We start from the raw sequence: 72,089 nt of genomic DNA on the forward strand, positions 1-72,089 counted from the left end.
TGACCTCCGTTGAGACTAGTTGCCATGGCTGTGTGTGTGTGCGTGTGTGTGTGTGTGTGGTGGTGGTTGATGGAAGATAGATTCAGCTGATGGTGAGAACAGCAGTGGAAGGTCAGGTGATGGGAGCAAACACAATTAATCTACCTCAGGCCTGTAAAGTAGGGACACTTTGCCAAAAGTGTACAAGATGCTCCTGTTCTCATCTGCCAAACATGAGTGTGTGTTTGCATGTGTGAATATGTCCATGCAAGCTTTTTGCGTCAGAAAAGTTTTGTTTCATATAATCCAGCATTGTCAGTCAAGTTAAGCAAAGTCTGAATGTGCGTCATTTCTATTTGAATATGTTCTCTAATATATCAGCTTCGCGTGTGACGGCTTATTGTTATTATGCTTACCTCACCTTGTTCTTACCCTCCCACTCCTCAGACCTCATCGTGGCAGACTGTGTGTTGCCGTGGCGCTGTCTATGCTATTATTGGTTGGCTAATTGGTTGAAGAGTATGGAGGAGGCATTGGTTCATTTGGTGCCGCTTTTGCACGGAGTCAGTGACGACAAGTTGAGATGATGACTCACTGACATCTGAGAGGTGGTCCAGAAGTGGCCTGGGTCTCTCATTTACAGTACACCTACACAATGGCCTCATACAGCTGAAGAATAGAAATAACTTTTTTTTTTTCTAACTGAATGGCCTCTATCATGAGGTTCAAATGGTCAGCAAATGTGACAACATGAAATACATAAGATATTATTTGATATTTGATATACAATTATTTTACATATTCAGAACAGGTAAAATTGATAATAATACCTAAACATTAAACAATATTATATTATATTATATTATATTATATTATATTATATTATATTATATTATATTATATTATAATAATTTAAACATGATTAATGTTCAATTAATTTGTACAGTTGATCATAAATCACATTAATAATAATATTTAGAATTGTCTTCATCATATATACAGTATATCTAATATATAGTTTTACACATACACACGTATTATTAGATGATTAATGTCAGTGTGCTGTTTGCCATATTTTTCCTAAATTATGAAAATGTACATAATTTAAATATTGAGTCTAAGACTTAAAATGAAAAAGTGATCTGTAATAAATATAGATCATATAAAAAATTTAGTATTATATTATATTATATTATATTATATTATATTATATTATATTATATTATATTATATTATATTATATTATATTTATGTTTCAATGTGGAGTGTAAGACATTTAGAATGATAAAATAGAATAAAAAAGTGTATTAAATATAGATTATATCAAAAATGTGAATGAAAGTGAAAGTAATGCAATAACTTTTTTATATTCATATTCATATACAATTTTATTTAGGTAAAAATATCGCAGTTGTTCAGTAAAATGTTAGATGATTAGTGTGCTGATATATTTTTCCTAAATTCTGAAAATAAATTCAATATTGAGTGAAATAGAATGGGTATGAAAAAGTGAAATATATATAGATAGATCATATCAAAGAGGTGAATAATACATGCACAGGCTTGTTCTCATGCTCGTATGTAATTACAAACCTCAGGCTTTACTCAGGGCTTATCAGATATTTAAAGATGACCTATTCTTTTATTCATGTATTTATTATCCACGTGCCTCTGCCACCTCTTCATACAGCACCCACAAACCTTTTTATCATTTTCTATCATTTTCTGTTATTCTGTATTCTAGATCTTTGTATCTGCCTCTAGTGGCTTTCTCTTTGTGTCTTTCAGTAACTGAACATCAGTAGATTTATCTCCCTCTGTGTCTCTTTAACCAGTATCACCTTTCTTGCTTTCTCTGCCTCTCTCAGGTGATTAAGTCAGTCTCTATGGAACTCCAAATTAGCTAGCAGAACAGTTTGTTGGTGCTCCGATACTATCAATGTATTTTCCACAGTGAAAAAGATGTGCACAAGTGATTCAGTTTGAACATGAATACATACGTGTCAAGTTTATCATTCAAGTTTCTCCATGGAAACTTTGTTGCTATGGCGCAAGCAAGTGCAATCTCATTGAAATGCAATTTGTTGACATTTTAGTAAATGCTCTTCTGACACTGGAGCACTTTGAATAGTTTCTTCTATGCAGACAATGAAAGAAATTTCACAGATATTTATTTGTTTATTTCAATCAGGACCCCGAGCGACATCCATGTTGGCAGCTGTCATATAAAGTATATCTGGTGCGGACCAGCAGTGTCTGAGCTGGATGATATACCCAGGAAACCGCTGATATGGCCACACAAAAGGTGTGATCGGAGATGTTTGCCAAACTCCTGGCACATTGAACTGACGTTCCAAAACAATCCCATCCTCTCTACAGCTGTTGTTTTCTCTCCACGCCTCATCCTTCCCATATCTTGTCCTAGCTCTTGTTACCCCACTGAACCAGATTTAACATTATCACTTTTCACACAGCATATTGACATTGGTTGCCATATACTCATTAATGTTGGCAGTTTGTACAAATTAACAGTATTATATTTTTATTTATTGATTTATTTTATTTTATTTTTTCAAATGTTAAAGCATCATCTGTGACTGGTTGGACTGATTTTGAAGATATTTCTGATACAGATTTTTATTGATATTGCTCATTTACTGCATGTATTGAAATTGAGATATATGACAATATGATAATAATAATATTAGTTATAAAAAATTATTCCACAGCTTTTATTTTATTTTTTGTTATTTTCATTCCTATTAATTTCATTTATTTATTTATTTTGGTTTTTAAATTATGTTTTTGTAATATATGCTATGTGATGCTATATATATATATATATATTAGGGGTGTAACGGTTCACAAAATTCACGGTTCGGTTCGATACAATACACTGGTGTCACGGTTCGGTTCGGTACGTTTTAGATACAGCAAAAAGAAAAAAATTGGCAGATAAATTTCCTTGATTTAAAATTTTTTTTTAATTAAAACTAACAAAGTGTTTTTTACATTGAACAATGATGGAGCTATTCTTTACCCATCGTCTATGGTGTTTTCTTAGCAGCATACTGTATAAAACAAAAAAAGCTCCTTATAAAAAAAAAATGAAAATGTTATATTATTGTAGTAGTTATGAACCAATACAAAGATGTAACTTTTTATATGGAACTCTATAACTCTTTATATTGAGTGTGTTTGTACTCGATTGGTTCTCTATAGGGCTTATGTTTTTTGGAACAAAGCAGGAATTACGGTCTGTCTGAAATGGGCTCGTGAAGGAATATTGTAACGGGGCTCAATTACATTAAGCATGTTCTTAAAACCTACGTTTTCCACTAAAGAGTAAGGCGCTCGCTCACTCAGTACGCGCTGAAGGCTCGTTGGAAAATGGCTAATGCGTTTAACAGACCAGAAATAGAAGATCCTCCAATAACCAACAGGTCTGGTGTTTGGGTGCACTTTGGATTCCCTGTAAGCTATAATGGTGATGATAGAAGGAATGGTAAATAGTAAGGTCTCATATCCGCGGCTATAACATAAATGTACCAATCGCCGTGGTGATGTCTTTTGCCCTGTTTGAATCCGTTGGAAATGTCTGTCTAAATGCTGCGGGGATAATTTTTTTCTTGTATGTTTCTCATTTTTTTCGTCTTTACCCAGATACTGACACACTAAGGTGATGTCGGCGTAAATGAGTTGACATGTTTCAAGTATTCCCGCTGGTGTTTTTTTTTTTTTTTGTATTCCCGCTGGTTTACCCTAGATTTTTTTCTTCTTCGGGGGTGTCAGGGGCGTTGCCTGTTACGTCGTTTGGGTTATTGGGCTACCTTGTTGAATGCATATCATTATATTTCACAAATTTTTTTTATTTTCCAAATATAATTAATTAGTCCAACGAACCGTTCGGTCCATAATGCGTACCGCGTACCGAACCGAAAGCCTCGTACCGAACGGTTCAATACGAATACGCGTATCGTTACACCCCTAATATATATATATGTTAGGTTAAGTACCTACAGCTCTACATAGGACAAACAGTCTACATAGGACAAAATGTAATTTAATTTAATTTAATTTAATATTTTTATTTACAAATTTTATTTAAACATTTTATTTTAAGAAAGAAAGAAAGAAAACATTGTACATATTCCACAGCTATTGAAAAAAATCATAAAAAACATGCATAATCCTTTTTTTTTACATTTCATGTGCATGTGTCTTTTCTGCTGATAAAAGATATTATGCCAACGATGGTAATTTGTATGCAAATTTTTGTAATCCATTGATGTTTATTATATATCAGTCATAGCTATGGTTATTCCTCTTTAGAGTAGCATTCGAGAAATCAGTGCAACTGTGTTATTTTTACAGCAGCAACTGACCTCTCACACTCAGCAGCAGGGGCAACACACAATTTACATTCCTTTAAACACATTTAAAGCCAGGATTACATGTTTACAGCCAGACTTCAGACAGTTAGAGTCTCTGCAGAAATCAAATGACATAACTACATAAACTGATAGTGGATTATATTTGGTTTGCCAGACGTATCCATTGGTTGGGAGAGATTTATTAACTTCTAATGTAGTGGCACAAAGGCAATCTGCCAGAAGCATGACCTACGTGTTGTTTACTGTCATTGAGGATCAGTCCGTCAGCTTTGAGTTAGCTCGAGATAGCCAGCATTGCAAGGGCAAGTCCATTGCTCAAAATCCTTCCAGAATGGTTTCAAGCATAGATCAAGAAACCTGCATGTCCTTGACATTATCCAAGCTCGGGTTTTTAGTACTGACTGGCACCTGTTCCGGCCTAAGCGACTGTTGTCACCATTTATAAAAATATCAAATGCATTGTGGGTAATCCGGTTCGATATCAACAACAGATAGAGACCAAGAGAGAAGGTTGAAGAGAGAGTGTGTGGGCCTCCAAAATGACAGTGTGTGCTGAGAGATGCCCAGAATTCTGCGGATGTCAAATGGAGCTCAGCTCAGACTCTGCCAACGCATGTGAGAAAGAAGTGATACATTCTCACACTGACTGACACATACACACCTATAATTATAAACAGACATGCATTCACAACTGGGCAGCCCTAGAAAAACAACCCAGTATACAACCCATACAATCGCATAGAAACTAACACATGCTAATGTGATCTATATATATATGAGGTCATCTGGGGGTCAGTGTTAAATGCAGGTCAGTTTAATGGCAGGGTTTTCCAAAATGCTGCTCATTTACTGTAAGGGCACTTTGGGAATGGCTTCTCCTCCTCATAAATAAAAAACTTGTCAGCAAACTGACAGTAATAACCCATGCAAAGATACTACTTGTATTGCCTCTAGTAAAGCAGCATGGTAAAGCAAAAAGAATGGTCATGCATTAGAATCTTTAAGAAATCTCATTTTTTAAATGCATATGCAAAGTTCTTGGAAATGAAGTCTGGTGTTCCTGCAAGTTCAATGGTTCATGAGATGAGTTCAGAAATCGTAATTATGACATGATGTCCATTCAAGTAATTTTGGTTGGAATAAAATGGACTTGCTGGACAATTTAGTATTTCTCTGAATCTTTTTCACTTACTGACAAAATCGGGAAAGCATTTGCATCAGTATAGAGTTGAAGTGTTTCTCCTCATAAACCAAATACATTTTTTTTTTAATATTATTTATTTATTATTTTGGCAAGTTACGTTATAATTCTTAAAAAAACTTTAAGAATTAAAAAAACTTTTTTAAAACCTTAACCATTTATATTTGTTATCAATACTATTTTATTGTATGAAAATTTTAATCATTTTAAATGTTTGACTTTTGGTTAGTAATATGCATTGCTAGGAACTTCATTTGGACAACTTTAAAGGTGATTTTCTCCAAATTATTTTTATTATTATTATTACTTTATTTTTTTTGCACCCTATATATATATATATATCATGTAATATCATATTAAATTATATTCTAATACTGTGCAGATGATATGCAGTGATATGGTGCCATATAAAATTACACAATATGACATGTTTGCACCTCCAAATTAAATTCACAGGTTTATTTAGATGTGTAGTCAACATTTGTTTTATAAGTCAGGTCCTGTTGCATCACTTGGGCAGGAGGAATACCAGTCCCTCATTGCTGATGAATCTGTTTTCACTTTAAACATTTAGTCTGCGAGCAGTGAGCCATGTAAAAGAAAAGAACAACTCTAGTGCATGAGCCTGAGCTGATAGCTGCTGTACATCTTTTTCAGATCTGTCACAAAGATTGGATTCTTTTATAAGAGGTGCTTTATTTAGATTTTGTCTGGTTTTTAATCACAAAAAATGACTGGAGTCACAATGAGAGAGAGGTTGAAGTTCACCAAAATTGTGGGGGTTTTTTTTTCTTTGAGAAAAATACAGTCAAGTCATACGATCCAAAGCTAATCAACACTGGTTTGAAAATAACTGGCTGCTACCTATGCAACCAATCTGTTTTAATAAACACATCCTCATTTTATATTTCTACCAAAAGCATGCCAGGCTCTCGCAGACAGAATAAACTCTTCCTATTGTTCATGAAATTCCTGACCCTTCATGACCCCTCTTGTTTGACGTGATCCACCTACATTGTTGGCTCTGTGATCCCAGCTGTCAGGGGTCTGACCACCGGTTTACACACCATAGTCACAGCACAGACTAGGTGCCAATTATTGCTTTAAAGAGAAAGATTGAAGTGTGTTTTACTATCTTTATTAATTTACTTTAGAAAAACTAAAGATACCATATGAAAGTAATTCAAGACAATTTACCTAAAATTTGCATAGCCAGAAAAGTCTTTGCAAACCTATATTTAGTTAGCATACAGGGGAAAAAAATGTCATACAGGTTTTTAATTGACATGAGGGTGAGTATATGTTTTAATTTTGGGGTGAACTATCCCTTTCAATTTTAACATTTGCCCAACATTTTCCTATAAGCACTGGACATTAAGTATTTTTAAATGTATTTCTTTTCAAGTGAATAATTCAGTTTTTGCTTAAAATTTGCATTAAGCATTATTTACCTAGGTCAGAGAGAATAACTAAAGGTGTTTGTTTTTTTTTTTTTTTTTTTTTACCATCTTTATTCGTTTACTCTGTGTATGACTTGGACAAAAAAAACAAAAAAAAACCTTTATTTTGTTCAAGTGAATAATTCAGTTTTTGCTTAAAATTTGCATTAAGCATTATTTACCTAGGTCAGAGAGAATAACTAAAGGTTTTTTTTTTTTTTTTTTTTTTTTTTTTTTTTTACCATCTTTATTCGTTTACTCTGTGTATGACTTGGACAAAAAAAAAAAAAAACTTTATTTTGTCCACATAATGAAAGTGGTTGTTCTTCTTAATCTTCTAAATATGTTTCAGAATAGAAAGAAAAGTCATAAAGTTTTGGAAAATGATGACAGAATTTTAATTTTAGGGTGAACTATCCCTTTAAATTGTAACATTCGTCAAGCACTCAGCACTGCAGAGGATTTCTTAAAGATTATATTTAGATTTTCTGCACTTATCGTAATTAAAGGCATAGTTTAAAAAAATTACATACCCTCAAAAGTCTTTGCAGTATGATTTTCAGTTTTTCTAAATAACTTCTCTGTTTCACAGAAGAATGTTTGTATGTCTGTATGTATGTGTGTGTGTGTGTGTGTGTGTATATATAAATATATATATATATATATTTCCATGTGCATAATTCAGTTTGTGCTCAAAATTTGCAGTGCAGTTACAAAATTAGCATTAATTTCTTGTTTCAAAGGGAAACACTGAAGGCTACTGAATTTTTCATTAATTCCTTTTAGTAAATTAGCATTAATTAGATGTGCTGACGTGACAGCTCAACAATCTACTGTAATCACAGCCATTACTAACCTCAGGAAAAGCCCAATTGTCATGAACACTCTGACACAGTCAGAGATAAGTCTAGAGATCTCACATACTTACCACAGACGAGGAGGAGATGGTTGAATGGTTGAGCGCAACAGGTTGGTGGTTGAAATGTCTGTCATTCATCCCACATCAATCCATACATCAGTGTAGACAATGTGTGTGATGTGAGGAACAAAGCACTATTCTGACAGGGCTATTTTAAATCAGACCACACTTAATGCTGTGTAATGCTACCTCGGTAGGAAGAGTGCATTCAGACATAAAATGTTGCATAACCCTATTTATGAGTACAACAGGTGGTTTTCTTAATCCTCTATTTCCAAGGACTGAATAAGTACCTTAATGTTTCTGCAGTGTGTTAATAAATGCACAAGATGAGCTTTTCCCCAAAAGTGATGTTCTTCTGATGCATTTGATTTTTTCCCCTTGGCAACAAGGCCTTCAAAAACATGTTGATAAATGTTGTGTCCTTGCAATCACTCATATACTCTAATAACTGCTCATGCAGAAGTGCATTCTGGGAATTGAACTACGTATGACACATTTTAAACATGCTGCCTAGTCACTAATCATATGTGCTACCTATTTATTTCATAACTTGAGTTTGATACATTACTGTGGTTGATTTTTTTTATATGCGGCATTACTGTAATTTTAACATTATGGCTATAATAAGAAAAGAACTTGAAGAAAGGAGAGAAATTCAGTTAGCAACATCTAATCTCACTAGTGGAGTAGGAAGGGGGTTGTGTCATGTTCTAAAATAAGACTGGAGGGTGGCCGGATTAAATTAGCATGAGCTCGATAATGATGATGATGATGCCTCTTCCTGGTTGCCTGTCTTTAGATGGGGCTGTGCACTTAGAAGGAGATGAAGCTGTAGAACATCACATGCTTTGTCATTCTGAGTGACCAAAAACACAACTATTTGACCATGGGACCAAATGGTCATGTTAAAAAAAAAGAAGAAAAAAAAAAGATGAAAGAAATTCCCTTTTCCTAAAGTACGTCAAGCATTACTAGATCAGGATGAGGACAGAGACATGACAACAGTGTTTATTCTGCTGTTTTGGAGATGATGTCAAACAGTTGTTGTTGCTCTGGTTAAACCAAAACGTAAATATTTGAACTTGATGAATCTGAACTGAAACAGACACACTTCTAGGAAAAATCGTGATGGATCCCTTACAGAACTTAATCATGGTTTTAATTCAAATAAAACAAAAAAACATGGTTATATGGTAACCACATACCATGGTTTTTCTATATTAACCATAGTTTAACCATGGTAATTGTAGTAAAACTGTGGTTATACAAATGTTAATCGATACACCAAAAAATAAACATGCTATTCTTTTACTACAATAAACCATCGTTATTTTTCGTAAGAGAAAGGCCCTAAAAATACTCTACAGGACATACTTAACATGTATTTTACATTTATGTAATCAGCAGACAGTTTTATGCAAAGAATCTCACACTACTTTCAAGGTGTAACTTACTATATACTCACTCACACACACACACACACACACACACACACACACACACACACACGTTTGTTTTTGTGAAAAGTGGGGACATCCCATAGGCGTTATGGTTTTTATACTGTACAAACTGTATATTCTATGGCCCTACACCAACCGTAACCCTCACAGGAAACTTTTTGCTTTTTTGCTTTCTCAAAAAAACTCATTCTGTATGATTTATAAGCGTTTTGAAAAATGGGGACATGGGTTATGTCCTCATAAGTCATCCTCTCCTTGTAATACCTGTGTCATACCAATGTCATTATACAGAGTTGTGTCCTGATATGTCACAAAAACATGCCCACCCACACACACACATACACACACACACACACACACATACACACGCTGATTAATATATAAAAAAATAAAAATAAAAAAAAACCTGGATGTGCATTCAATTTGGATTTTTACAATCTCCAGTATCTTTTATCAGACTGTAAAGATATGTGGGATTAACACTTGAGCTGTAATATTGCAGCTGCCCAGCGCTGACTTAATTCTCCCTACAACACAGATCTATTTCAGTCAGGATTATTATAGTGGGATAGATGAATGGAAAAATACTACTTCATTGCCTCTTCACCAACATTACCCCAGTGACCCAGGAGATGGAAGAGATGACTCAGTGAGCAAATAACCCTATCTAGATCAGAAAATGTATAGAGAGATAAATGACATTTAAGTTCATCACAAGTCTTCGTTCCAGCCTGCAGGTCAGTGGATGTTGAGAGCCATCGCAACTGTTCTCTTGAACTACTAAAAGAATGTTGTGGCAACCGCAAAAAGACTCGAGATGAAATTAAAATCAGACATGCCTTGTATTTACTGGAAAATTTTGACCTAAAACAAGTCCCAGTCTCTCATATCCCTTGAAGAGCACTGAGTTGAAAATACCAATCAAAATCATTTCTGCATCACCGGTTCTTATTCTATCCCAAATCTAAAAGCTGCTGTTTATAACTGTGAGCGACCAGGGGAACATTTGTTAGGTTTTAACCCCTTGCTAGGCCCAGATTGTCTTCAAGAGACCAGTTGCTAAAAGCCTGAACTGTGCTTCACACTGTGCGATTGTCCCATCAAGGTCATATCTATATGCGCCGGGTCTATCTCCTGTCCATCGGGGCTAATTCTGTCCAACACAGGAGTGGAAATGTGAGGATGTTTGTTTAGAGAGATACACACACAAACAAAAAAGCAGGCCATGCCCTGTCCTGCAGAAATAGTACAGGCTGTTTTAGTGTGTCTTATATTAAATATATGCACAGTTTTTCCATCAAATTTGCATTCTTGACAGTTGTGTCTTTCAAGGTTTCCTTAAATCTGATTGAAGGGGAACAGTGAAATTCCGCAGACATTCCCAAATGTCTAAAGGTGCAAAAATGTTCTCTTTTATGAGGCTGTCATTTACTGTCAAGTGTGAAAATTGTCCAGGTATCATCTGGTTTTATAACAGATATATAGAGCTATAAGATCTTTGAGCCAGAGCTAAATATTTGGTCTTAATACTTTTAACAGGGTGCTGTGAAATATAACAGACGGAACATGAAATTAAAAGTTTGAGTGCATTTGACCTTTATAACGGAAGCTTTAAAATGGAATGCACGGTTTTGGGCATTGGTTTTAAACCGGGTATCATTGTCTTTTGGAGCTGGTAATGTTTGCAAGTTCTTTACGGCATGTTTTGGCACCATACCTTAAATTCTGCACTGCTTTCATATTACCAACAAACATTGTGTAACAGATTACTAGTGTGACATACTGTTCAACTTTTGCAGAATTTTGCAAGTACCAGTAAAATCCATTTTGCAGGACACAGCTTGCAGCCTGGGGCTTTGTTCGCCTGGCAAATGCTAGAAACTTTAGGGAATTTATGTTGCGTCATCAGTTTATGTGGGGCTATAGCACTACACCTGCTATTCTCTGAAACTTTCAGTAATTAGATCTCATGAATATTTGCATGGTTGCATCACATGCTATCCAACCCATTTATAGGTGACATCCCCTGATACAGGTGTATTGAATGTTGCATTATTCATCTCAACAACTGTTTTTTATTCATGCAATATTTATGGAAATTGTGTTACACCCATATCAGGAACAAAGCTCCCACCCACCACAGGTTATACCAAGTTATTCTCATGAACAAATAATATGGCAGGGCAGGGGATGAATGAGCTTACTGACATGCCAGTAAGACCATAGAGAACAAACCGTAGCAGACTGGTATTAAAAGACCCTAAAAATGACACGTTACCCAGAGACAGCAGGGTCTGTTTTTTTTCTAATGGAGAACTTACATCAGAAAAACTGACAGACAAAATACCAAAGGCTCTGAGAATTACTAATGTTTCAGAATATCACAGATTTCAAAATGCTCTTTTTGATCTAATTGAAAAACTGTTTTATGTAGTAATGTTAATCTTTGTGTGTGTTGACATACCACAGCTCTTTTCTGACATGTCAAGCTGACAGTGTTAAGATATTATTTAATATTATTTATGTTAATAGTTTGTTAAAAACTATTTACCTTAAAAAAAAACTTACCCCATGTTAAAAGAGTATCAGGCCCTATGTTCTGCCCTACTAAGGAAAGTTCGCTTTAAGTTTATTAATTTTTAATTACATTTTTGTCATTTTTAATCCAATAAATCATTCACAGCATGTGATATGGATTTGATGTTTTCTGTTCTCTCGTTCTTTATTTCTCACTTTATTTCCCTCTTTCTCACAACTATGTTTCTTGATCTGTTCTGACCTCACAGTGTGAAAATCTTGTTTCGCTTATTATTAGGGGTTTGCTGTTAAAGTGAAAGATTTCATATCATCAGCTGGAAAAAGCGCTGATTGTTTAAATCCATGTTCCATGTTGTTTCATGTTCTGTCATGTCCTGCATACTTCCTGTAACTGTTAGTTGTGAAATTTCACAGAATCCGAGCTCTTTTTTGAAGGATGCCTCTGCAGAGCGGGAGATCGTGTGAAACCGGAATACTGTGCTCAATAAACAGACACAACAGTGTGAGGATCACAGGCTTACAGCAGAGCTTGGAGTGTCTGATAGAGCAGTTTCCCAGACTGTGGCTTGTTAGAAGGTTTTTTCCGGTGATAGTTTGGTACACGGATTGTTTTGTGTTGCCTGAAAAGGGGCCTCTCGAGTTCAGCATTGTTTACCCTCCCTTCAGATCACAGCTGGCCAGAAAATCTTAAAAGAAATCACCTGTTTGTGGACTGATACACGCAGTTCCTTTTCTAGATAAATCACACCTCAAAATCATTAACCTTTTCATGGACATTTCATTGTTGGTTAGATTCCTATATAAAAAGCCTTAAGAACTTCTAAATACCACTGTAAAAAGGCATTTTAAAATTTCCATATGGGTTAAATAAAGTTAATAAATGGATCATATCATGAGTAATAACATTTTCCTTGATCTTCTTGAGATACAAAGGTTAATTCTCCTATGAAAACATACTGGGGGAATATTGTGCCCACTGATAGCACTGTTTACTTGCACGTGCACTGATTTAGTGGCCAATGCTCTATAAAGAAGTTATCCAAATCATGTAATGTAACAAAATGAGTGTGGAACACAATTTGCTAGCAATTCCTGGTCTTGCAGGCCTATTCTGAGGGAGAGTAATGGAGGATGCAGCACAACACTGTGATACTTTAATGCTGCCATGATTGCTAGAAAATGTACAGAAACATCTCCAACATTGATGTGCATTTGCATCATATTTCCTTTAGTAAATTAAAAGCTAAAACAATGCAGGCAACACATGCAAACAGACAATTTTATATTCAAAGAATTATATATTTATATTCATATATGCACACATTCTAAAATGTAATAATTATGCTAAAATTAAATTTTAAAAATACTATTTATTTAATGTACAATGTTTACTTTTTTTAATAGCATAGAAACTAAACCAAAAATTTAAATGATACCTGTTTTTGTGACAAAATCATTTCTTAAAACATAGGTACGGGGGGAGGGGGATTAAATAATAAAAATGGATTAGATGGCATTAAGAATTAATTATTTATCATATTGGGTTGCTTTGATGCATACATGCAATTGACTGAAGAATATGGAATTTTCAATCTAAATAAATGAGCTTAAACAAGTCATGAGGTCTCTTGAAGCTTTGTTGCAGCATGTTCGACTCTCACGAGAAATCTAAAAAACGCGGGTGGAGTTATAAAAGTGGAGCAGGAAAAAAATCACCTACTAAGAAAGTGTTATCATGCATCTTGCCCAACAATGTGATCCCTTCAGACAGGAAGCACAGACTCAAAGCGCCTTTCCCGGTCACCGCATTAAATGAATAATTCAATAAATAAATGGAATATTAAATGGTGTGACCGGAAAAGGTCTCTCTTTATTTTCCCACCAGTGCAGCAGCCTGTCCCATACGGTCTAAAGCCTCACTTCTGTGTGAGATTTAGTCATTTTTCAAATACTCTTTAAACTTTCATTTCTTCACATCTATAGTATACCTTTTTAATTTGTCCTTCATTTCAATGAAATCTTCCAGTTTGCATAATTCATTGCATCTTTATATTTAAATATTTGTGCATTTTCAATATATTATTGGCATCTAATTGCTGTACTTTCATAGTCAATTTATACTAACTGTTTTTTAAATGTAATATAAATCTAAATCTGTAGAGCCATCATACTGCTGTAAAATTACAGTCTGTCTGCATGATTTTCACAGAATTAGTCTGCCACATATTTTCCCATCAGGGTTACTGTTAACTATTGTTAATAAAAACTAAAACTGAAACCATAAAACAATTTTGTTACTTGAAATAAAATATTTTTGTCTTGGTATTTTTGCTTTTGTTACTTTTGTTGTTTCTCCAGTGTACTAGTCATTCATTTTTCATGCTTTAAGACCAAGGACCAAGTTACAACATCTTAGTCATCTTTACCTCTAATGCAGATTAAAAAATCCTTAATATTACACATTGTCGTTATTTCTTATAGTTCTTCTTGTCCCTATCTACATCATCAGATGATCTGACGAACCGAGCAGATGAGGTGACACACACACTTAGCTCCTTTCTTTTCCATCGCTCCAAAAACTCAAGCTTCCTCAGCTGACATTAGTGTCAATCTAAGCCTCCTGTGCATAGAGATATTTTCCATGGCACCAATCTGAATAGAGTTTCTTCATCATTTTTCTTAAACACAAATCTTCTGTTGGATGTGCAGAGCACGACAGTCATCCCTATTTGTTATTACTTAAAATCTCATTTCCTTTCCCTAACAAACTGGTATTTCTCATCTTGACACAATGTTGGTAGGTCATACAGAGATCTGGTGCGAGAAGTGTAAAAATGAGTCCTTTAATATTAGTAGCACTTATGAAAAAAGAAATGACATGTTGATGGAGATCATTTCTAAAGCATTAAAAGCTCTAGATGTCAACCCCAGCAGTTCACTGACAATTGCACGGCAGGTTTTTCACAAGTTTTTGCTTTTCTCTTAACTGTCTGTAATACTTTTGTTCACTCTAGGTTATTTGCTTCTACAGGTGAGCCAAGATGTGGCAAAGAGCTGCTTTGAGTTAAAAGGAATCAAGTGAGTGAGTTTTTGTGAGGATATTTAGCTTCTGCTTTATACATCACAGTAACAGGCTATTTTATGTAAGTTGTGGCCATGACCTCTCCTGGGATACAGCTGACCCCAAAGACATTTTTTGATAAATAGGTAGATAAAAGAAATGAATCCACTGAGATGGAAAATAAAATATATGGGTGTTTCTTCAACTATGAGCACTTTTAGTGCAGACATTTAGAACATAAACTCTCTTTAAATATACTTTTCATTGTCTAATTTATTTGAATTATCCACTTATAATATATATATATATATATATATATATATGTGAACATAAATATGTCACAGAAAAATTGTCATTTTTTGACAACATTTCCACCACATCTCAGATATTTGCTAAAGTGGTGGAAATTAAAATTTTGAAATAATATGGCTGACTTTTTTGTCTTGTTAAATGTAATTTAAGCTAGCATTTGAACCTTATTTAAATTTAAAAGTATTTAAATAATTTTTAGACATTAAATAAGTACTGAAATGATCATATTTTATTTATTTATATATAGCATAATTAATTTTAAGATTGAAAATCAGGGCATGGTACAGGGTAAAGCAAGGTAATTTATATATAAAGGCTTTCTAAATGTAACATAAAAAGACAGTTTTATTGTTACCATTATATAATAAACACAAAAAGGTTAAAACCAACCCCTGGGAATTAAAAGTGCCTTAAATTGAAGAAACATCCATAACTGAAAGAATATGCATTTTTAGACAATTGTCTTTAGACAATTTTATAGCAGCTGTCCGTAGGTTACAACATTCAAGCTGTATATCTGTTTTATGTGTTATGGTTAGTCTTTCCAGTGTTTCCAATGTTTATCTAAAGAACTTACCAATCCAAGTTACCCAAGGAACACAGTGACTTTTGATCATTCAATCTCGTTTTATTGAAAAATGAAATAAAATAGCATGTACAATAATAATTACATAATAATAATTATAATAAGAACAACAATAATATTAATCATAATATAAAAATCTGTACATTCCATTGTTTTTTTTCAGTACAATAGGGAAGACTGATACAAAAACGACTGTATAAAGTATGGGAATATTTACAACAGAGAAAAAGAAACGCTGCCTATAGACCCACAGTCATTAAAAGGAGCATTTTCTTCAAACGAGCCAACAATAGCCCGGTGAGAACCAGGTGCACTGCGTATTTGGCTGTTTATCAAGTGTCTCTTGAAAAATGACATGCCAAGAAAAAAAGAACAAGAAAAGCTATGGATGACACAGCATTGATTGCAATTTATTCTCTTTTGTACGTTTAACACAGCTGCATAACATGCAGTATTTTCAAAATAAATATCTCCTAATTTTATTGTCTCCTTTTATAGAGCTTTCCGGAGAACATGCTCTAGTGGCTGTTTTGGGTTACTTCAGGTATTTAAGAAAAAGCAAGGGTGAGAGGAGACACGTTAGACATCACAATCAGACGTCAAGTGATATCTCAGGAGCACATTTTGTGTGCAAGTGCGGTTCTGAGCTCAGATTCTATGTTCTGATTGTCATTGGATCACAGTACCATGATCTCAGTCTACATACCCAGTCCTTGGTACACCTGCCAAACAAGCCATTAGGGTTGTATTGCAGTTTGTCAGGCAAGACAAGAGGTTAGAGTTGATTGAGAAATAATGAATTATTAGAGAGGTTTAAAGTCAGAAGGGAGAGTGGATTCTGTTTTCTGTCCTGTTTCTTTCCAATAGAACCCAAACCCTTCAGCCAATATACACTCATGCAGTCTGTAAATTAAACTATATGTAATCCATGCAATAGAACCTTAAATCTAAAGGTTTTCTAGCAACATTTTCCAACCCAAACACTCCTGTAGCACTAAACTACAGTAACACTGAAATTATGGGATGGAAAGGAGGGTTTGAAAATAAGGTAGGCTAACCTGTAGCTCTTATTTCCAATGGGCTTTGTTATTCATAGTCTTTGTCTTAAACACATTTGGCTTTGAATAAGAAAATAATCAATTAAAATAAATCATGTATGTGCGTATGCAAACAAAAAACATTTATTTTCACTTACAAATCTATATTTTTTATTCCTCGTCATGACTTGTCCTATTGTCCTACATCTAATAAAATAATTTGATGCATTCTTTATGAAAGATCACTTTGAATACTCTTTGGTTTAAGTCTAAAACTCTATAATACGCAACATAGCAGCACTTGTAGAAAGACATTCATTAACACGTTCACTCTCATTGTCCATGAGCACATGACAACTGCGATTCTCATTCTGATACTGACTCATCTAAAGACCCCGTCCGATATATATATATATATATATATATATATATATATTGCAATAAACAGGCATGTTCCTGTGCATTTTTCCCTTCAGATAATCTGATATTAAATGTACTATGGAGGGCTTCCAACTTAATCTCTTTTTTTTTTTTTTTTAAAGCAGACACCAAGTTGTTGGTATTCCCAAATAGAGGTCACACACCTAAGCCCCCTACAAGATTGTTCCAGAAATACCCGAAGCCTCACACCAAGGCCAGTGGATTTAAATAGAAAAGAAACGAGGGGATGATTGAATAATTAACTAGATAGTAGGACCAGGATTTTTTATGATACTTCAGACATTGACTTACACTCCTGGCTGTGTTTTTTATGATTTGTATAATGCTATTTCTAAGAACTATTATTATTTTCATTTTAATATTGTTAATATTAAGCATTTATTTTATTTTTCAATTAAATTGACAGAACTTAATATCTGAATTTTCCACAATATTATCAACTTTGGTAGCAGCATGAGGCTCATTGAAAATATTGGTCTGAGCTTGAATCATTCTTACATCATTGGACAACTGCACATGGACACATGCCTGCTCATTTTCAAGTTTTGTCAACCAGTTACATCTTCTCGGCTTCATGTCATTCAGAAGCAACAGTCTACAAAGGTAGTGTCACCTAAATGGGTTACTCTCTCTTTCTCTCTCTCTCGATGTGCATTCTTCATTAGCTGTGCAGTGCCTCTATGCTGTGTTTTATTCAACCATGCATACTCGTAAGAACACTCTTGTACAGTTTCTCTGTCGATTCCTCCTCGTAACTGTACCGTTAGCTTGAGTCTGCCTTGCCGAGGGGCTCAGTTCAGCTCAATGTGCCTGTATGAAGAGGTGTCTGTAAAACCTTTCCGCTAGTTCTGCAGAGTCATATTTCAGATTCCCGCCGTAGAGGCCGTGGTTCTAAGGGAACGGTGGCCTGGCTGTGGTCAGAGTCTGAGCTAGTGTCCGTGTTTGTCCCGCCAGGGCCCAGGCTGTCCCCGGTCCCTTCCTCTTTCTCCTCTTTGTTTGAAAGGGCCACCTCGTTCTCATAGCAAAATGAATTAGTGTTGGATAGAATATATTTTTTCTCAGCAAGTTCCCTCGCACTGCACAGGGGGGTGCTGGGCACTTCGTAGGTCTTGTGAAAGCGAGAGTAGTCTACTTTGTAATAGTTTTTCTCCTCGAAGAGGACAGGCTCAAATCGGTGTCCCCACAGGATCTCACTGGCCACGTAGGAGCTGCGGCATTGGGTGGTCATGGCTGTGGCCTCTACCATGCCCTCCAGGATAACAACGATTTCAAAGTCAGAGTTCTCCATTTCTTGTTTGCTCATGTCGTAGAAAGGGCTGTCCTCATCTATCTCATGGACGATGGTGATCGGTGACACCAAGAAGATGCGGTCAATACCACTGTCAAAGCCCACGTCGATGTCCATCTGGTCTAGAGGGATAAACTCTCCTTCAGCTGTGGTGCGAGATCTAAGGAGCTGAGCTCGAACATGGGCCTCTACTAGGTGGCTTTTGCGCAAGTTGCCCACCCGCCACATGAGACACAGCTTATTGTCCCTCATGGCCACTGTAGCATTGTGGCTGAACACCAGAGTCTCGTTCCGCTTCTTGGGCTTTGCCATCTTAGCCATGACAGCACCGATAATGAAGGCATCAATGATGCAGCCAACTATGCTCTGAAATACAACCATGAACACCGCAATGGGGCACTCATCTGTAACATAGCGATAACCGTAGCCAATAGTGGTCTGTGTCTCGATCGAGAAGAGAAAGGCAGCCGTGAAGGTGCTGACGTTGGAGACACACTTGGGCCCGTCGTTCTCCAGGTCTCCATGGAATATTGCAACCAGCCAGAAGATACATCCAAAAAACAGCCATGACAGCAGGAAGGCCAAGCAGAAGATAACGAACATCCATCGCCAGCGAATGTCCACGCACGTGGTGAAGATGTCGGCCAGGTAGCGCTGGCTCTTCTCACTGACGTTGATGAACTGCACATTGCAGTGTCCATCTTTCTTGACAAACCTGCTCTGGATCTGGTGACGGGTATGGACTTTACCCTTCCCGTTACCGTACCCATTTGGCACCGCAGCAGTGGCCAACTTCATACCGTCCTCCTCTGATGACACGATGCTGTAGCGGTTGGCCCGCACACTTCCCATCACCTCAGCCTGGGAGGTCTGTGCTTTTTCTGCTTTGGAAAACAGTCTTAGTTTCTGGAAAAAGCGTTGGAGAAACAGTTTTGAAACACTCACGGGGACCAACACAAGAAGGAAATGGGTCTGTTCAGAGCCGGACGCAGGAGGCGTCTCTTTGCTCAGGTTGGACCTTTGATTGACAGAAGGGCCAAGGATGGAAGGATCACTCGGTTCTCATCTGCTTTGCTGATATCATTGATCAAATTTTCTATTAGAAACAAGAAACAAGATATACGTTAAGATTAATTGGCTGTGACTGTAAACTCAACATTGAATTTTTGGATCTAACAGTGCACAAGTCTTTGAGATCAAACGTGAGGAACATAATTCTCACGTATTCTCATGCTTGAACTGATAAATTTGTACACTGATTATATCATAATGTTAACATTTCCCTCTGAATTTACTATCAATAATAATAACTTTGATGCATGTTATGTGTTTAATCAAAAACTCATACTTTGAAACTTTAGAGCACCCTGACCATTCCTTTCAGATTTAGGGGGAAAAAAACAGCAGTGTTAGCCAATAAGACTTCACTCAAAACGGACAAAATAAAAGAACCTAAGTTGGACTTTAAGTCTTCAGTGAGGCTGTGAAAAAAGGCCATGAGCCATGATGTAAACAGTTTCTTGTTTGAATGTAAATTTATTTTTTGTATTATTATTATTACGGATAATCAGTTATATTGTCCATATGTTGAGGAAGATAATTCTTAATTTCACTTATTCTCCTTGTGTTTTTATATCATGTCAATTTCAACATCAGTCACCAACACCTGTGTCAATTTATTTTAGTTTAAAAGTGTATTTCTAGAATACAATGACAATGAGATTTTACAAGGCAGTGCACCACAGCACTTGATAATGCCATGCCAACCTGTCTGTTTATGCTTTTTCCCATATAGTGTACTTGCCCACAGGACCGTTAATAATACCCGTTTTCACATACTGTGCTAATCAGGGAATGGGTGAATGGAAATTTGTTTTGTTCAGTCACGTATGTCAATTACCTATGCAGTAATTTAAATTGGCAAAAACTCATCTATAACCAATGGTGGGTTCCTGAAAGCTCTACTCAAAACCTTTACAGTATCCTCTGTATATTTAACATATTATCTATTTTTAGTGTACTGAACAATAATAAAATGACAGGATATTCACAAATCATCACAAAAAAAGGTCATCACAGGTCTTCCAGGTAAAAAGGTGAAACAGTTCATCTTTTCCATGAATGTACAACCCTATAAAATAAGACCTGTTCCCTAAAGGATTTTTGACATTTTAAGAGTCAAACAAGGAAAGAGAACTAATTTAGTCGATGGAGAATGTATTTAAATGTATTCTTGCGTCCAACCTCTTCAAATACTGTATCAATGTACATAGCATTCTGAACTATTGCTTAAACATCAGCAAAGGTAAAAACAAGCTAAGACTGGTTTGCAGTAGGGCGCAGAGCAGGGACTGAGACGAGGCTTGTTGACTTGAGAGCTTGTCCTGTGAGACCTCATCTTCTCTCTCAGCAGTATAATGACAGCCCTGTGACAATTCCCCGGGGAGGGCTAGAACACTACTCACTAAAGCTCCTATTCTGCCCTCAATGTTTTAGCAAACATAACTGAAAAGAAAGGTCCCATTTTATGTTATTTAGCAGATGCACAAAACAGAGAAGGATTTGAGAGAGAAAAAGACAGCAAGCTAGTAAGATGGAAAGAATCTGAGAAAATTTGTATTTAAACAGAAATTACTTTTTATTATATATACTAGTAAGGACATTTCTGCCATCTAAAACAAAAGTAAGCGGTTTATTTTCTTTCGGTTTTACTAAAGACATGTTTTTCACATGTGGCCCCACAGACATTCAGATAAAGAGCAGGTTGATAGATGCCATTATTTCTTACATGAAACATAATATGACAGTGTTTATATCTAGGAAAGTTGTTTATTTTGATGGCATGGACCAGTGAGGACCAATGGAAAAAGTTACATAAAAGTCTACATTTTTTTGAGTGATCTAACTAGGATTAATACTCCTACAATATGGTTGCATATTTAAGGGAAATTCCTTTTCCCCTATTATCACCATTAACAGTTTCACTATGTTGTGTGCATAGGCCTGACAAACAAGCTAAGTACCAATTTAGCTGCCAATTGAAAGTCTCTGAGTGTTTAGGGCAGAAAAGGGGATCTGCATGTCTGTCAGCCAAATGACGCCTGACAACTGCTGAGCACAGCTGTGCTCCAAATATATTAGACAAATGCATACTTAGCAACAATGAGTTCAATAGAATAGATCACTAAGAACAATAATAGACTAATAGGCTATAATATTTAACCTCACATGTTGAATGCAGCAATGCAAATAAAACCCCATATGTTCCTTTTATAAGGTAAATCTTATGCGAAGTAAATGGAGAAGTCAACAGGTGCTGGAGGAAAAGACATTCGCTTAATCTTTTTTTTTCCAGTTTCTTTCTTTTGAATGACTACTAAATAGTCTACATGCATAAAGTAATAAGAAATTCAAGATACTGTGTCACCTTGTGCATTTGTCTTCAGAGAAAATAAAAATTAAATATTGAACACACACAGGTTTCATGTTTCATTTAACTGTCATGTACATGAGAGTCAGAAATAAATTGTAAACAATAACTCGTTACCAAACCATAAGAATAATCACTTGTATTGGACAGCAATAATATTAAATGCTACTTTATTTTTTTTTAATCTGATATCATGCGTCTGCTATAAACTTTTACTATGTCTATTACTACTATTTCAAACTATGCTTAGACAAAAATAAAAATATAACCGAGAACTCCACTAGTCTCTTGTGCACTTAAAGAGTAACATCAGAGCCACAGTATTCTCAATGGAAGGAAGTTAAAATGTATAGCACAAAACACTTCATATTGTCAAACAGTACGAGTTTATTTACAGTTGCATAAAATATGTGAGCAAATATATGTGCGACCTTACCTAGTCATTTGTAAATGAACACGAAAAAGTTGTCATATATAAAAAATATCCCACGAATGGTTTTACTATCCACACTGTCTTCTCATTGATCTTGTTCTCTCCACGTAACGTATTAATATTTTTTGATATGAAGTATAAGATCAGAAATCGTTTCTCTTCTTGTTTGCAGCGTGCGTTAACTCATGTGCTGCTTCTTCTAGGCTTCAAACCCATTTAAACAAGACGCAACAGCTAGCCACGCCCTCCCTGAAAACCGCCAATCCGATGAAAGAGGGAGAGTTCCACGCGCGGATAAAACTATATTCCTCTCAGACTGTGGATCAAGTGAAACGCGGACCCACAGCTGCTTGCAAATTAAGGCTTGAATCCCCCCGGAGGAACACAAAACATAAGCTTGTTTGTGTCTGAAAGTTTGTATTATTTCATAAGTATGCATATGTGTCAGCAGAGTTTTCAAACAAACTTTTCACCACAGTGACATTACAAGTTAGTCACAATGAGCTGACAAACACAACGCGTTCGCCTGAGGAGGTAAGATAACCATAGCAACAGTACGATTTTTCTCACTGTCTTACGTTTGTTTCTACGACAAAACATTCGGTCATAATCTGTTTACAAGTCATACATATAATCGGAACGTGATTTAAAACGACTGTTGGCGAGCCTCGTTTTTAAGTGAGGAAAATTTCTAACTGAAAAGTGAAGTACACGAAAAAGAAATTGTGTATTTCTCCCACTGACCTCAGATATTTAATTATGAGTAATACAGCCAAGCGTTAAAGAATGAACATTGGCCACTGTTTCCTGAAATAAAATGGAATTTAAAGCTTAGTTTGTGGTTTATTGTAACGTTGCGTGTTTCTTTTCAACACATACTATAGGAATCACATTATGTTTCATTTGTAAATAGTGGGTCCAAGTCAATGTGAATGTCATTTATCAGGTTCCAGGCAATTCTTTAAATATATTTTGTTTCAATAAACAAATGCTGTATAAAATAATTTAAAGTGAGATACTATTGTGGCCTTTTGTCTAGGTATATGTTAGTGAAACAAAAAAACAATGAATTAAAACATTCTGGAAATGTGCTTTTCTGGGTTTTGCTATTATGAAATATCATCACTAAATAGTATAGGGTCCGCTGTTTGCATTTCTACAGGACTACTCTGAATTTATTCAGGTATTGTTAGTCTTCCAGCATCTTATATAATGACATTGTATTAATGTGCATTGTATTGTTGGGAATCAGTAATTCAAGACCATTGTGAAAGATCATTTATTGTTCAATCAGAGGAATGTTTCTCCTTCTCTTTATAATTGGTCCAATGAAAACCCAGCAGTAAGTGCTCCACAGGCCTTTGCCCTTCCTGGCTGCTGCGTGTCACACACTGCTTACTTATCATAACTAATGAGCCATGTTAAACTTTTATTTGTGAAGCTGTTGCAAAGTGCTTATTTTAGTTACTTTCTTGTTCAAGTCTATAAATAATACAGACTATTTATAGGTGAAACGTGGTGCATGAGCTGTCCAGCCTCTGTTTACCTTTCAGCCTAATTTGAGGCGATGCTTGGACAGCACTGCATCCAACCACAAGGTGGAGGCCTGGAGACTTCACTTTCCGAGGAAAACCTCCTGGGACCTAGCAGTTTTAGTCACTGTAGTGTTTTTTGTTAATATCTCTGAGACCATACATGCCACTGTTTTGAGTCCTGGTCTGTTTTGAAGAGGACATCCAGAACTTTTCCAGAACTTTTCTGTCATGCCAAATTATTGGATGTGGTAAATGTGATAACATCAGTGTATGGTTTTAGTGTTTAGTTTCAGTGTTCAATTTTAAAATGTGATATATATATATATATATTAGCACAAATATTAAAATATATACATTTATATTAAAATATGATGTCAATATTTTAGAATTGTTTGGTTGCAGGATGAGAGGTCTTTTAAAAATCATACATTGCAAAATAAAATTGAAAATCCATTTATCAACCGTTAGATTGTCCATAAGGGAATTGGATTAATGCTGTGTCAATATTGAAAATTGCCACTGGGCCTCAGTTTCCAAAAGATTTTATTAGTTGTTTGGTTGGAAAGGTTAACCACTCTGCAAAATAAGGTAGTGTTCTGCATTTACTCAACTAATGCCAAAAAGACAAACTGACTGACCACAGTTTTGTCTGGTTAACGTCACTGTCATTATAATTGATCCCTTGCCTCTTATGTAGGTTGAAGGTTTGGGTTCATAATTTAATCAAGGGGGACCTTTTTTACATCTCGGGATATCAAAGGACCTTCAAGGTCATAAAAGAAGAGTCTGTAATGTCCATCAATTCTGGACATCAGTGATAAAGTGGTATAAAGTGATACTGAGTTTGTGCAAGGTTGCTTAATGCCACATGGATATACATAAAAAACAAAATACTAATTTAGTGCTCTAACTGGATTCTCATCAAAGCCAAAATGCCTACAGGGATTTAATTTGATATTCCAGTACCTGTCCTGGATACAGTCTGTGTTAGAAGGGCTTTTTAAGATATTCCTGCTAACTGACCTTTATGTCTAAATCTAACTATAAGTGCGCTAGGCTATTTCTTATAGTGATGCCATTGAGAGAGCCTGATTTCAAAAGTATTTTAGCAGAGTCAGGATGTAGTCTACTGTTATAGCTTGTGTTCTTGGACAGCACTGCTGGTGGATGCTTTTTCTGCCTCAAGACTATTCCCATTAACCAATTCCACAGCTGCCGTTGAAGAACTTTTGTGGAGTGGTTTGTGTTTTGGCTGTTGCGAGCACTTCTTTAGGTCATACTCCTCTGCGCTTAATTCTGGGACCAGGACTTTAACTGTGTGGTTGAACAGGGCGTAGTCCACTCTGTAGTTCCTGCGGGTGACCTTGATCATCTCCTGAAAGTGCTGGCCCCACATAATCTCACTTGAATAGTAGGATGTGCGTGTCTGGTGAAGGATGCCCGTGCAGTCATCTGTATAGGTGAAAGAGACCACCAGCTCAAAGTTCTCCTTCCTCAGGTCCTTCAAGCTCACCTTGTATAGAGGACTGCCAGGACTGATTTTATGAACTATAGTTGTTGGGATGGCCAGGATGATGTTATTCTCTTCAATGTTGAGGTCTTTGTATGTAATGTTAACTTTTCCTGTGCTGTGTGCCAGGTGCCGTACCAGCTGTGCATGAGCTGTACCTTCTACCATGTGGTTCCTTCGGAAGTCCCCGACCCGCCATGACAGGCATAGGTGACCGTCACGTAAGCTGATCACCGCACAGTTGCTGAATCCAACCGTTTGGGCTCTCTTACGGGCAGATGCCATCTTGGCAACTGCAATGCCGATGACAAAAGTGTCAATGAAGACACTGATGACATCTTGGATGGTAACTACAATGATGGCAATCATACAGTTCTCTGACATCCCCCGAAAGCCATAACCAATGGTGGTTTGGGTCTCTAATGAGAATAGAAATGCTGCTGTAAAACTTCGAACCTCATAAACACATGGCTCTTTGTTGGGGTCTTTCATATCGCCGTGGGTCAATGCAATGATCCAGAACAAAATTCCAAAAAAGAGCCATGATAAAATGTAGGAGAGAGCAAATGTCAAGAACATGACCCTCCAGTGGATCTCTACCAGGGTAGTGAAGATGTCAGTGATCCAGAGAAGCCACTCCTCTGGAACGTTCCGCACAACCATGTTACAGCTCCCATCTTTTTTTACGTATCTTTTCTTCTTAGAGTTATAGTCGTCATCTGTAAGCACACTAGGATTTTCGTCACTGCACTTCACTCCAGAATACTGTACTGTGTCTGAGTTCATGCTGCCTCAGTCTAGAGAAGAGAGAAATGCACAGATTCAAAGGTACCCGTAATACTGCACTTAATTTTATACATACATGCACTGTTGCATCTTGAATAGACAGACAGATTTTTACATTCATGTAAAGAAAAAAAATGTGATAGTGATTCTTGAACATGGGATCAGTTTCATTTACTGCCAACTCAGGGACTAGATCGCTACACAGTTATAGAACATGTTTGACAGACACCGATTAAGGGGTTTTTATTAGTGGCTGACCAGAGAAATGGTGAGCAACAAACACTTTTTTGTCACAAGATCATGAGAAAACAACTTTTGTTATGCTGAGAAAATAAGACAGAAAAAAATAATGCATGGTCCCTCAGGGTGTCCATAAGTCTTATCACAAACGATAAATCCGTATACAAGGACATTAAGGATATTGATAGAAGTCTTGATGCCTTTGGAGGATTTGCCAGTTCTGTAGATGTATGATAAGTTTTACAGTGCTTACACAAAACAGTTACAAAAACACATGGTTTGATGGTTGCTGGGTGCACTTGGTGAACTATTTCTTTGCAGAGTTTTATTTCCACTAAACACATCCTTGTTTGTGACAGTAACTGTTATGGTGGCATTTGTATTGTAATGTATTCCATGTATGTTCAAGGAAATCTGAGTTACTGACAGGATTTTTGTTAAAAAAATATCAATCAGAAGTTATTTTATACTTGGGTTTTTAGATATATTTTGTGAAATAGCTTAAAAGTGGCTTAATAAGAAAAGGAAGGATGGCTTTTTTTTTGTTTTGGTTTATTAGTAAACACTGCATCATATTATCTTGTAAAGTGTGGCTTGAATTGGTTGTTATTCTTGATAACTTGTTCTTGTTTTGTTTTGGTATATTGCTGCTAAATGTAGTAATTGCAAACCTTTACGAGAACATATTTTGTAAACACTACCATATTTTGTCTCTTGGTCATAAGCACCACAAGTTGTGTTAGGGCCAACTTTAAGGCTGTCTTAGGCTGGGTGGTGATGTGTGGAACAAGAAAAGGGTTGCGGTCAGTGGCTTAGCCATTTTATGAAGATGACTTAACACAAGCTTAACTTGGGGACACCATATGGAATGCTGGACCAGAACAGAGATCAGACCTTTTTGACATAATCCACATTGTGCCCTGCTTAAAAGTGTAAAGTCCAGGTGTTAGAAGGAGAAGAAAAAGGAAGATTCTCACTGAGAGATCAAATCTGGCTTTACAGCTTAGACCTGGTAGGCCTACATACAGTAGGCCTATTACATGCATGTAGTTCTATAGGACAACAGCTGACAGTTGACTTCCCCTCTCGTCTCAAGTCAAGACGTGTTACTCTATATTTTTCCTGTAATAAAATACTAGTTATAACTTATTAAAATGCTTGCACAGAATTTAGTTGTGCAAACAGATGTTCTGGAACAGGTCTAGACACTTCATGGCCATGTACGTATAACGGTAGACTGTTCTGTTTTTGAACATAGTTTGTGTCAACAATAAACATAAACGCCCCATTGTGGACTTTCCCCTCTTGATCAGGATGATGTACAGGCTTTTGTTTGCAGTTTTACACAGGAGGGCATACAAAAACGCCCATGCATATAAAATGCACACATTACATTTGTGAATGAGAGGCAGTGTTAATAAATATTTGCTGGTAATGATAACCAAACTAACTATGCCCACGGTAAAAAAAAAAAAAAAAATACACAAAACACCCACACACAACCACATGCTTTCTCACAGACACTCTTGCACGCTTAACCACATACATGCATAACAATTATGAAGTTTTCCACACCACCATAATAGCAACGTCTGTGTTTAACATGGAATGGATTGCGAACAGATACTTATAATTACTCCTCACGCACTTCATGTTCCCTGCTGTCTTAGCATGAATTCCTGGAGTCTTTGAATTAAATTTGTCCCTGTCCTTTATCAAAGGATTTGACCTCTACAGCTGAGTACTGGAAACAGCCTCCATCCAAATGAACACTGCATAGATTGAGTGTTTTTCATTGTAAGGGGAACAGACTACTTTAGATGAGGAATTCAGTTTCCATTGTCACTTTCCTGTGTGATGAGTGCACTTCCAAATACAAAACAAATGATTGAAATGCTGGCATGTTCCCTTGAAAGTATTGTCTGGGGTCCATGTGACCTTTAACTTCATCGGTACTGGCTTCTGCATTTTCTTGTTGCTTTTAAATTTGCATTTACCGTCAGTGAAAAAAATCTTACTGATCAATGGAATTATCTTACCTGTGTTTGTCTCTGTTACTTGTCTGTGGACACGGACCGACAAATAGACAATACTGTGGGAATAACAGAAAGTAATAGAAAGAGAAAGAGAGTGATTGTTCTATATTTTTCCCAGGGGTTGATTTTTTTGTTTGTTTTGTTTTTTGTTTGAACTTTATTCATGTTTTCATTTAGAATTTTTGTCGGATGTTGGTTTGACTGGTACGTTTTGGCTTCTCAGTTCTATTTTAAGATGGCAATCTGGGAATGTTTATCAATGGTAATTCCTTTTTATTTTTATAGCTCCCTTTGCCTAGTGTCAATACAGATTGGTCGCCTGGAGATGCAATCCTCATTACTACAAACCATTGTAATTTTTTTAGTTTGTGAGATTCTTAGAAACATAACCGCATTGTGTAGCAGAGAAATCTAATATCTTCCATTCTCAGTTGCCTTTTAAGTTCCTTTCTATTGATAAGTTTGGCTTTGGTTGCTGAACATTTCTTACCTGTCCTTATACAAAATTCACTGTAAGTTCTGGGTGTACTTTAAATATTGTGCTGTTCATTCATCATTAGATGTGTTGTCTCATCTTCACTAATTTTGAAATTTGCTACTGTGAAGCTTTCAAAAAGAGGGGTGTAGAAATGTACATTTAAATTGACATTAAATAATTTAAAATGAAAGATTATTGCATGTTATTTAAAACAAAAATCTTTGTGTTATTATATCAAAATGTAATCATCTGCTTTGCCACAACTTTCCTTTTCAGCTGATGTCACCAGTACCTCTTATTTCAATCTTTGACCTCCAATGACCTCCATTCTGGTATTACTTTAACAACCACTTTTCATTATATAATCTGTTCCTGATGGATAACATAAAGTCTTAACCTACAACTTTTGTCTTGATGAATATCCACTTTCACTCACAAATACTTTCAATTACAGAAGTACAAGGTTTTTTTATGGCTCTTCACATTGCCAATGTTTAGCTTTTTAGTTTTAGGAACGTGATTTGTTTTCTGTGGTTCCAACAAATATGTACGTTTTGGTCAAATTGACTCCTCTTTATGGAGTAGCTCACCAAAAACTAGTTGTTGAATAACAAAATGTACTTTTTGGCACATTTCTAACACAACTGTCTGATGATATGAATGATATGACTTAAAAAAAATTAGGAATTCAGTCTTTGTAGACTACTTTTATGATACTTCCATGTTGTTTTTGCATCCTTTTTGAAGTTTTAAAGCTTTAGACCAAATGTATTGTAATTAAATCAGTGACTAGTGATATTATTCAGAATTTTTTCTGTTTGTGTTTCACAATTGTAAAAGTCAAATGGGTCTTATGGGTTCGGACCAAGATAAGGATAAGTAAATGACGACAGAATATTCATTTTTGGTAATGAATTATTTAAATTATATTTGTTCTTCAGAAAATACTTGCTGATTTCCACAGTGATAAAGAGGTCTGTGTTTTCTTACTGCAGAATGAGTGGGCTCAGCCAGGATAGCAAGTAGCTGTTGTCTGGGTTGAGTCCTGTGCTTTCTTCCATTAACCATTAAAGGAAGCATCTCTGAACTGCAGCACCCTGAAAAGGTAAATGAAAAGGGAATGGAAGCTTCCTATTGGGAGAACCTTTGGCAGTAGACAATTTTTTTACGGCCAAACCACTAAGCATCTTCTCCACTTATTGCTACCCCCACCCAGCCATACTGGGCAGCAGGTTCCACTAAGCTAACTGGCTGAACTGGTGTTCATTTCCTCTGGACACAGAGCCATGCATGTTTTTGCCAGATTATGGATTGATATTTCTGTAATAATGTGAAATAGTCAAAGTATCATCCAATTATCTTTTCTCGTGAACTATTGGATACAAACAGAAAGAGGCCCTGTGGTTCTGTCTCCAATATTTGTGTGAAAAAAAAACGTGCAGATTGCCTTATGTTAATGCAACTGCAGCTCTGAAAACTCAATTTCCACAAATTAATTGCCATTATAGTTATTGCTTCAGTCCTTATACTGTATGTGAAATGTGTAATTTCTATCCTTAGGGTTTGGTATTGTTTGAAATGTATCGATTCTGATTCTGATTCTGCTTATCGATTTCGATTCTTACCGATTCCTAGTTCCGATTCCAATGAGATACAAATTTAACTGCTAACCATAATTAATTAATTGTGTTGAGCCATGTTTATTTGATAGATAACTTGAAAACATGACTACAGTCCTGTGAATTTTACAGTCTGTTTCTAGCTCATGTTTTGAATTTTAGAGCATCTGTATCATGAACGTTTCAAATTACACACATCATCAATACCATCATGCCCAGTATTTCTTAATGACAATCATCATGCATAAACCCTGTACTGTGTCCCACAAAGAATGTTTAAGACTTTAGATAACTCAGTTAGTACTAACTCCAGGGTGATTTTTCAGTTTAGAGCCCTAAAATAGTTCACCTCAAACATTCTGTCATCATGAGCCCACCCTCACGTCCTTTTCAACCTGCATGACTTTCTTTCTTCTGCAGAATATTAAGGGGAAAAATTCTGAAGAATGCCCTGGTTAATTTTCTAATGTTCTGTGCTCCTTTTGTGTCCTTTTAAAACTTGAAAGCATAAGTCCCTCTTCAGTGTAATTGGATTCAAATGTTCATGCCATGACATGAGGGTGAGTAAATGATGACATAAGTACTTTTCATTTTAGGTGAACTATCCCTTTAATGCAGTCACAATTTAATATAATGATGAATCAGTTGGTGGTCAAGTTCCTGAGGAAACAGAACCAGCTTCTCAAAAACTGAATCTTGCACTAGCATAAACATTTACTGTAAAGGCCACTTCTTGTGTCAAACAATGTGAATGGAAAGTCACAAAGATTTAAACAAAATGCATACTAAAATAGTGTAATTCTGCCCTGTCCTTCAGATCACCGTTTCTTAAGACAAACACCGGTACCAGATCATGTGGTCAGGTAAAGGATGCCAATGTTTTATCAAATCATTGTGGCACAAGCATGTGTCTTTGAAAGCTAAACATGCCCTTTCTTTGCTTTGTTTTTGACCTGACCGACACAGTAATTCAGAGATAAAACATTTTTGTGTACTAAATAGTGAAATGCTGCCTGCATCAATGATTGTGTCTGGTCTGCAACATATTTTTGACTGTCAGGGAACACATTACTCTGGTTTTAGACATATAATTAGAAACCCAGTCAATATCACACTGAAGGATACTAGTTTCTTTAGAAGTGTGACAGGACATGTTCATAATGTGTGGTCTTCTAAATGGACGCTTGTGTCTTTTATTTCTTTCAGATTGATTCTTTCACTTACGATCAGCTAAAGGGGAAGGTGGTATGCATAAACTGCTCATGTGGGACATATGGCAATGTTCTGAATGTCAAAGGACTAGTACAGCTTACCTCTGTTATGTTTCCTGCACTGCTAGAGGGCTTTACAAGAATATTACATGCCCACTTAAAGCAAATAACGTCCATGCAGATACAGTATTCAGTCAAACCACCTGGTATGTGGGGAGCAGAACTTCTTTGCCCTAGGCCCTGTCTCACCCAAAATGACCTTTAATTTTTTGGTTCCCAGGAAGTTAGAGGCACTTTATTTGGCTAATGTTTTACCCATTCCATCACAAGCTCCTGTGGATCAGAGCACCAGACTGTGTTGAGCAAAGTTTGTTATGTTAAGCTTTTTATCTGTGCAAGGATCTTGGAAGGTGGCACGTGCAGGCTACAGGTGTGGTACACTTTGGTTTATTTAAAAAAAAAATTCCATACACATGTTAGTTAAACCACAGAGATAAAAGAGGAATTGAGATAAGGACTAAGCTGTCACCTTGTTAGGACTTTTCCGCATTACAATATGCTTAAAGTGCTACTTTATTACTAGCATGAGTACCATGTTAGCCAAGCTCCGTTAATCTTTGCCCCAAAGCACACATCAAAAACAGAGATGTTGACATTTTAATGTCGCTGGAATACATGACAACAGCACTTTGTAAGTTTAAGATTAATAGAAACAAATTAGCATGGAATATTTATGCAACATTGGGTTTTGTGCTGTGTCAGCTGTTTAGACATTCCAAGAAAATCCCTTAAGACAGTATATACAAGTTGAGCAGCATGGATTTTTGCTTGTAACAAATTCTTAATGGCTCAATTCATACATCACTAAATATGTTTGACAAATAATATTTCTGGGTAATTTATAACATTTAAATGTATCTTTAATTATGAAACCGAGTATATAGAAAAATACTTTTATTGGACTTCATATGAGTCATTTGAGTCCATTGTTTTCTTAGATTACAGCATATTCTCTCAGACACCTTTTGCACTCCCATTTAAAGCTTGAGACTTGTCCTCCCTAAAGCAGCTCGAGTGTCACCCATATCCTGGCTCAGCCCTTCCTTTAACGCCTTAAAACCTTAGCAGAATAGGTTTATCGCTTCTAACATGCCTCTTTTCTGATCTGTGTCTGACAGCAACAGGAAACAAGAAATAGCATTCACTTTTGGGGGGAGGACTTGGGAGGCGGATGACTGATCTTTTAGGACTAGGCTCAAATTGTTGTCCACCCCGTGTTCTTTAAAAAAACACCCATGCAAACTTAACACTTAACACCCTGAATCTGTGTAATTTAGGTTTACAGTAATTTTAACTCAAGTAATTTGTCACTATCTACAAGCATTGTTCTCACAAATAGTGTTATTTCTTCTCACAGGACAGCTGTGATTTGCCATTTCTATTGAATAAATAAACAGACTGAGAATGTGGATGGTGCCTACCTGCTCTGTCTGTTGCTATGAGAGTGTAGCGTGCTTTGAAGTTTCCACCTGAGTGCAGGACTGCAAACAAACTCCACTGGCTATAGAGGTTGGATTGGGTAAGTGTGTGTGTGATTAGAGAACCAGCCCACCTGTACCTATGCTAGAGAAAATTCACATGCGCTCTTTGAGTGTGTGACAAGCTTAAAGCCATAGCGACAGTGTCAAGTGCTTAAGACGTTTTAGTCCAAATAATGATTGCATGTTTATCACGTTAACACATGATCACTTTAGCATTCTTCTGTCAGGATAGACAGAGATTTTTTAAATTCTAAACAAATGTAGTTATTATATACAGTATGGTTAATCAAAAAGTAAAGTTGCACACATTATACCTTACTCCACTACAAAATGCAAATTTAGTCATTAATCACTTTACCCCCATGTTGTTCAAACCTGTAAAATTTTTGTTCGTCTTCGGAACACAATTTAAGATATTTTGGATGAAAATCCTGTGACGGTCCCATTAACTGCCAAGTAAATTACACTGTAAAGGTCCAGAAAACTCTGAAAGACATTGTAAGAATAGTCCATCAGCCATCAGTGGTTCGACCATAACATTATGAAGCGACGAGAATAACAAAAAAATACTTTATTTATTTTATTACTCAATATTAAATGGATTAAATGAATATTAATATTACCTCTGTCATATTGCTTGAGTGCATTTGGAATATAGCAAATGGGTTGTGTGAACTAATTTTATGGTGCTTTTTTGGCGTATAAATCATCCCACACTTTTTGTTGTGTGTTAAAGAGCACCGTAAACAATCCGCAAAATATAGAAGAACACTTGAATGACATGCAACTCAAATTTGATTTGGGTATGCACAAATACAAGTAACAAAAATGGCCTGAATAAAATTAAAACATGTAACATGCTCCTGGGAGTAAGGACATGTTGTCACAGTAAACACAGACAGCATATACCTGAACAGCTTTGTAGTCTTGAGTTACAGCTAATTCATCACAATGGCTTATCTGAATGAGACATTCTAAACCCAGCTATTAATACTGCTGAAACTACTCAGAAAGAGAGAGTATGAAAAAACCATGACTTACAGGAATATTTTTCACCTGTCAGTTGCTCTAAAAAGTGAGTTTACCGATATAAAGGAGATTAAACTTTATCTCTCCTGTTCTCTCAAAAGCACCTCAAAATGAGACAAAAGGGTCTCTACATCACATTGCTTTGTTTTGTTCTTTTCCCATTTCAAATACAGGATCATTATATTTGTTATACTTTCTTGCTTGAACTTGAGAAAGAAATAGGTTAGCTTGACTTATAAACAGTTTGGACAGGTTGCTGCTGTTGCACTTAATGAAATGGAAACAGGAGATTACTGTTCAGCCACCTTAACTTTCCCATGCTGGCATAAATAAAAATTATCAATAAATTTTCAGTGGTCTAATTAGAAATGTATGTGTACTGTTTATGTCTGGATTCACAATAAGGTTTATTCTTAAAAATACATCTATTGGATTCAGTTAGAGTATACAGGTGGCACACAAAACTAAGTAACAAGTCAACTTTACGGGCACCGTACTGAACCACTGAATTGTCTTTCTTCAACAGAATGCAAAAGACGAAGTGTTTGATGCTATTCTTTTATCTAAAAATGGCTACCAAGGGCTGTAAAGCTTCATAAATTTCTAAAATTTACAATAAAGGTACTAATATATTCCAAATCTTCTAAAACCATACAGTAGTTTTATTTAAGAAAGAAATGATGATTGGCATCAGTGACATCAGCGTTTGAGACAACATGAGGGTGAGTAAATGTTGACAATGAAAATGCATTTTTGTGTGTAAATGATTTCTGTCAGATCATAGGTAATATAGGTAGATGAACTGTATTGTCATTTAGTGTCGTACTGCCCAATACAATTCTCTGTGACAATCTTTTGTTAACCATTGATCTTAAAGTAAGTTGAGTCATTCAGTAATTCAGTAGGATCATATGGGTCCTCATCTATTCTGCAAATTCATTTACTTTAATGTGTCTGTTAGTTTTACATTCATCCTGTAATAACTTCATTATATTTATCCAAACATTATCTCAAAGAATCTCAGTGAATTTATGTCAAATGATGAACTTCTTAATGATGATGTATCTGATGAAATGCTCTTCCGTTATGTAACAACATACCATTCAAAAGTCTCTTTTTTTTAAATAGAAGTCTATTATGCTCACCAAGGCTGCATTTATTTAATCAAAAATACAGTAAAACAGTAGTATTGTTTAATATTATTACTATTAAACAACTTTCTAATCTAATATATTTTAAAATGTTATACATTCCTGTGAGATTTACTAGGGATCCTGGGCCCCTTGTGCATATGATTGCTTTGGGCCCCCCTTGGCTGAAATCGCTTCCCAGGACCCTCCTAACTCTAACCTTAACATTGTCTGTGCTAGTACATTTGAGCAATTTAATGTATCCTAGCTGAAAAGTGACCCCAACTGACCCCATACTTAAACAGCATTGTACAGTGGTCATTTCACTTCTGTAAAGTGGGGCGCAGCATTCAAAAAGGATAAACTAAGTTAAGAACCTGAGAGACTCTTAAACAAAGGCTTTCTCTAACTGTTCACCACTTATATTTTAACTGCAGATCTTTTTTGTTTTATACATTAGGCGGAATTGTCATCAAAGTCTTGGATGTGCACATGCGTTCAATGAAACAAAATTTAATTAGCCTGAATCATTTGTGAGTTTCCCTGACTTTATGCTTCCCCTTCTGACCCCAGACACAAAGTAGCTACTGTTGGTGTTAATCAAGGCTTTTAACTTTGCTTAATCAGTTAACATGTTGCTTTCCTAACAGCTGGATACCCTTATAAGCATAAAAATACATGCACTACTGTTCAAAAGATAGGGGTCCATAAGATCAGGTTAGTTTTAGTTAGTTTTGTCCCATCAAAGTGCATTTGAACCTGACAGTGTACAATGGTTTTGTGTGATGTTTGCTCTGTGACCATGGTACACAGTAATGATATGCTGCTTGTCTCATTCTTCTAAGGTTTTAAAATGCCTGTGCGTGCGTATGAGTAAGTGTGTGCATGTCTTTCGATCTATTCAAGGTATTTGGTGTCCAATGGTTCAGAAAGCATCCCCTGTTTAAATGTCTTCCTTCAAGCAAAGCAACAAACAAACAAACAAACAAACGATTGTACCACTGCAGGGACCCTGTGGGCCACCCTGTCTACAGAACACTCTGGCTGGTAGTTTGAGTCCTGGTTCACTGTGGGTCATTAGTTTGTTTCACATGTAAACTATTAAGAGAAACACAGATGACCTGAAACAGACTTATTTATGCCTGTGCTTCTAGAGAAGGACCTTACATAATTCTTAGTGCAGTAGTCCAAGTTGGCTAATATTTTCATTCAGATTTTGAATGACATTGTACAAATAAGTTGTAAATGGTTGTGTATGTTCTATGCAAATAAACCCAAAGATCTGGCTTTTTGTCTTTATCTGCTCTTTCTTTCTGTTTTCCAGTAAGCGGGTATTGGAGTAATTCACCCAGAAATGAAAACTGTAATTTGCTAATTTTTATACCCTTGCTTTCCAAGCTTCAAAAAGCACACAGAAGCACCAAGATTGGTCCATGCAGGTACTTCCACCTTAATTCCAGGTTTTCTGAGCCAGAACGCCCACCAAACACCACACACCAGCTTACTGGTGGAGAGGAGACAGAGTGATGAAGCCAATCAGCAGATATGGGGATTGTTAGGAGGCCATGATGGTCAGAGGCCAATGGGCGAATTTAGCCAGGATGCAGAGGTCACACCTCTACTCTTTTCGAAAAACATCCTGGGATTTTTACTGACCACAGAGAGTCAGGACCTCGGTTTAACGTCTCATCCGAAGGACGGTGCTTGTTGACAGTATAGTGTCCCCATCACTACACTGGGATGTTAGGACCCACACAGACCACAGGGTGAGCACCCCCTGCTGGCCTCACTAGCACCTCTTCCAGCAGGAACCTAGTTTTCTCAGGAGGTCTCCCATCCAGGTACTGACCAGGCTCAGCCCTGCTTAGCTTCAGTGGGAAACCTGTCTTTGGCTCCAGGGTGATATGGCTGCCGGCTGTACTCTGTATAAATATTTTTTAAGTCTATGATAAAGTGAAACTGGGACAGTTTATCAGTCGCTTTTCATATAAAATAAACAAATCAGCGGTCTGTGGGCAAAACAGTGGTGTTGGGTTTACTGCTTGTCGTATACTTCTTCGTCATTAAGAAGGATATGTAGCACATTACACAATTTTTTGTGAACCCTCTTCTCTATTTGGATACCTCTCACCCATTCAAGTTTGCTCTGGTTGCCCGTTGTGTCTCCAGTTGGCACTAATGACTCATAGAACCTTGAAAAAAAAAAATTATAATGGCCTTGTCCCAAATGCTGACATGTTCCTGCGGACTTTTGATAGCATCCACTTACCTGCTTTCAGAAAATCATTTACTACGGGAACATAATCTAATTGGTATACATGAACCATGATATAAATTTTAATTTGAGTTCTTTTCAGGTTGTTTCTATGTCACATTTTTGCATTACCCCAGCCTAAAAAGATTGCAAATGCGTCTGACAATAGGATGCTCATGGTCAAAGTTATATTAATAGTGATGTTAGTAGTTGCCTGAGGCTGATGGATCTATTGACATTTATGACATACAAGCATGTCATTTATTTTGTGCTTTTGAGTGTTTCTGTGTTTATTTGTCAAAACTTGTAGTGATGATCATGTTGTGATAAAGTACTTTTTTTTCCTGTCAATATTTTTTTATAGCAAAACGTTGTTGTTGTTTTTTTCTCACTTTGCTCCGCTGCCGTAGATCTACTCATCTTGACAGTTTACACTGTTAATGTCAGATTAATTCCTCTCATTAAACTAAATTACATTTAAATGTTACACTTAATTGGATTATATGGTCAATAATTCAAGCAGAGCCACAACCTTTAATATCATGTTCTTGTTTATTTTATTCCCTTTTTATTTTGAAAGTTATGTGCTTTTGCAAAGCTTCAGTAAATGAGGCAGGAGTTTGTTTTGTAGAAATGTGTTTTCAGTCTAGATAATGTGACAGTTTTATGTCCTCTCTCACTACTACTGTATGAGTATAATATATAAAACATCTTAAGGTCAAATCAGAAAAAAAAATTAAATATAATTGGAGATAAAAAAAAGTACAACTCATTAAAAAAAATATAGCATGTGGTGCTCAACATGGGACCTGCAACAGCTCCAGTAGTAAAAATAGCATTTATTTTCTCCATAGAGAAAAATATTTCTAGTAATAAACCACATGCAGTAAACCTTTCAAAATAAAACTACTGAGATCCAGTGTAGTTAAAAAATATGCTTCTGCAGAAGCTGTATATATATATATATATATATATATATATATATATATATATATATATATATATATATATATATATATGTGTAATTCATAAATTATAACAAAATCCTGAAGTGAGATTCAATCAATGCAGTCAGTATTCATTATGCAAGTAAGAATGTTTAAAGGGCTTAGAACTCATTGAAGTTTTTATGTGTTGTTTTAATAAGTGGACATGGAAATACTGGCCACTAGCGCCAACAAATGGCCTAGCAAAAATAATGACCGCTTTCAAACAGGTTCTCAAACACTTGGTCAGTCAAACAGATACCAGTGATGCTGTTAAGCTGGATGAAAAGCTCAAGCAATCAGTGCAATTATTTGGAAGCGCCACAGTGTTTACACTTTTCAGGGGAAATCATTCAACTAATGGCTTACTTATTACTGCCTCTTAATATTCTACTGGGATATTTTTATATTCTTTAAATGTCTTTGGAGAAAAGGAGAGAGAAAAAAAATACTTCTGGAAACCAGGCTGCTGAAAAAACTGAATGGTCACTGTTGTGTTCTATTGTCATTATATAATATTTTTCTCCATGGTGAAAATACAACGGGGCGATGATTCAAACTGTGCATACAGTTTGATGCATGTCCATGGAATTCTTTCTGTCTGTTGTTTTTATGCTCACCTCAAATTTGTTTCTTTGATTGAAATCCCCTCAGTGTGTGTGTACTAAGAGCCCTTGATATGAGTCATATCAAACGTCTGCCTTCTAGTCTTTTTGTATCTTTCAAACATTCTCCGTCATTCTCTCTCCACTCTTACAAACACACTCACAAACCCGCACATATTTGTCGCACATAGCTTTGGAAAATCTGCTGGAGTTTATTTGCAGATAGAAACAGAGGAGAAGAAAAGTCATGTAAACGTTTCCAGCAATCATGCTTTTCCATTGCTTTAGCGGTCGACTCGAAACCTTCATTGTAATACCTCAGTCAGCTCAAACAGAAAGATAATGTGGTATGTTTTTGTTTATTAGCGTTGAAATGAACTTTGACCTTGAGTAAAATGGTTATGATTGCATTTATTTCATACATAATGTACAACAACACAAACCTTAGCTCCTATTAATTTTTCATTTCGTGACACAATTGTTCATTTTATTACCTCCCTTTCAGCAAAGTCCCTTTAAGACAAGCCATGTCACTCGGCAGCCATCTTTGAAAATCCTCTCGGTCATGCAAGTGAAGCTCTTTGTATGGGGAAACATCAAATTCCTCAAAACTGTTCACTAAGCATACGATTAAATTTCATGTTTGAAACCACCAAAGAAATCTGACAACAATTGTGTCATAATTGTTGTTTCTTTTGCTCATTATAAAAAGCTTATTTTTCAGGCTAGATCAGCCAGTGCACATGCGCAGGACTGAGCGCATGTCTCAGAGCGCTGACTGTTTCTATAGCAACTGAGACTTCTAACAGCAGCAGTGACACACTGACTTTACCGATTAGCAATTGGTTCTTTCATTCAGAAGGTGGGGCTTCCTGCGATTGAGCGGCCATACTGAGCACGCATTTGTCCCATTCAAAACTGTATGAGTGACATGCCTTGTGTAGTCTTTGCTTTGAGAAGAACCCCATGCAATCCATATGTTGCATGTGATTTTTGTATTCTGTCTTCTTTTTGTGTCAGAATAAATCAAATATTACATAGTTGGAATGTTGATAAAATTATCTTTTTTTTCTATGTTAAGAGATATATTGACATCTTTTTCGTACAGTTGACAGCAGCACTAACAGGCGAAAAATGTGCACCATGAGGCTTCAGAATGGAGTCGACAGAAAGAAAAAAAATAGAAGAGACAACTAAGGAAGACCCCTAATTACTGATTACAGCTGGAGAGGAATGCTAAAGATGGGGTAATGTGGTGTTTGGGTATGGTTGTTCTGGATAGAAATTAATTGTCATTCAAAAGATAAAGATGATCACTTTTTCTCTCCCTCTGTATTATTAGAGTCCATAAAGACAGCGATGAGAGATCTCTGGCTAACCTTCTGACGACTTCAACGCTCCAGAGAGAGAAAGTGAGTGAGTACAGTGAAAGTTCCTGTTGATGTCATTGGTGTTCACTGGGCTAGTCTGGGTGGAGACTGGGCGTTTGGGTTCCTGACAATCTGTCCTGGGATGAACTCTGAGACTTAGTGGACAGGAGTCAGGACCGACACAGAGAGAGAGAGAGAGAGAGAGAGAGGCACTGATAGAGTATGTGAATGAGGAGGAAATCAGCTGTTTAGGAGAAACAAGAGCTCAGCCAAGACTCACCGCACTGTCTGGCAGAGTCCTTCTCCTCATCGCTCCATCGTTTTCATTTTCAATTACGGTCTACCATGGCCTCTACGCTCTACCTCTATCATTTTCCTGTTTCCTCTGTCTGTCGAACAGGCCAAATCAAATCCCAGTCTTCTTGCTGGTGCTGTTTATCCTGGTCTCCGCAGGGAAAATTGACTTGACTCGGGGCCACTGAGGAGATGTTATCTTTTTTCCTCTGATATTTTCGATCTTAAATCACATCATACTCCTCATTTGATCTAGAGGGTAGACTTCATAATAATTGGCTTTTCAGGCACGTGATCCTGTAGCACTTGCAATAAACACTAGTACATGAGCTACAGGCGATATTGACAGTTTACATTTAATCAATTAGCAGACACTTTTATCCAAAGCAACTTACAAATGAGGACAATAGAAACAATCAAAACTAACAAAAGAGCAACAATATGTAAGTGCAAATGTCAAGTCTTAATTCTATCAACGAGCAAGTAAAAACAAGGCTTGTTCACCCAAACCATCAGATTTTTTTTGTTGCCGTGTGTTTGTGCAGTGTCCAAATATCTGAGCAGAGAAGAATATTTCTGATAGCTTTCTATCAAACACCCTCATGCTCTTTCTCATAAGGTCAAATGTGATTACTTCAGAGCACTGTCAGAAAGAAGGCCTCTGGCAGTGTAGTACACACTGCAACACACACTAGCGCACAAACGTGCACTGGCCGACAGTGATGCTGGTCCCTACAGCTGGGTCTCCAGCACGGAGTCGTACACAGTGGTCCACCTGTGACAATAAACACTGTGATTACCTCCTAGAGCCTACTGACGCCATCTAATATACTCAGGAGATCATCACAAGGACAGGGTGACCATTCCATCCATCTCTCTCTCGCCACATATCTGTGACCCATTCTTACTGCCTCCCCTCGGTCTCAAGGGAAGTACACTGGCTCGATTCCCAGAGCATTTTCCATCACCGAGACCAGGAGGTAAGCACCTGTGATGCAATTACAACAGCAATTGTGTTCATTTAGATTTTTTCCTTAGATTTTGTCTTAAAGGTGCATTAAGGTAGTAGGCCTAAAAAAAAAATCCCAACAATAGTGATGTCACTTGCAGATATCTCTATGATAAAGGCAAAAGACACGGGCACTCTCCAAGTTTTGCACTGACAAGATTACATTTGACAAAATGTTTTAAACAAAAATTCTGCCAAGTGTTCAAATAATTCTTAGTGACCAGTCTTTTTCTTCCAGTCTTTGGCAAACCATAGAGCTGTATGGTAAAAACTTGGCACACCAATTAGGGATAGAGTGACTAAATGTCCCAATAAAATCAAGACAGTGCTTATTTTGTAACTACTTTCCCGTATCTGGAGTTAAAGTTGGTTTTATTGTTATGAATAAACATTTCAAACTGACATTGATATGGTTGTTTTTTTATCATATTAAACCAGCACCGCAACGTGTAGCCATAAGTAACATGAATGAGTGGACTTTGTTCTTTAACCGATTAAAATAATATTACATTGCATGTGCGTAATTGCGCAACTGACAGACTTATTTTGACTTGAAAAATTACTTTTTAGACACGTACTTAATTGACCGATCATTCAAAATTGGTTTGAAATCTGACATCCTTAGAACATGAAAAGGAGTTCACAGGCATGTCATAATCAGTACGGATGAGAATTAAAACTAATGTATGCTGCCACCAATCAGCATTTAAAGCATGCACACTACCCATCAGTATGTCAGGCTTTTATTTTGTTCATTATCTTGAATAGACCTTTGACCAGCATTTAGGCATCCCACTAATGTTATCGCACCGCCACCTGCTCAAGCTTTTCTTTTGGTTAGCGCTATGAACTCTTAGATCTAGGGGCTTAAATCTTTCTCCTCTGTTTTCTCGCTTTCTTAAGTCCAGTGATAGCCACCTTTCAAAGGTCAGCCATATTTCCCATCTGACATTTTACATTTAGTTCCTAGCTTTCATCTAGTCTTCTTCCAGTTTTGATACAATAATACTCATGACTATCCAGGTTATTGTACTATATGGATATTCCAAAATTTTCACCAGTAATGCAGCTTTGGATTTGAAAGCAAAACAAGAAGAAAGCTTATACCTTGGCAATGCTTAGTGTGTTTATGACCTTGAGAGAATCTGAAGGGTTTGGTGGCAGTGCCACCTACTGGTTTATAGTTTAACATTTACGTAGATTTAAAAAACTGTCACAGTTTATTAAATAATTGGATATAAATGCATGCATAGGTTTCACTTATCCTCTTACTGCTTTTCTTATTCTGACACAAAATGCCCTCTTCTGGTTTCAATTGAAATTAAGACCTGCAAACATAGTGATAATCCCAAGCATATATCATTATATCCATCGCAGGTACCGGCAAATGTAACTTTGAACTCCATAACCTTCAGTCACCTTTGCTCTAGATTTCATTGCAATCTCACAATGACTCAGTCTTTTAGCATCTATCCTGACTTTCGCTCTTAGATCAAGGGCTCATTACTGTGCTATAGGCCTTCAGACTGCTATCAAGCTCCCAAATGTTGTCAGTCAGTGCACAGTAGCCCAGAACCACATGTTTGTGTAAATCAGCAGACAGCCAGTGGAATGATGCGTCTGGACTTATGCATCTCAGATGTACGACTGGTTCCAGCTCTGGTGGAAACTTTGTGTAATAGCTTTACAGGCAAATATATTTTCTCATTTAAACCATGACATGTATAGTATACCTTGCCCAGTCCTAACAGCTCTATACCTAAGCCATTCTTCCATATTACATTGATTGATAGTCTCGCTTTTTCACTCCCTATAAGGAGATTGTTTCATCTGTTAGACTTGCAGCCGGATAACATTATTACTATATTTCGCCTTTTTTAAAAAAAAGAAAAGATTTATTCCATTTACATGTCAGCAAGGGGGCAGATTGCATTGGCTACATAAAAACAATTAAGAGGGGAGGGCTGGTTTCATTTCCTTCCGTTATGCTGCCACCCCAGCCCCCCCTTTCTGTCCTGTTGTGGGAGAGTGCTAGAGAAGCCTTTGTAGATTTTAGGGTGCTAAAGAGCCACACACATGGTTTTCCTAAGCTGTAAATTTTATGGATAATTTCTGATGTGGTTAGAGATTTATACCCCCCAACTAAGACCAGCATCTGCAGGTAATTATTCCTCCGCTCACACGCTTTTCTCTGTTGCTTTTGCATTCTCTCAAACACACACGATTTCTTAACAACTCCCACATATTTTTTACACTTTGTCACTCTTTGTCCTGTCTACACTCACTTAGTCAAACAGCTTAGGTTTGTCTTTCCTCTATCTGAACTTTAATCTGATACCCCTAAACAGTTAGATGTCCCAACAGAGTGAGAGAATGACAGACAAAGAGAAAGTGAAATTCAGGAAGGAAACTGTGTATTTCTCTCAGCAAGTCCTCAGAGGCCCATGTAAATCAGACAGCTTCGGAGTTCAGATCTGTCAGAGGGCTTTGGGTTATGTCATAATACACAAATTTGCCCGAATACAACTGCAGCCAAACCAACTCATTAGGGAAGTGTGTATGTGTGTGTGTTTATGTGTGTGGTGTGTGAGTAGGTGGGATTTGAAAAGATCTAATGTTTTTCTGGAAGTTTTGTCATCTTGAAGGCAGAGAGCTTTATATTATTACAGTATCTCATGGAATCCAAATACCTGTAACATTTTCCATCCTGCTAATATTTTCCATTATATTTTCCCACATTGTTCACTTTCTTGTTCACGTAATATCTTTTTAATTATCTGGCGATTGGTGCTTGCGCAATATTTAGTTCAGATAGGACAAATCACTGTGTTTGAAGGCTGATTCTTTTTTAAAGTGGTTTTAGGTGAGAATGATGATGGGCATTGCATGTTCCACTTTTATTGGTGGCGTTAAAAGATTCATTCATTCATTAAGGATCTATCAAACACAGATTCCCAGTTCCAGACATTATAGTCCACATATACCTTGGCAAACAGATGAAACAAAAGAAACCAGAATCAGCGTTCTCAGAGTGATATGCTTTTCGCAATTATTGGATGAGTAACCTCTGCCATAAACTATAGTAACTGTACACAAACGTCTTTTTAATACACCTTTATACATGAAACCTGTGTTAAGTATTGTGTAAAAGTAGCCTTACTTATTGAGAAAGGTTTCAGTGTTGTTCAAAAATAGAAGAACGACAGTAAATGACTATTTCTTTAAATTTATTTATTTATTTTTTAGTAAAGAAGAGATCTCAACCTCTATTCGGGTCATTTAAGGTTGAACTAAATGAGTTTGTAGTTTTGTAGACTTTCTCACTCCTTCACATTCACTGACTCTGATGCTGCCAGTGTTGGTTGTTGATTGGCTGACTGCACTTTAAGCTGGGATGGAGGTATGACCTTCTTTGCCCTCTCTCGTAAATTGTCTTTTCTTAGTGTCAGTGATCTGTTCTCCAAACTTGCTGGCCTCTTTGACCCTCTTAAGCCCCGCTGGGGTCTTGGGTAGTGAAGGCTAAACTGTCGGCTGGTGCCCAAGTGCTCCCCTAGAGCTTTACCTTTTTAAACATAATTTATTTTGATTTAGCAAGTTTAGCAGGTCTTGAGCAGTCAAGTTTTGGCTTTTAGGGTGTTCCAGTGCTTGTCTTATTAATTCCCTGCAATAAAAAAGAGGAAAAAAAGAAGAAAAAAAGGCCAACATTTCGGCCCATAACAAGGGTACTGTTCACTTCTCCTGTCCTTTTTTTGTAAATGAAAAATTTACTGCTATGGCTTTGAACTCCAAACCAAACAGTAAATCTTACCCTCTAGAACTGAACAGGAGTGTGCTATGGGTAAGGGGAGAAATAGTTCTCATTAGAAACAGCTTGTTAGTTCATGTTTCTTGTTACCAAATAGTTGCCGAATACTCAGAAGGCAGCATTATTGGTTCCCTACTGATTGGCACCAAATTTTTTATTCTAAGCTCCAAATCTATATTAATTTCAGATTCATGGATATGGCATGTTTTTTGTCAGGGAAAATAAACTTTTAGTGCTTGTCACTCAGTCAGCTCCCTTAAACAAATACTTTTAAACCATATCTACTACTAAAGGATATAACACAAAACAATGTACATCTAATGTACTAATATACAAAAAAGTAAAGATGTATCCCTTTAAGTGTACAGACACAGTGACATGCTGAAAGTACAATTCTTGCACGAACTATCACAGACCGATTTTCAGAAATTTTTCATGTGCTGTCTGCGACTTTCTGCTATGTTGTATGGCTTTTTGGTTCGGTAGCAAAATATTTTAATGACCCATTGATGCCTGGTATTTATCATATCCACATACTTTGGGAAATTAATATTCCCAATATTCTCACTCGCTTTTCTTCTCTTTCACTGTTGTGCATTTCTTGGCTTGGAAAGCGCTGAGCAATGAATACTTGACATGTGCTGTTACCAGACAAATAAAAAATGAACAAACCAAAAGAATAATGAAAATATTTCTTGTTAGCGTAATGGGAAATGTTAGCCTGGCGCTTTGACCTGCTCTGGTTGTGCAGCACATTTCAAGCACGCACAATGCAAAGATGGTTCCCTCAAACCCAATTCTAGATATTTTACAAGCCTATGTCTTCTATTTCTCCCTCCCTCCACCTCAAACATCATCCATCCTGACTGATGTCGCTTAGCAACTTTAAAGGCCACCTTGTTTTGCGATTCTCTGATGAAGGGCTGATACTGGAAATCGTCTCCCCGCTGGTTTAATCTGTTGGCTGATCCACTAGGCGTCTGGACACGGTTTTTATGGCCTGTGAGGGAGCAAAGGCTCGTGTGGTCTGATCAGACTGGAACACAAACCTGCCTGCGACCCTCATGCATGCACATCCATTAAAAGCATTCAGCCATCACTGCCAGTTCTCTCAGGTAGAGGAAGGATGATATCACTCTGTTGGCCTTCCACAACAGCACAGTTTTACCTGACCACTACCTCTGCAGAGAGCATTGGGGCCCTGAACATTGGTCTTACAGTTCACAAACTCTATAAGCCCTTCATTCTTTGCTAGTCTGTACTGTTAGCATCTTGAATCCTCCAGTTGGAAGCACAAAACCCCATGGATGAGTGCCAGCATCCTGTGAGAAGTAGCAGACAGAGCACTTGCGAGCTGTTTTACTCTCCTCTCTAATTTTCTAAAAGAGAACGAAGTCAGGGGAAGTGCAAGCTGAAGCCACTGTCAGGACTGGCAGTGTTTGGGCATGCTCCAGCTATAACAACTTGTGGTTTTTCTGCTAGCATGAAGTGGAGTGATTCCACATTCTGGTGGGTAAGCATAATGACACGCTGACCGGGGAAAAAGTGAGGATGGACAATGCTTGAGGAGGGAGGGAGGGAGAGAATCAAGAGATGGATGCTAAAGAGAACATTAAGGACAGAACAGACAAATAGGGTCAAAGTCAGGGCATACCGCTAAAACAAAGAAAGACAGTACAAATTAAGGTCAGTGATGCTACGAAAAAGAAGTGGCAGAAAAAATACAAGACAAAGTCATGAATAAAACTCGTCCTGAGTCATAATTACACTGTTAAACGACTGCCGCTGATACTCATGTTGATGATTTAAAATGTACTTGGGTTTAGGAACAGTAGTAACAATGTAAAAGACACCAACGTGGAAGAGGAACAGAATTGAACTCTGATTCAGACCAGGCAAAATGTGTTTAGAATGAAAAGGGAAAGATGTTACACTGTGTGTAAATCAGCATGAGACACTGTTTAAAAGGCCAGCATCGCTGATTGTATAGTACACTGTTTTTTGGATGCTGAATCCCCAGAATGGTATGCTAAGTATATCTGAAAAGTAACTGCTACAGCATTTCAGTGCCACGTAAAAAAAAAATAAAATAAAATAAAATAAAATAATATATATATATATATATAAGATTACAAGATTAAAGTCATAATATTTCGATTAAAAGTCAAAATTATGAGAATAAAGTCCACCGGAATTGATTTGAATATTGTTGCGTCCGAGCGGCCGCATCATCTTACTGGGATGAGGAAGGAAACAGCTTGGTATCAAGAATATTATATTTATTAAAAGACTGAACAAGAACAACTTTTTATCTTAACATCAACTCACACACCCAATCGACATTCCTTTGGGGATTGCTGTAGCTCTCTTATTTAACCCTTTTTTAATACACTAAAATATATGTGGGATTATTAGCAGAAATCATACCACGTGTCATACTCGCGGGGACAGTATGCTTGGAAAAATATTTCATGTCTTCCACTGCATTCATTATTTGTAGTGTGCCAGCCACCCAATAGCAATAAGCTTTGTGCTTTAGGTGGGCCTACTTTTAATAAGGGTGCTTTCACATTAGCACTTTTGGTGTGCACCCGGGTTCGTTTGATTTACGTGAATGCTGTCTTCCGAACTCTGGTGTGCACCTGTGCACCAAACTCGAGTCCGCTTAAAAAGAATGCTCTGGGGTACGGTTTATGTGAACTCTGGTACGGTTCGCTGCTGATGTGAATGCATTCATTACAAATTGTGAAAGTGAACCGTTATTTATAACGTTTTATTTGATAAAAATGTGTTTGTGTGTGGGTTTCACTCAGTTCCCTGACGAGCGTGAATGACGTGCTGCAAACAGAGAGCTGTATATCTCATTTCTGTTCACCTTCAGCATTCTTTAGAGCATTTGCAGTACATTTGTAAGACAGATGTAAGTGCCGTAATGTACCAAAGCTTTGTAAACAAAATAAACGATTCAAAAACGTAAATATATAAAAGTGCAAAGAGCAATGCTATGCATTTGCCGCCTTCTCCTGCACCGTCGTTACTAAGCAACAGGGTAAACAGCTGCTGGCTTGATGACACAAATGAACCGTGGTTCAGACCCAAATAAAATAATATGAACGCAGTCCAGTCAGAGCAGGGGGAGAGGGGAGCGATCATACTTGGGTTCGGACCAGGCCATTGAACCAACTGTGAAAGCACCCTAAGTCTCAGCTTTCAAAATCAGTTTTATAGCAAAACACAAATTATGTATCTTACAATGTGTTTTTCAAGCTCTTTAATGATCAGATTACTGTATTTATGTGAACCAGTTCGTTAAATTATTGTGTTTTCTTTGTGAAAATTCTAAATTTGAGAAAATTCCTACACCTACTCCTCTGGAGATTGGGCTGGTAATGACAGGGTCTTTATCTAGTTGTCCTTCCACTTCTTGATTGACCTGCCTTTTGTGGCGTGGAGCATTGTCCTGCTGGAAAAAAAACAGTTCTCAGAGTTGAGGAACATTGTCAGAGCAGGAGGCAAGTTCCTCTTCAGGAACTCGAGCTGCGTCGAGAATGATTGGGGAATGCCCCCAGCGTGACGTCTCTGAATCATGTGTGTAATCAGTCCAATGGATGGGAGAGACGTCATAGGCGGGTGACGTCAGAGACCAGGAAGCATAAAAGCAGGAGAGGCGCAGCCGGCACCAGCCTTCTGTCTTCAGCAAGTGCTCTCTCTGTGTGTGTACTGTTCAAAGAACTTTTACGTTTGTGAGTCTTATTTAGTGTTGTTTGTCATCCCCCAAAAGTATGCCAACAGCACCCTCCAAGACCAAACACAAAATGGGCGAAGGCAAGCAGCATTTCAGACTGTGTGTTCCTCCCTGTCCTAGCTATATCTCAGGCGGGGATACACACAGTTTGTGTGTTGTTTGCCTGGGAGCTGAGCATGCAGAGTCGGCTCTCGAGGGGGCCAACTGCCCACATTGCGAGCGGCTTGCCCTGCATGTTCTCCGTTCCCGGAGGGCTCTCTTCACCGAGGGAGCCTTCGCTAGCGTTCCCCGCGGCATTGTTCCCGCTTCCGCCGAGGCGGAGCGGCGATCTCACTCGTGGGGTTCGCAGTTGGATTTGGCAGAGGGAATGGAGACGGGCGAGCCCCTATCTTCTTCCTCACCTGCCAGATCCAGCGCCCGCTCTCAGGGATCGGAAGCGTGCTCCGGCGCTACTTCTCCCTGGGGAGCGGGCTCGGCGTTTCATCTATCTTCCTCCGAGGAGGTTGATGTGGTGAACGTCGCTGAGGATTCGCCCCCTCAATCGCCCCAGTATGAGGAGCTTTTGGAGGTGGTTACTCGTGCTGTGGCCAAGTTAAACATCGAATGGCCAGCCGAGAAAAAGGCTGAACCGCAGAAAAGTAAACTTGATGAGCGTTTTCTGCGAACTAAGCCGCCACCTCCGCGCCGAAGCCTGCCTTTTTTTTCCAATTTGCACGCCGAGGTGTGTAAATCGTGGGAAAAACCCTTCTCGGCCCGCGTCTTCATCCCCGTTTCTGATCACTACGGCAACGTAGCGGAGATGAATGAGCGCGGTTATAAGGCGATGCCCCGGGTTGAACAGAGGCTCGCGAGCTATCTGTCTCCCGGCGCGGCATCGTCATTAAAGGCTCCGGCGCTGCCCTTCAAGCCGCTGCGTACAACATCAGCGCTGGTGGGCAAGGGGTACTCGGCAGCGGGTCAGGCTGGTGCGTGTCTGCACACCATGGCGGTGTTACAGGCGTACCAAGCCAATCTGCTGAAAGATTTAGATGAGCAAGAGCACGTGAGATCTGAGGATATCACGGAGCTCAGGAGGACCGCTGATTTGTCTCTCTGCGCTACCAAAGAGACAACTCGTGCTATTGGGCAGTCCATGGCAGCAATGGTAGCAGCAGAGAGACATTTGTGGCTCACCCTGTCTGACATGAGAGAAAAGGACAGGGTTTGTCTCTTGGATGCCCCGCTTGTGTCCTTGGGCCTGTTCGCCGATGCTGTTAATTCTGTCGTCGACAGGTACCAGGAGGCTCGCAAGCAGGCGGTGGCGTTCCAGCGGTTCCTCCCACGTCGCTCTCTAAATCCGTAGGCTCCCAGGCAGGGGCAGCCTCCCCCGAGTATCAGCTCCTCATACAGGGAGGCACAAAAACGGGGGCTTCTAAGTCTAAGCCGGATCTGCGGACCGTACTTAAGGCTAAGAGGTCTTCGGCCAATAAGCCCTGACGCCACTGGCCCGGGGCTTATGAGGGCAGTCCCCTCTGTGGTGCAGCGGGTTACACCGCATTACACGGTATCCGTTTCGCCTCAGTGCCCTCAGGAGATCGTTCTGCCAACCCTGCCGGAGTTCACCGGCTGGGGTGCGGTCATGAGTGGCCACCCTGCCCGCGGTCTGTGGAGTGGTCGCCATCTGACATGGCACATCAACTGCCTGGAGATGCTGGCCGTGCTGCGTGCACTTCGTTATTTTCTCCCAGACCTAAGTGGTCACCATGTGTTGGTGCGCACCGACAACACAGCAGTGGTCTCTTACATCAACCACCAAGGAGGTCTGCACTCACGCCGTCTAAGCAAACTAGCGTACCAGTTCCTTGTGTGGGCCCAGGACAAATTCCTCTCGCTCAGAGCGGTTCACATTCCTGTGCATATGAATATGGGAGCAGACATCCTGTCGAGACAGGGGCCGAGGCCCGGGGAATGGCGGCTTCACACCGAGGTGGTGAAGCAGATTTGGAGAGTTTTTGGCCAGGCTCAGGTGGACCTGTTTGCGACTAGAGTGACATCGCACTGTCCCCTCTGGTTCTCTCTGACTCATCCAGCTCTACTGGGCCTGGACGCCATGGTACAGACCTGGCCGAGGCTTTGTCTGTACGCCTTTCCCCCGATTGTTCTGCTCCCGGGAGTTCTGGAGAGAGTGTGCCAGGATGGAGTCCGGCTGCTGTTAGTAGCCCCGTTCTGGCCGGGTCGAGTATGGTTTATCGGACCTGATTTCCCTCCTAGATGGCTCTCCCTGGGAGATTCCCATCAGGAGGGATCTCCTCTCACAGGCAGAGGGCACCATAAACCACCCCCGCCCGGAGCTGTGGAAGTTATGGGTGTGGCCCCAGAGGGGGCACAACTCGTAGCTTCCGGTCTCTCAACCGAGGTTGTTGAGACCATCCTCCAATCCAGAGCTCCCTCTACGAGGAAACTGTATGCCTTGAGGTGGAAACTTTTCACTTCTTGGTGCGGAGACCGCCAGCTCGACCCAGTTAACTGCCCAATTGGTACAGTGCTGGAGTTCCTGCAGGCCCGTTTCTCCGCAGGGTTGACCCACTCCACCCTGAATGTCTATGTGGCGGCCATTGCGGCCTACCACGCCCCTCTCGGTGGCCAGTCAGTGGGCAGACACCCCCTCGTTACACGTTTCCTCCGTGGTGCGCTGAGGCTGAGGCCTCCAGTACGTTCTCGTGTCCCCACGTGGGACCTGGGTGTGGTGTTAGAAGCTCTCTGTAGGCCGCCCTTCGAGCCTATTGAGGAGATCTCCAATCGCCTTCTCTCTATTAAGACTGTCTTCTTGTTGGCGATTTCTTCTCTCAAGAGAGTTGGGGACCTGCAGGCCCTCTCTGTGGCCCCTTCTTATATAGACTTTGCGCCTGGTTTGGCTAAAGCTTTCCTTTATCCTGGTGCGGGGTATGTCCCTAAGGTTCCCTCCTCTACACCACTGCCTGTCGTACTCCAGGCCTTCAGTCCTCCTCCCTTCAGGGAGCCAGACCAGAAGAAGCTTAATTGTATGTGTCACATTGGAGCATTGGACACATACGTCCACAGAGCTGCCCTGTGGAGAAGGGCGGACCAGTTGTTTGTCAGTTATGGTCCCCCTAAGAGAGGTCTTCCTGCTACTAAACAGACCCTCAGCCGGTGGATAGTAGATGCTATTTCTCTTGCATATGAGTCCTCTGACCTCCCCTCTCCCCTGGGGGTCAAGGCTCACTCCACTAGAAGTGTGGCGGCCTCCAAGGCCTTCCTAGCAGGTGTCTCTATGTGTGACATCTGCGAGGCTGCGGGGTGGTCCACGCCTTTGACCTTTGTAAGATTTTACGGTCTAGATTTATGAGCCGCTCCAGGCCACTCTGTTCTCTCGTCCTAGCTGTGCAGTTTCCCACATTGGCAGAGATTTGTAAAGTCTGGCGGCATGGGCATTCTCGTTCCCCAATCGTTCTCGATGCAGCTCGAGTTCCTGAAGAGGAACGTCTAAGGTTACATATGTAACCCTGTTTCCTCGAAGGAACGAGACGCTGCGTCGCAGCTGCGCCTCTCCTGCTTTTATGCTTCCTGGTCTCTGACGTCACCCGCCTATGACGTCTCGCCCACCCATTGGACTGATTACACACATGATTCAGAGACGTCACGCTGGGGGTGTTCCCCAATCGTTCTCGACGCAGCGTCTCGTTCCTTCGAGGAACCAGGGTTACATACGTAACCTTAGACGTTTTATTCCAGGAAAACCTTGTGTGTGGCTTGATTCATTCACCTTTCACAAAGACTAATATGCCTGAATGCAGCCTTGCTGAAGCACCCCCAAATCACCACTGATCGTCCACCAAAGTTCACAGTAGGTGTAAGCCTCTCCAGGTCTCTGTGTAATCATTAGACAGCCAGGTTTTGATTAAAATTGGACTCATCACAGATGGTCCCATTCTTATGGTCCTTTGCCAACTTTAGCCTGGCTCTTCTTTGTTTCTCAGTGATGAAGGGCTTTTTTTATAGTTATGCACGACTTCAGCCCTGCCCCTAGAAGCCTGTTTTGAAACATCCTCACCTGTGCACTTTACCCCATCCTTTTGTAGGTTGCTTGCTGTCATCCTACATTGTTGAATGACATTTGAAGGAGTTGGCAGTCATCAGTGGAGAGAAATTTTTGCCCCAATGTCTACAGCTTGACCTTGGTCTTATGAATCGCTATCTTTGAAATTGTATGGATGGGAAGCAGCCTGACTCTCACTTTATCCTTCTGCCGTTAAAGCCAGAATCTAACCCTTCTTTTCCTCAATCAAAACTTTTCTTTTGAGCTATTTTGGCATGGTCAGTAGTTATTATTTGATTCCAGTTACTTTTGAGGTACTACTAGTGTAGTAGGTTGAAAAAAAATATATATATATATATGTTAAAATTAAAGAGGAAAAAAGGACACCCCCTTTAAAATTTTGTATTGTTCATAAATTATGCCTTCAACATTTGTTTATTGATGAGTAAATTCATCGTTACATTCTTTGTTGTGGGTAAAGTGGCTCAGTGTTTCATGTAGGTTGTCTACAAACCGGAAGGTTGGTGGTTCAATCCCCGGCTCCACCTGACCAAGTGTCGAGGTGTCCTTTTGCAAGACACCTAACCCCAGCTGCTTCCGACGAGCTGGAGTGCGCCTTGAATGGCTGACACCGCAGTTAGTGTGTGAATGGGTGATTGTGAGGCAAATTGTAAAGCACTTTGGATGGCCATGTGGTCTGTTGAATTTACCATTTAAAGAAAATGTTGCTGTAATTTTTGTTTCCTGTAGAGGGCGTTTAGCGCTGTTTAACTAAGGTACTGCACCGGGTGCTTCAGAGTTAATTAAACTTTGCCGGAGCTTACAGCCAGTACTCCTGTCTCACAGCGTTTCATTTATCATTCTACAGGTGAGCAAAAACGATTCTAAAACTGGTCGAAACTGGTGTTAAAAACTGTGTTTTAAACATGTATATGTCGATTTTTGTTAAGTTAAAGAGAAAGACTGTTAGTTTTGTTCATATGCATGCAGTAGTAATGAGTCAAATATCAGATCACACACGAGTGAGAAATATGTGAATTTAAAGCGAAATGAGAGAAAATACTAATTTGGGAAGAGTTTAGGAATGTTCCTAAAGTGTTTTATATGTTGATTGTAATTAGATTATAAAGTTTAAGTAAGTTAAATGTACATTTGCTACTGGAGTTATCTCGAGCCAAAATGGCAGTGCATGTATTTGTGAACTAGAGGCAAAATGGCGTCTTGCACGTAAAACATGAGGTTACTGTAAAGCTAAATGCGAGATTCATTTATGTGACAGTGTGAAAATGGAATTAGTGTTCATGAGGATGTGAAAACATGTGAAAACAGTAGCAGCTCAATGTATTGTGATTGATTATAATGTGTTGCAGAACAACTCAATATAGACAAAAGTAATTTAGGAAAAGTCTTTATTGAAAAGTTATTTTCTTTAATGAAATGTGTTACAAAGAAACAAGTAATTGTTCTGAAAAGTTAAATCTGTGAATGTTGTGAATACATTGAGAACTAAGAAAAATGAGAGAGTTAATTAAACTTTGCCGGAGCTTACAGCCAGTACTCCTGTCTCACAGCGTTTCATTTATCATTCTACAGAGCCGGCAGAAGTGGTTAATTCACCTCACCCATTCAGGCTTCCCAGCCCTCGTAATTGGAGGGAAACGTGTTGCACAGCTGATAGGCAGTCGCTGCATGATAACTTGCCATTTAAATGGTGTCCAGACTCAAATGCTTTTGGACAGTGGAGCTCAGATCAGTATGTCTGGACAGATGTGGCTAAAGAAGAACCTACCAAACATCGAAATCCAACCACTAGAATCTCTATTAGCAGATAGCCAGCCAGCTACACGTCACTGCAGCAAATGGGACAGCTGTACCCTTTGGGGGTGGGTTGAGATTTTATTAGAGATCACAAGTGGCAAACAAAACAAAATCGCCATCCAAGTGCCCCTTTTGGTGAGTCGAAAATGCATGGACTGTCCGCTGCTTGGGTTCAATGTAATTGAGGAGATCATAAGGGAGAATAATGACTGTGCAAATAACATGAGCCTAATTGATCTTCTGTCTGAAGCCTTGCAGATGCAAAAAGGTGCCACTGAAACCTTGGTGTCCACAGTGTACTCTAACCTCCTCCAAGAATGTACTGCCAGCTGTATAGTAAAGACTGGGAAGTCAGGAGCCACCATCCCCTGTGGTCAGGTCCTAGAGGTAAAATGCAGAGTAAGAACAGGGCACAAAGGTGGGACCATGATGTTCGAACCAGCGTCAGAAAGTTTCATCCCCGAAGGGTTGGAGTTATTTCCTGCTGTTGTAAATGTGCCTCCTGGTGCTTCAAAGACAGTGAAAATTCCAGTTCAAAATTCCACAAACCATAACATTTACCTACCTCAGAGACTTGTCCTAGGTAATATCGAACCCATCAGTGAAATTAGACCAGTTTGCTCTTCCTCCAGCATTTCACATCCAGATCAACAGATCAATGGTGCGCTTTTGTGTTCATCCCAGCTCACGTCAGCGGACGATGTCTGTAAAAGGGAACATCATGAGAGGAGAGTTGGAGAAAAATGACACCCACCTGTTGATCTTGAACACCTCAATAAACAGGAACAAGATATTGTGAGGAAAATGTTGTTTGAGGAGTCAGATGTGTTTGCTCAGGATGAGGGGGACATCGGGTGTATTCCTGATCTGCAGTTGAAAATCCGTTTATCAGATGATACACCAGTCCAGAGGTGTTATAATTCCATCCCAAAACCCCTTTATAAGGAGGTCAAAGACTATGTGCAAAATCTGTTGAACAGAGGTTGGATCAAGAAGTCATCCTCATCTTATTCGTCACCAGTGGTATGTGTTCGAAAAAAAGACAGTAGCTTGCGCTTGTGTGTCGATTTTCGAGCTCTTAACCGCAAGACCATCCCTGATCGACATCCCCTCTCCAGGATTCAAGATCTGTTAGACAGCCTTGGGGGAAATTCATGGTTTTCCATTCTGGATCAGGGAAGCGCATACCATCAGGGATTTTTGAGTAAGGACTCTAGACATGTCACTGCCTTTAACACTCCATGGGGACTATACGAGTGGGTGCGTATACCCTTTGGGTTAACGAACGCCCCAGCTGCATTTCAGCGATGCATGGAAGGAGTGTTGGAGGGTATTAGAGATGAGTGCTGCGCACCCTATTTAGATGATGTACTGTGTTACTCAAAATCCTTCAGCGACCATGTTGACCATCTTCGAAATGTTTTTAGTAAGATGAGAGAGCATGGAATTAAGCCTCGACCAAAAACGTGTGAGCTATGTAGAAGTCAAGTGCGATACATTGGTCGCTTGGTGTCCGGAGATGGAATCCAGATAGACCCAGCAGACTTGGAGGCTGTCAGGGCCCTGAAGAATAAGGAACCCCGCACAGTGGGAGAAGTGCGGACGCTGCTGGGATTCCTGAGCTATTACAGGTCTTACATCCAAGACTTTTCGAGATTGGCCAAGCCACTCTTTGAGCTTCTCCTCACACCACCTGGAACAAGAGAGAGTACGCAAAACCCCCAAGTTCCCAATCGTCGAGGTGCACTAAGAAAGAATGAAAAAGGGCAGCTTAACTCGAGAACCCCAATCGTTTGGACTGCAGAACATCAGGATGCTGTTTCCAAATTTGTCGATATGTTGACAAGCCCGCCAGTGCTAGCTTACCCAAATTGTGACCTGCCCTTTGTATTACACACCGATGCTTCGAATGAAGGGTTAGGGGCTGTGCTTTATCAGCAACAGGGCAATAAACTCTGCGTCATTGGGTATGGGTCCCGCACATTAACCCCGGCTGAAAAGAACTACCACCTACACTCGGGTAAACTGGAATTTTTGGCACTCAAATGGGCTATCTGTGATAAGTTTAGAGACTATCTCTACTATGCTCCAACATTCACAGTCTACACCAATAACAATCCGCTGACCTATATCCTCAGCACAGCAAGGTTGAATGCAGTAGGGCAGCGCTTGGTGGGTGAGTTAATGGACTTTCACTTTGACATCCTATACCGACCTGGTAAAGCCAATGTCGATGCCGATACACTGTCCAGACAGCCCCTGAAACTGATTGAAGTCATGGGTGAACACACAGAAACCTTATCACCTGAAACTGTGTCTGCTGTTTGGCAGGGTAGTAAAGCTGTGGCCGACAGTGATGTTCCGTGGGTTGCCGCCTTCGAGCTCAATAGTCCAGGGGAAGATGTAATATGCACTGAGGGCAGCCTCTCCACAGTCACCCCTGAAAACATCAAAGCTGCACAACGAGATGATCCAGCGATATGTGAGATAATCATGTTGAAAGAACAGGGCTGGACAACAAACAAAAAAGACAAGAATAACATGAAAAAAGAAACAAGGCGATTTCTCTTTGAATGGACCAAATTGGAGCTAGAGGACAGGATCTTGTACCATAAGACAGGACAGACCAGGCATTTAGTTCTCCCTCCGCGGTTTAAAACCACAGTACTTAGAAAGTTGCACAATGAAATGGGACATGTAGGAGTGGAGAAAGTGCTCCATCTTGCTCGTGAACGCTTCTGTTGGCCCTCAATGAGGAAGGAGATTGAGGAGTATGTAACAACTAAGTGTGCTTGCATAAAACAAAAGCATCCACATGTCCACCAACGAGCACCCATGGGATCCATTACATCTAGGTGCCCATTTGAGCTGGTGAGCGTGGACTACTTGCATCTTGAGCCAAGCAAGGGTGGTTGTGAGTATATTCTTCTCCTGGTAGACCACTTCACCCGCTTCGCACAGGCGTCTCCTACAAGAAACAAGTCCGGTAAGACAGCAGCAGGAAAGATTTTCCAGGACTTCATTCCTCGCTTTGGGTATCCCGAAAAACTCCACCACGACCAGGGTAGAGAGTTTGAGAATCAACTGTTTCAGAGGTTACAACAGTTTTCAGGAATAGCCCACTCCAGAACCACACCATATCATCCTCAGTGTAACCCTGTGGAGAGGTTAAATCGGACAATTCTGCAAATGCTCAGGACTCTGGAGGAGGAAAAAAAGAAGAAATGGAAGGACTACTTGCCTCACATTGTGCATGCTTATAATTGTACCAGGCATGAAGCAACCGGCTACTCTCCATTCTTCCTTTTGTACGGCCGATCACCCCGATTGCCTGTTGACTTGCTGTTCAACCTGGAAAACAAGACAGAGGGTTCAAATCAACAAACTTTTGCACGGAAATGGGTGATGGTCCAGTATACAAGATACAATCCGAGACGGGTTCCAAGACCCTTCGAGTGCTTCATTGCAACCTCTTGCTCGCTGTCAATGATTTACCTTTGGAAGATCCCATTGCTGGAGCTAAGGAGACAAGGAAAGGAAAACACAGAAAACAAGTGAGAAATCAGCTGGAGAATGAGTCAGACTCAGATGCCTCAGATGAGGAGGAACATACTTACCGGTATAACCTTTGTACGAACATACCTTGCTATAGATTTGTGACAGTTCCACCAACAGAGAGTGAACTTGAAACTCAAACAACCCAAAACCATTCTTACCTCCGTCCAACTGCAACAGAATTTTATCCTGACGAAAGAGGTGATTCACCAAGGAACCAGGATCAGGAGTTGGAACATTCTTGAGTCTCCATCTGTTCCTGGGAAAAATCAAAGGTCTGTGATACCAGATGAGGAGAGGCGAAGGAATGAAGGAGAAACAGTCAGAGTTGCAGAAAATGAAATGGAAAGGGGAACTACAGAGCCGGAGGAAGGAAATGTGAGAAGGACACAAAGAGTGGGAAAACCAAGAGAAATGTTCACATATGACACTCTGGGTGTTCCATCTTACCAACCCTGGAGATCAGAGGTACACTCACTACAACTCACACAACCCTATATATCTCAAAATGGGACACATTACTTTCAGTATAAGGCCACCAACCCTTGTTGTCATAAGGTGTACTGAGGTAGTGATTCAAAGAAGAGAATGAAAGCAAATAACACATTTTCAGAGGTTATTCAGATGTCAGGAGTCATCTAAAAAAAACAGGGGAGAGTGTAGTAGGTTGAAAAAAAAATATATATATATATGTTAAAATTAAAGAGGAAAAAAGGACACCCCATTTAAAATTTTGTATTGTTCATAAATGATGCCTTCAACATTTGTTTATTGATGGGTAAATTCATCGTTACATTCTTTGTTGTGGGTAAAGAAAATGTTGTTGTTATTATTGTTTCCTGTAGAGGGCGTTTAGCGCTGTTTAACTAAGGTACTGCACCGGGTGCTTCAGAGTTAAAAACTGTGTTTCAAACATGTATAAGTGGATTTTTGTTAAAGGCACAATATGTAATTTTTCTGCTTTAAAAATAGCAGAAATCACTATATCTATGTTATATATATATTTTTTTTTTAGTTGTGTACTTACATTATCCCAACAGTTTCCACAAACTTTCAAATTCGGAGAAAATTATAGTTTAATTAGAAGACACGGCACGTTTCTTTATTTCCGTTTAGTCGCCCGTCTATGGCGTCATATAACCTTTGACCCCGCTAGTTTATCTAACTTCCTGTTGAACCCAGCGGAACGCCAAATACAAAGATGAACAGAAGCAAAGAAGAGACGAAAAAAGAAAAAGTAGTGGCTAGCCTTGATCGAGACTATTATATTTTATATTTATATTGTTTATATTAGTATTTATACCTCAATCAATAACTTAGTTATGGATCATGATTATGCTTTGCCTGCACGTTTTGTGAAGCGCAAACGTACGGGTGAAATAAATGACCCGAGAAGGTTTTGGGACAAGAGAAGAAACAAGACATGGGTAAATATTGGAGCTGCATTTCCAAGATGGACAGAGCTTCGTGACAAGCTGAAACTACAGAGAGATGCCGAACTCACTTGCATTCTAATAAACAGGTATGCATCCATTCAGCTAACTGTATCTATCCGTATATTTTGTGAAACAATGATGTCTTGTGTAAAACGCAGATGGACTAGCTCTCATGTATAGTATAATGTAAATCCACATTTGTTCTATATCTAGCTGGATAAAGTAGCTTCAAATGCAGTTCACTATCTTGTTCGATATCATAGTATAAACGTAATTATAATTATTAACGAAAGGCGACCGTGTTTTTAAACATATATTACTACTAGCTAGATGGAAAATTGATTTGATAGGGGTCTCATAATTCATATATCTCTCCGTTTGAAAAGACGTGATTGCCAAAATACTAAGTTAGAATGAGTGCAGAATGTCGGTAGCGACAGAGTGCGTGTTCCAATGACAACAACTCCCATGAGCCCACGCTCTTTCCCAACGTCATCAAAGTACGTCTTATGTTATTATTTTGATTGAGTGACCCCTGGTGGCCAAAAATCCCATACTGTACGTTTAAGTTACTGAGAAAGACTGTTAGTTTTGTTCATATGTATTTTATTATAAAGTTTAAGCAAGTTAAATGTACATTTGCTACTGGAGTTATCTCGAGCCAAAATGGCAGTGCATGTATTTGTGAACTAGAGGCAAAATGGCGTCTTGCATGTAAAACATGAGGTTACTGTGAAGCTAAATGCAAGATTCATTTATGTGACAGTGTGAAAATGGAATTAGTGTTCATGAGGATGTGAAAACATGTGAAAACAGTAGCAGGTCAATGTATTGTGATTGATTATAATGTGTTGCAGAACAACTCAATATAGACAAAAGTAATTTAGGAAAAAGTCTTTATTGAAAAGTTATTTTCTTTAATGGAATGTGTTACAAAAAAAACAAGTAATTGTTCTGAAAAGTTAAATCTGTGAATGTTGTGAATACATTGAGAACTAAGAAAAATGAGAGAGTTAATTAAACTTTGCCGGAGCTTACAGCCAGTACTCCTGTCTCACAGCATTTCATTTATCATTCTACAGAGCCGGCAGAAGTGGTTAATTCACCTCACCCATTCAGGCTTCCCAGCCCTGATACAGGTAGCACTAGCACTATTTTTGCCATCCAGCTGGTCCTGTTGCAAGTGGTGAAGAAGCTATAGTTTTTTTTATACTTTTCCTCATTACATAAGATTTGGTTGAGGTGATCACTTAACCAATACTTCATTAAGCAGAATGAAGTGTGCCTGTTTTGGAATTCAACAGATGCCCAAACATGTAAAAATTTGATGAGCATCTATCAACTCCACTCCATTTCTATTGTGTAAACTCAGTATAACTCTAGTTTCTTATGTCACCACATACTCATCTGATTCACCCATTGTTTTGGAATCATCCACTTGACAATGCATCTTTAAATTGTTCCCATGACACACCACACTGATTAAAAAAAAAGATAAGCAAAACTCCATTTAGAGTAGGTTTAATCCAATCATTTTTAAAAAATAATGCAGATTATAGAAAGATGTTGTAGCCTGTATAGAGAGAAGAGCAAGACAGAACACCAGTTTTGGGTCAGATTTGTGGGTAAGTATATGGACACAGAAATGCATTTACAATGTCTTCATGCCTAGACCTCAGAGTCATACCACCCTCCTAAAAAAGTGAGGCAGAGAAAGTGAGCTCCAATGTGTTTATAGATCAGACTCCTCCAGTAGTACCACAGAAAAAAGAGGGGGGAAAAATAAGGGGAAAGAAACAGCCCCCTCCTCCACCACAGGAGGCTGCACATAGTTTCCATTTGCTTCTTCACTTGCATTACAAAAATAATTAAAGGGGATGTTGTGAGGGGGAGCAAGTGGCCCTGATGTCTCTCTGCTCTGTCATCTCAGCAGGTCCCATCCAGAGTCCACACAGGTCAGCTCACTTCAAACATCACTGTGCAGATTGGGTTGCATCTACTGTTGAGTCCAAGTGGATTTGTCAACCTTTTTTTAAAGTTTTTAATTAAAACATTTGTGTAGCACATTGACAAATCAGTCAAAAACTTGAAATATGCTCACTGTAAAACAGTTTCATGACTTAGGTATTGACTTCATTATAGCCCTCATTCGTCTAGGCGATGGTTTATAATGTTCTTCAGTGGGAAACAGCTGGTGTGACCACATGCTTTCATATTTGCCACAAGCTTCATTAAGATTACAAAGTGTTTGTCTTCTATTCTGTGTTCATTTATATTTGCTTTTGTAATTTGTATATGCTAGCAAATTGTTGTACATACGTCTCATGCTAATGACACCGAACGCCCAAACAATTCCTTGGGACCACGTGGTGCTTCAATGGGGTGTCATGGGATACTTCGCCAACTCTCTCCAAAATACCTGCGCTCATTTGAAACACATTAGAGAGCGATGTGTTCATTCTTTCCGAGGCGAGGTGATGCACTTGTCTGGTATGAAGTTCTCAGTTTGTGGGCGGCCCTGAAAGTCGGGAAAGGGAATTGATGAAAAATGAAATGCAGCAGCCATTCCTGAAAATACAAACGTGATATATCCGCTTGCGTGTCTGGCTCTCAGGCCATGCAGTTTTTTCCTCCCATGAGCAGACGGTTGTGTGTGTGAGAGAGAGATGTGTTGTTGCCATGTGTTTTCTTTCATGCTGTGTGTTAATGAGTAAAGATGTACAGACGAAGGCGTAGCAATGTTTAACTGATTCTCACACACTGCTGATGACACCTCGTGGGCCGCATGCCAAATACCTTAATGTGAACATGCATACCTGTTCAGAGTTAACGCAGAGTTTGTGTCTTGCTGGGTAATGAGTGATCCAATTTTGGGATCACTTGGAACCATTTTCGTTAGTGTAAATATAGAGTAAATTACTAAATTTAGTGTGTATTAATCATCAGATCAGAAGTTTTTTAAGGTTGCCTGATATTTTCTTTTCCCCTCTAGAATGCCATGTTGCAAATCATATGTAATATTTTACTTGTGTTAAGCCACCAAAACATGTTTATAAATGCTTTTACGAGAGGTTTAATTTCACATGGGACTGGCTCATATATAATGCAGTGAGTGACACAATGACCCGCGCTGTTTGCCACAAAAATGCAAGGAAAAAGCTGCAACATTTTTCCATTGGCATAGAGACAAAATATTTTCAATAAAAATGATGCAAAATAGAGTTTCATAGCCAGTAGAAAATATTCTCAATTCAACTGTGGGCGGGCATATTACAGAACTAATATGATTTGCTCTTGAAAAAGTACCATTGATGAGAATGTTCATAGTTGTTCCATAGTAGCCTAATTGGCAGTGGTAGACAATAACAAAGTAGTTTTTCTTCATTACTGTACTTAGGTACACTGTAAAAAATAAATATTTGAGAACTTAAGTAAATAGTAATAGTAATAGTTTTGTTCAGTAAAGATACTTATGCCAATGTAAATTTGTTTATTCATGCAATGCTGACTGTCTTATTTTACTAATAGAATAATTCTTGTCACAGGAACTGTTGTTGAGGTAATTTTTTTTTCTATTTCCTGGAACAAAAAAAGAATGTTTAAAAAGTCACCACATTATCTATTCTAAAGATAACTTACAAGACTAAGATATCCAGGAAATGGACATTAATGGTTGAACATACTCTAGGACTCAAAACTAGACACACAAACCTCAAGAACGGTGACCACCAACAAATGTTAAAAAGATTGAGCTCTTTACATCACAGTACAACAAATAATTAACAATAATGGTAAAACAATAACAAAAAGTTAAAATGAAGTCAAAACAATAATACTTTAACAGAAACTGCATAATTTATTTATGCTACAATGCATGCTGGGAACTCACAAAGCCTTAACATTTCAACAATATGAAATTCTTCGTTCAGACAACTGTGTTTGACTAGTTGGGGCAACATTTGGGGTGATTTTGTTGGTCTGACAAGGATTGCTATGCAGTTTCAAGAAAATAGCATTTTCTTTTTTAGTATTTGAGACGCAAAAGGTTTCGTTAACTGAAAAGTGAGCAGTTGCATTTTTTACAGTGTACATTTTTCAAGTATCTGTACTTTACTGGAGTAGTTTTATTTTGACTAACTTTTACTTTCACTTCACTAAATTCCAAAGCATAAGATCATACTTTTTACTTCCCATTTCATAAAACTTATCATTACTCCTTAGAATATATCACATGCTCTGAGACGCAGAAGCGGTAGACTATCTGATTCATTAATGAACTGATTCTTTTCAATGAGCCCATTAAACCGGTTTGCAAATCGCACCAAATGATTCATTCATGAATTGGATTTATCTGATTGCAGCTGTTCTCACTGATTCAAATGATCTGTTTATTGCGAGTCTCCAGTGAACTGGATTCAAAAGTAAGAACCGGAAGATCCTGTGAGCACGTGCACATCTGATGTTGTAGGATTGACTGTTGATTTTATGATTAATTGTTGTAATTGAAAATCATATTTAGGTGAAAGTTGTCACGTTTGTGAACTAAACCTTCTGTAAAGGGTGATCTGTTAAAGCCCACTGAAATGCTTGAATGCAGACAAATTAACATCAGAGTCTCTGTGGTTTAGGTCAAGAAAATAACACAGATTAAAAGGAAAACTCATGCACATTCATCTTCCCCACTGCTGTAACATTAGCGGTTTTGCTAAAATGCTATGCATTTTGCCCTGTGACGTCTGTTTTTATATTTTTTGTACACATAGCCTAAGTTACTATGTATCTGGATCAACTAGCTCAGTAGACAAATATAAATGTTTATTCATAACCATGCTGGAAATAAGTAATAATGTGATATTTTGTGTGATTATAATGTGTTAGCTGATGCTAACTGTCTAGCTAACGAGTTTGCTGGTGCTAAATTGACGGAATTTAAAAAAATAAAGTCTAAATATTTTTATTCAACCACCTAGATAGATTACATCTGAGAGAAAAAGAAAGGATGTGATGTTCAGAACATGGTAACTACAGTAATTATCAAAGTGGGAATTGATGCCCTCTGGGGGCATTTGGCAAGGGGTGTTTTACACCACTATCTACACCACAAATCATTATGAAAATCGAATTATATTTTCCTTATTATATTCATTATTTCCTCATTGGTTATTTTGGGAAAATAGCAAGTATTTTGAGCAGTAGGATTATAAAAAATATATGCTAATATAAAATTAAATTATGTAAGTAGCCTATATAAAACTGCAAAATAAACATTCATCTACTATTACTTTTACTGGAGTAATATTTTATTATATGGATCAAGTACTTGATTTGTGTTCTTCGTCCACCACTACTAATTGGTCTGCATCCTACTGTGCTACTTTAAAGAAAAGTGTGAGTACAAGTCTGTCGAATTCATCAGATGTTTTGCATTCATACAGACTTACAAACCAACAGTGGTGACTCATACGTGACCCATCACGATGTAATATTTCCATCAAACTGCTGGAATGGTCTGCATAACTGAAATGACTCTTGTGACAGCACCATCAATTCAAGCCTTTTTATCCTTCTGATTAAAACCTGCTGAATCGGTGAATCACTTTAGATTTATTTAGTCTACATGAAGCATCTAAACAAACTGCTTCAATTAAATTATTTTGAGAATAATTAGAACTAGTGAACTCAAATGTACATTTGCAGTAAAGGCAGTCATGCTGATTGAAGTGTTGCTTAGATTTTGATGTGTTCTTAAAGGTAATGTTTTTCAATTCATCTAATTGGTTGGGCAGATACAGTGATTTTTCCAAGCAGTGTTTTGCTGCTAAAGAGCAGTGAGGTGTGCAGAATATTTAGAATATCCTACTGGAAATTAGTTAGCCATAGACTCTTATTTCGTGGCTGGAAGCACATTAAAAAGGCTGAGAACTGATGCCAGAAGATAAAACTATGCATTTAGATGTGTGTGTATTTGTCAGTCAAATTTGGAATGCCTGTATGTGTGCCAGCTGATCTCCTAGCAAATGTTTGTCTGTAACCAGGAAAGGAAAACACTCTCACGGGAACAGTGTCTGTACGGATTTCAAGTCAAGTTATTTATCTCTCATGTGCGTGGCACATGGAATGTATGTTTGAATGCATGTCTTGTGTGATTAAAAATTTGGCACGTAGCGTTAAGTGGGCAGGGAGAGTGCCAGGATCCCATGCTTGATATGTTTTGGCAGCTGGAAATTCATTTGGATTGGCCTGAACCCTATTTTCTCCTCTTGATGTCAGCAGGCTTATTTTAGATCCCAGGATCAAGAGTTGACTTTCCATGGCAGAAAATTAGCCGCTAATAGAAGCTTGTTTAATTAGCCCAAGATTAATTAGTCTGCATCTTTTGCGGACAGAAAGTGAACACTTTGCGGTTGGGGCACAGCACTACCAGAAGATCTATCTTCTGCTCAGATGTTTGTTTTTGAATGGGACTCCTTCACCCGTTTGGTCTAGAAATAGCAAGTCCACTTTGCACATACAGCTCTGATTACTGCTGTTCATTATTCCAAAATAATAATTATTATTTAGCACATCTACATGCTAAACTTGATCATTTATTGAAACTCAGTTATGCTATTTTGGGAATTCTGGGAATCAGCAGTTGTTTGTAGTGGCAGAAGATGTGTAGATGCTACAGATCACCTTGATGTCATCCTTGGTTAGGCTGGACCACACGGGTGTGCAGTCCATGGCTCTGGTCTGTATTGTGAGACTGGTCTGTTTTCACAGCTGCACTGTTCTGCTCAGAGTGCTCTGCCTCACATCTCATCACCATCAGACTCAGTCAGTCCCTGCCAACCTCTCCTGGACATTAATGGCATTCTCAAATCATCTAGGACTAGGTGGTCTGCTTTAGTTACAGACAGACAGACATAACACTTTTTTTTTTTTTTGCAAGAGGTAGACAGAAAGACAGACAGAAAGAATACTTCATTTCCCAGAATGCAAAATCTGCATATCTTTCTTCTTGACTGACTTACAAACTCTTAATTTTCATAGAATGCATTACCTGCATACCTTTTTCTAGATAGATAGACAGACAGGCATTTTACCTGCACTGTAAAAAGTCCAATAAACAAAATGTTGGAAGGCCCCCAATTAACAAAATGTTGGAAGACCCCCCCCCCTCTTGAAAATATTAATTCCAGACTTTTCAAGGGCCCTCTCCTCCTTTGGGGCCCTGGTAATCAGTACTGGTTTCACCCCCAGTCCGACGCCCCTGGAAGGAAGGATGTTCATCAGAGATGGCTGGAACAGACAGAAGTGTCTATCTACCAGGAATCTGCCACCAGAAATTCTTCATGGTCGTGACAGCTGTAAACTTCCACTCTCCCTTGTTTGTTTTCACTGCTTTTCATCTCTAAACAGCAGACAAATAAGTCAATACTCAGTACTGCCCTTCGGCAGCCAAAAAAGTTTTTCATATTTGTAATTTTTGTAGATATATCCAGGGAACTCAGGCCTCACCCAAAGGAACATGGCTTTAATTAGACCCCTCTGAGATTTGGTGTGAGTCAGGAGGGAACCCTCTCGCAGTGTCCTGCTTCCTATTTGCAGCACATCCGATTCTCTCTGTGTGTACACAGAATAAATAAGGCGTATAGGAAATTTGCACGAATGTCTTGTCACAGTGTGGTTATGCTGTGCAGGAAATATTGACAGTTTCTGAGGCAAATCAAGAGTTCATCTGTGTAGTTTTACTGGGGAAAATATGAAAAATGTTATTGTTAAATTAACTTACAATTTTAAGTTGAATCTTGTAAGATGAATTTGAAATTGGTTAAATTTGGTTTTGATCAATTTTATGCTCAAGTAATGGAAAAACATATATTGACTTGACTGGCAATGGCATGCCACTTCTGTTTTTATTTTGTTAAATGACATCCATCAGTATTTGGACTTATTGTAAACAATATGCTTTTTGTTGCTATTTACATTTGGCAGAACATTACCACAACATTTCACAACAAGTAGAAATAGTCAATGTGTTAAAACACATTCAGTCAGTAATGGGTCAACTGCATGGAGACATGAAAGTGTGCTATGAAAAAAAGAAAAAAATGACCTAATCTACTTCCCAAACAGCTATCCTGCCAAAGAAGAAAAATTATAATTTGCCAAATTGATACCACTCCCAAATTAAAACAAAGGAGCTCGGTCATCCAGAAATCACACTAGATTTGCATTTTCCCTTTCCAAACATCCACACCACATGACAGAGCAATTGGTCTCTGATGGCAGCAACTCCTTTGCTTGCATGCTGAGACCTCGGCATGACCATGCACATGGCCCTGGTCTGCTTGCTCTGTCTCTCACCTTCCTTAATACCTCACAGCTGAAAGCAGTCACCAGCTCCTGTCTAATTCAATGATACTGGTGAAAAACAAAGATGTGTCTTGCCAGAACTAAATATATCTGTGAAAAATAAAAGTTGCATTCCATTTTTTTTTTACAATGACAGTTAAAATAAACACTAGTGTAATGTCAACATCAAGGGAGCTGGATTTCGTGTCTTCTCACTTTGTTTTCCGACACTGATTCTCAGTGGATCTAATTTTTTATTTTTTTCCCTTAATTTCTTTTTCCTCCGTTTGGACAGCTAGCGTGCTAAGTTGACTGGCCCTACATCTGAACAGGCCATTTGAAAAAGCATGTGTGTGAAAACTGTGAAGGTGAGTAAATGGTTGTTTTTGCCTGTGCTTTTACTGGAAAAGGAAAGAGAGATGAACTGCTGAAATATCCTATTTCATGTCTTCCGAGTGAAAGTTATTAATTTTTTTTTTCTTTAGCCAATAAAAGCAATGAATGGTAACAGGTCTGAAAAGATTAACCCCAGTGCTAGAAAAAAAATGTTTGGAAAGAGAATTAAAAAGTAGGTAAAAATGTCGGAGACCAAACTTTTCCATTCCACTGTGACACCTGATTTATCAAAGATATTACTGGAAAGCTCGCCATGGCGGCCATCTCTCGCTCTTAACATTGAGGCCCAGTCGTAGTCTCTACAGGCAACCTTAATCATCGAGCATTCAAACACATGTGAAGGTTCTGTGGCTTCATCAGTGTATTTCCAGATATTAACATCACCAAGAGAGGAAACATTTATGATAAAAAATAATAACAGATGAAAAAAGCCACTGAAATTAGACCCAGCTGGAATATTGGTGACAGTTAAGACAAGCAGAGGAAGAGGGGGAGGTAGAAAGAGAGTGAGAGAATGTGAACGAGTACATGATAAAGAAACAAGATTCATAATGAACATACTTACAAACTTATGACCAGGATTTACACTACAACTAAATTTTCTATGCAGATTGTAGGATGGAAATAGGTGCAATTCTGCAAGATGTATTAAACATTCACTTAAAAAAATGCTCGGATAAATACAAACCCAGCGCTGCATAAAATATGGACAAACCCAGCTATTGGGTTGTTTTGACCCAGTTGTTGGGTTACTACCTAGAAGGTTGGGTTAAACATTTAACACAACCGCTGGGTCAAAACAAGCCAGTTGCTGGGTTTGTCCATATTTCCCCCAGCGCTGGGTTGTATTTAAAGGGTTACATCACCCAAAAATGAAAATTAGGCCATAAATGATTCGCCCTCAAGGCATCCTAGGTGTAAATGACTTTCTTCTTACAGACGAATCCAGTCGGTGTTATATTAAAAATTGCCTTTGATATTTCAAGCTGTTTAATGCCACTCAGTGGGTGTTGCAGTTCATCAGTCCAAAAGAAGTTAAATAAAAGGCGACCATCTATTAAAAAAAAGTGTCTCACATGGCTCGGGAGGGTGAACAAAGGCCTCCTGTAGAAAATCGATGCGTTTTTGAGAGAAAAATATCCATATTCAAAACTAAATAATCACTTTAATGTAGCTTGCGCCAACAGTTGCACACTTAAGCAGTTCTGGGCTGATGACGTATGAGGTCAGCGTTGCGCATGCACAGGTGAGTCTCGTGAAAATTAAGTGATATCCACATAGGATTCATTGAGGGTGAGTAATTTATGACCAAATTTTCATTTTTGGGTGAACTAACCCTTTGATCCAACATTTTTTAGAGTGAGTAAAATCTCACGTTCACGTTTTCCGTTTTGAAGCACATTTGGATTTTAATTTAAAATGTAACCTAGGAAACACAGAATTTTCCCTTAATCTTAGTTTATAGTTTAGATTTTTTTCAAAAGGAATACAAATAATTCAAATCTGTGTGACTTGCTAAACACAAGCATTAAAATCATTCAGCCTGACAGGCATGATGGAGTCAAAGCCTTCAGAAAATAATTGTGCTTTCTTATTTTGTCAGACATTACCTAGAAACTGTGTAATGAACACTTTAAATCCTTTTCAGGCTGTATCAATCTTCTCTGCTTTGAAGATCTTTTGAAAAAAGGAAAATGTTATCACGGTTTATCTCTGGAAGCAACTCTGTTGAAGTACCTTTTTATTTTAGGAACAGGCAGACTTACAAAAAGAATGAAAATACATTTTCAGATGGGAGGATGTTGTAATCCTTTGATGCGAACATGCTGTTGTGATAGTGACATGGTAACAAGGAGTTTGGCGGGAAAGTGGTACGCATTTGTCAGAATATCTGGATTTCCTATTTATAGCACCACCTGCATCTTATGATTTTCATTCATGGTGACTTTGACCCTCACAAGGTCTTTAATATTTCAGAAATGGTGACAGTATAAATGGTGCCGAGATTGCTGGAAGATTTTGATTCTCTGGAGAAAACAAGCGTTACTATGAGTAGATCTCACCCTTCTACATCAATAGCCATTCAGTGCTGTTGTTTGTCTTCTGATCCCAGCTGAACAGTTGGCACTGGCTTTTGCTCACAATGTACCTTCTTATGAGAACAGCTAATAGCTCCCCATCCCTCCCAAATGGTGACCTTCGCTCGACCCATCTTTTATCATAACAGTGATCGATGTCAAAGCTCCTCTGATTTTACACTGTTTATTGCCTCTTAGCATCTCACCATGCACTGCACAATGATGTGGTTCTACAATGGAAAATGTTGGTTCTTTTGATTTCTGCTTTTCTGTTTCACCCAATGAATGATTTAGGCACAATCCACTTATTGTTTTTTGAACCTCAAGACCTTTTCTGGCATAAGAGGTCTCGTTTATTTTAGTGATGTTGTACCTGTTAACTAAATTTTTTTTTTTATTAACTTCCATGGTTATGGCCTCTGTTGTTCCACAACAAAGCTGGTGTATGAGGCATCTGACAATGTAAAGCCCAGCTCTGTAAACCAGAGATCTTCCATGATGTCACAGCCTCCTGCCAGGTGCATGACAAGCATGGACAGCGGGAAATGTTGTCACTCTCCAAATTTCAAACACTCGCTCAATTGAAAAGCAGTTGTACCGATACATGAAAGTTGCTGCACAATTAAATAGGAAAAACATATCTGCTCGTTAAAAGGGACATCTTTGTAAATGATTGTGAATCCAAAACACACGTGTTCGTATTTTCACATCCTCAGTGAATGGAGAGCG

At 38.5% G+C, this 72,089-nt stretch overlaps 2 protein-coding genes and 1 long non-coding RNA gene across 3 annotated transcripts; 1 reads left to right on the plus strand and 2 right to left on the minus strand.

Moving 5' to 3' along the window:
• Window positions 1-17,848: 17,848 nt before the first annotated feature.
• On the minus strand, window positions 17,849-22,685 carry kcnj2a (potassium inwardly rectifying channel subfamily J member 2a). The gene is made up of 2 exons (XM_059532721.1): window positions 22,525-22,685; window positions 17,849-19,754 (listed from the first exon to the last, which is right to left on the minus strand). Exon 2 carries the CDS (start codon window positions 19,508-19,510, stop codon window positions 18,227-18,229), a length of 1,284 nt encoding a protein of 427 aa, XP_059388704.1. The 5' UTR covers window positions 19,511-19,754; window positions 22,525-22,685; the 3' UTR covers window positions 17,849-18,226.
• Window positions 22,686-22,857: 172 nt separating this feature from the next.
• On the plus strand, window positions 22,858-30,650 carry LOC132122448 (uncharacterized). Its single transcript, XR_009426380.1, has 3 exons — window positions 22,858-23,055; window positions 25,696-26,394; window positions 30,102-30,650. It is a non-coding gene; the product is annotated as an uncharacterized LOC132122448 (long non-coding RNA).
• kcnj16a (potassium inwardly rectifying channel subfamily J member 16a) lies at window positions 24,958-33,653 on the minus strand. The gene is made up of 2 exons (XM_059532722.1): window positions 33,418-33,653; window positions 24,958-26,363 (listed from the first exon to the last, which is right to left on the minus strand). The coding sequence occupies exon 2, from the start codon at window positions 26,350-26,352 to the stop codon at window positions 25,189-25,191; it is 1,164 nt and encodes a 387-aa protein (XP_059388705.1). The 5' UTR covers window positions 26,353-26,363; window positions 33,418-33,653; the 3' UTR covers window positions 24,958-25,188.
• Between the last annotated feature and the right edge of the window lie 38,436 nt (window positions 33,654-72,089).

The sequence above is a fragment of the Carassius carassius genome, chromosome 40, assembly GCF_963082965.1.
Source record: "Carassius carassius chromosome 40, fCarCar2.1, whole genome shotgun sequence".
NCBI classification, from domain to species: domain Eukaryota; kingdom Metazoa; phylum Chordata; class Actinopteri; order Cypriniformes; family Cyprinidae; genus Carassius; species Carassius carassius.

Coding starts and splice junctions, on each gene's coding strand:
- kcnj16a (XM_059532722.1), bottom strand. CDS start 26,352: ATGAACTCAGACACAGTACAGTATTCTGGAGTGAAGTGCAGTGACGAA.
- kcnj2a (XM_059532721.1), bottom strand. CDS start 19,510: ATGGGAAGTGTGCGGGCCAACCGCTACAGCATCGTGTCATCAGAGGAG.